General features: G+C 34.1%; 1 protein-coding gene and 2 pseudogenes across 3 annotated transcripts; 2 read left to right on the plus strand and 1 right to left on the minus strand.

Moving 5' to 3' along the window:
• Positions 1 to 26,453: 26,453 nt before the first annotated feature.
• On the minus strand, positions 26,454 to 34,795 carry LOC120204368 (nuclear pore complex protein NUP1-like). Of its 3 annotated transcripts, none has more exons than XM_039204474.1 (9): positions 34,414 to 34,795; positions 33,769 to 33,815; positions 32,947 to 33,059; positions 31,969 to 32,158; positions 31,554 to 31,832; positions 31,361 to 31,450; positions 30,611 to 31,267; positions 29,900 to 30,405; positions 26,454 to 28,673 (listed from the first exon to the last, which is right to left on the minus strand). In XM_039204474.1, exons 1-9 carry the CDS (start codon positions 34,697 to 34,699, stop codon positions 26,897 to 26,899), a joined length of 3,945 nt encoding a protein of 1,314 aa, XP_039060405.1. In that variant the 5' UTR covers positions 34,700 to 34,795; the 3' UTR covers positions 26,454 to 26,896. The 3 variants fall into 3 exon arrangements, with proteins under 3 accessions (XP_039060405.1, XP_039060412.1, XP_039060397.1); XM_039204481.1 differs by having other exon boundaries at positions 26,454 to 28,589; positions 31,530 to 31,832; XM_039204466.1 differs by having other exon boundaries at positions 31,530 to 31,832.
• A 16,873-nt stretch (positions 34,796 to 51,668) lies between these two features.
• On the plus strand, positions 51,669 to 52,303 carry LOC120199906 (annotated as a pseudogene).
• Positions 52,304 to 57,048: 4,745 nt separating this feature from the next.
• Positions 57,049 to 57,674, plus strand: LOC120199916 (annotated as a pseudogene).
• Positions 57,675 to 72,089: the final 14,415 nt, after the last annotated feature.

The following is a 72,089-nucleotide window of genomic DNA, read 5'->3' on the forward strand; positions in this document are numbered from 1 at the left end:
GCTTCCATATTAAATGTTTTGATGAATATCATCATACACCTCTTCCAATGAAGATAATTTGTTCCATTGAAGTGTGGAGGCACGTCAATAGGTCTGGATTCTTCCATGGAGAATGAACAGGAAGTAGACGCCATCTTTATCGATTTAACTCTTCCCGAATCGAATTAAGAGGTGATTAAACCTTCAAATGAGTGAGGCTTTGATGCCAATTGTTGAGTTAATCGATTGACGGAATCGGCCAAGAGGGGGTGAATTGGCAATAAAAATTTTGGTGGAAGCTTTTGCAGAAAATTGAAAGAAATTGCACAGCGATTTAGAGTGGTTCAACTTTCTCAATCAAAGTCTACGTCGACTACCTTAGCTATCCACACTAAGGATTTTCCAACAAATTCACTAATTTGTTCTTTCTTTTGAGGCCAAAGAGATAACCTTACAACACCCTCAAGAATATACCCCAAATTCTTGAGAACACTCTTTCCCAAAGAGAATATTACAAATTTGCAAACTTACAAGGAAAACCTCACAAGGTAAGATGTTTGCACAATTCTAGAACAAGAAAAGAACACTCAAAATAATTACAAATGAGCACAAATGGTGTTATTTGAAAGCAAAATGAATATTGAAAGGAAAATTGGCTTGATTTGCACAAACTTGGTGTTTGATGCTTTCACTCTTGTTTTTCTATAATTTCTTATTGATCAAAGGATTCAGAACTTGTTTAAATACACCTTGAATCACTTCTGAACGTTGGGGATGATTAGATAAGATAATATAGCCGTTTTAGTGTGAAAACAATTAATAAAATAGCTTGGAGCGTGGGGGGAATCGGTACCCCCTATGGGGAATCAGTTCCCTAAGTGTAAAATTCAAATATTTCGACCGTTATACAAGGGGGAATCGGTACCCCCTGGGGGGAATCGGTTCCCTCCGAGCATTCTGGATTTCTCGGAGCCAAACCATTCAGGGGGAATCAGTACCCCCTTGGGGGGAATCGGTTCCCTCTGAGCAATCTGGAATTTTTGGCTTTGAAATGGTTCGAAATACTTTGTAAAATTATTTAGAAATTGTTTTAAGATTAAAACTTAATTTTACACTTGAGTAAGGATTAAAAATGATCTTTGAAAGATTTGGAGTAATATTTTGATATTCGAATAATTCTATCGAAAATACTTAGAAAATCAGTTGGAAAATCTTAAAATTCATTTAACTTAATTTGTTATATCGAAATATCAAAATGTTTTCAACACATACAATTTATATTTCTTCTCTTATAACTCTTCATATTCATGTACTTTCATTTCCGTATATCGTATAGATCTTATCACATGACTTATCTTTTATACTCACATAAACCACATAGCACATACCAGAACATATCAACGCATATAATCAAGCATACATACATTTCATGTCATTCACATACTTATGTTTATGACTTCATGCACTAGACTTAGAGGAAATATACTTATCGTAAGTCAAATTTCCATATAATCCTATATTCAAATAAGATGCACTCACATGGCCTCACTAGTCAATACCGATCTCTTATCTATCCCCCTGATCGATCTTACTTGTCAATGGTTCTGGAACTCATTTAGGCTCTGTATCTACATAAATATAATTTTCCAGACAATTATCAGAAGCCTAAACCTTATAATTCGATACAAAAAACTTGAGCTAATATAATAAACCAAAATCAATTTCCCCCCTAAGGGGTATATCGGTACACTACGAGTGTATCGATACCCAAATCAGCTTCAAAAGTCACGGGTATCGGTACACTCTTTAGTGTACCGATACACTATGAGGCTGTTCTTCAAATTTGTTCTTAGTGTATTGGTACCCGTTGAATGTGTACCGATACACACCAGCGCATAATTCACATTTCAGCCCGAAAATCACTCTGATTTCCCTTAAACACTTCATATTTCATCCCCTATCATATTCTTAACTCACAAACATATGCTTAAACTCATTAATATCCATTTATCACATCTTAAACTTCAAAATCCTATCCACCACATGAAATTCAAAAATCATACTAAATTTCCAACATGTTCAAAATTCAATTCTAACACATTATATCTCTTCATTCAACCATTGACAAGTCAAATTTAGTTTCAAATTCCACTTATCAACTTTATTCCAAGTTTTCATTCAAAAACTCTTAATATTTAATCTCTCATAACTCATTCATCTTATGATTTTAAGACAAATTAAGCTTTCCTTAAGCTTAATTATCATCTAATGATCATAACCCAATCTTAAATTTAGCTAAATATCAACCAACAAGAAATCTTACCTTTGCTTTAGCTCTCACGGTGAAGAGAAAGAAGAAGAATAAGAAGGGAGAATTCTCTGGAAACTTTTCCCTCATTTCCTACGTTTATATTGCCTAAAAAAGAAAGTTAAAAATCTTTCTTGTCAAATGACCATTTTACCCTTCTTTCTTTCAATCATTAATAAACCATCATTCACAAAATATTTCCAATTGAATCCCTAAACTTTAACTTATTTCAAAATTAAACACTAAACTTTCAAAATTCACATTTTAATAACTAGCCCTGTTTTAAGATGTTACATTATCATTTATCTTATTACACATTCACACCTTCATATCATATAGTTCTTTCATTTATCATTTATCTTATTATCACATTTTCATATGATCCCATAGTCATGTAGTTTACTTCCATATAATTCACATGTCACATATACTTTTTCTCATCTTTATATAAACATATCATTTCATTCATAATCTCATATCTTATGTTCATATCATATATCTTATAACAAATTTTTATATTATCACATATAATATTTATACTCATTCACAATTATACTAACATGTACTAACTTATGTCATATAACATATAACACATACAATCATATTCAATTACTAGGTCACACACAACAATCATATCGACACATGCCTCTATTCATGAATTCATGCATCATAATATAGGAAATAGACTCATCGCAAGTCTTATTTCCCTTAACATCATTTATCACCTAATATGCACTCACCTGTCCTCACTAGTCAATACCAATTCCCTATCTCTTCTTGATGGCTATTACTTGATACCTTGTCCGGACATTGCTCTCGATTGATATCTACACAATCATACGTATAATATACATATCAGCATTCCACTTGGCATACTCTAATTTTCATTTTTTAAACTAAAAAAAAGGTATATTTCCATTTTCCTTTTGAAGTGTATCGATACACACTATAGGGTATTGATACATCCCTTCACTGGTGTATCGGTACACTGCCTATATATCGGTACACAAATTACATTCAAAATTCTTCGTTTCAAGGGGGTATCGATACACTCCTTAATGTATCGATACACCATGAAGATGTTCTTTAAAATTGGTCTTAGTGTATCAGTACATGTTCATAGTGTACAGATACACCTTGCCAAGAATAGACTGTTTTCACCCGAAAATTCACTCAAACTTACTTAATTCTTCTTCCTTAACTTTTTTTTAACCCTTGAGACTTAACTATACTTACACAAATCAACTTATTTCACTTTAACTCATCATAACATCTAATATCCCACAACATGCTTGGATTCAATAATTAAACCAATAAATCAAGATGTTCCAAATTAATTTCTATTATTCCGAATTTCATATTTTGACTGATGACAAGTCAAATTCAACTTCAAAATCTATTAACTCCTTCTATTTCAATAATTCACTTAAAAACTCATTTTTCTTAATTTCTCATAACTTGTTAATCTTTGAGTTTTAAGCCACTTAAAGCTTCTCTTATGCTTTTTTTTAATACATCAAGAATCAAAACTAAACTTAAAACTCAAGAAATAATCATTTAACCAAAACTCACCTTAGAAAATAGAGCTCACTGTAGAGAGGAGGAAGAAGAAGCTCATCTCCATATTTTCCTCTTTTCTCTCCCATTTCCACGTGTATTACCCTTTTAAAGAGAAAAATAAAAATATTCTCTTAGAAAAGACCATAATACCCTTATTACTTTCAAACTTTACAAATTAACTCCAACATTAAAATTCTCCAATAAGGTCCCTAAACTTTTAACTTGTTTTGAAATTGAACACAAGTTTTCAGAATTTGCATTTTAATCACTGACACATCTTTTGGGATGTTACAAAATCTCCCCTCCTTTTAAGAAAATTTGTAACACCCTCAACCCATACCCGACCCGGATACGAGTCCAGGATGTCACATTGACTAAACAAAACAATATTCTTTAAAAAAATGATAAAACATTTGAACTTATATTATTAAAATACAATAATATACATATATTATTACAAATTTATCAAAATACTCAGAGCATACACAACTTGACCCTTTGATTACATGCCAACATTCATTTTCATTATAAAAGGACCTACTGATTAAGTTGCCTCTTATCTGATAGTTGCAGGAGTAGTGTTGTCCAGCTGCTTAACCTGTCTTGTCTACTTTCTTGAATCCTATGTGTGAAACACTCACACGCTAAGTCATCGACTTAGTGAGGCAATTTAATAATAATGACAACAAAGAAATGTAATGGAAATGCCATAATAAAATGGAATGAGATGAAATCAAATACTTAACCATGCAGTTTATATCACCATGTTCCTTACCTGTAAGCATAGTATATTAATATTCATGAATTCGTATTAATAAGATTATTGGCCCGTGATACCATACTAAGAATCTAAGGTATGTGAGTACTGTGAGGTTGTGCACTATGTTGTCACCACAACTCCTATAAATACACCGAAGTGCCACGTAGAATTGCACCGAAGTGCCGCGTAGAATTGCACCGTAGTGCCATATAAGATTGTCCCTAAAGACAACGTAGATAATTCCTTAAGAATTATATACATATGCCAAGGATCAAGTATGTGTCTCAAAAGACCTCAAACATGTTCCAAAGAATACATATATGTCCCGAAGGACCACGTAGACTCTCTACTCTTGGCATGCCAACTATACATATAGTTCTCATCTACATAACATGGGCTTTTCCCAAATTACATAATGTATCGTATAGACATATCATTTTCTTACCTTTATCACATGGCTCATATAACTTTGCATACATATTCATTTAAAACATGCTACACAATGCACATAGTATGAATTCATATCATGCTTCACAATATGAAATGAATCATGCATCAATGTATTGAATCTAGACTTCTCACAAGTCTAGAACTAAATATATCGTTATAATCATGTTATGCATATGCACTCACCTATATTTCCTTGCTTTTTCCTCGATCGATCTTACTAGGCAATTGTTCTGGAACTTGTTTAGGCTTTATATCTACATAGTAATTCATTGATACTTATCAGTATACTAATTAATATATTATAAACTATCATTTCATGGGTTAAAAGAAAAGCCATTTTCATCTTTTAATGAAGGTATGCATCGATGCACTACACCATATATCGATGTATCCCTTGACAGGTGCATCGATGAACTATCTATACATCGATACAATGCACCTTAAATAATTTCTGGGATTTATCCTTGATGCATCGGTACACAGTGAACATGCATCGATGCACATAGCCCAGAAATGTTATTTTTGAGCACGAAAATCTCTTTATAATCCTCTCAACACTTCATAATTCACCTCCTTTTATATCCCTAACTTGCATACACTTACTTAAACTAATTATTATCCATTCAATACTTCTAAAACTTAGAAATCCAATCCTCCATATGGAATTTAAGAATCTCACTAAAATTCCAACATGTTCTAATTTTAATTCTAACACTTCCTATTCCTTAATTAGCTTGATGACAAGTCAAATCCCACTTCTAATTCTTATTATGAACTCTATTTCCAAGATTTCACTTTTCTACTTCCTTTTTTTCATCATTCCTAACTCCATCAACTTTTGATTTTAAGATAACCTAAGCTTTCATTAAGCTTAGTTATCATCTAATGATCAATAAGCAACATTAAATTCATCAAGAATTTGATTAACAAGAAAACTCAGCTTTAGCTTGGCCTCACGATGGAGAAGAAGAATGAAGAAGAATAAGAGAAGTCTGGAACTTTAGTTATCCCTCAATTGCCTTCCACGTGGGTATAAAATATCCTCAACTAATATTTTAATTATTTCCCTTATTAAAAGACTCATTTACCCCTTTAGTTCCTCATTCTTTGTTAAGTGATCCTACACAAAACATTTCAATCAATTCTTTGAACTTTTCAATTTATCCAATTAGGTCATTGAATTTTTAAATCTCATAATTTAATCACTAACCCGATATGGAGGATGTTACAAATCTCCCCCTTCAAGAAATATTCGTCCTCGAATTTTCATTGTACGAACATATGAGGATATTGAAGTCGTATATCTTCTTCACGTTCCCACGTTGCTTCCTCTACTTTGTGATTCCTCCAAAGAACTTTGACCAACGGAACCGTTTTATTTCTCAATTGCTTAATTTCGTGAGCCAATATTTGTATTGGTTCCTCTTCATAGGTCAAATCAGGTTGAACTTCTACTTGTTCTGGTGTAACAACGTGAGAAGGATCGGACCTATATCTTCGTAACATGGACACATGGAAAACATTATAGATTTTCTCCATTTCTGGTGGCAAAGATAACTGGTATGCCACTGGTCCTATTCTTTTAACAACTTCATATGGCCCGATGAATCTAGGACTTATCTTTCCTTTCCGACCATATAGTAATACTTTTTTCCAAGGTGATATTTTCAGAATATTTTATCCCCAACTTCAAATTCAATCTCCTTTCTTTTGAGGTCAGAATAGAACTTTTTCCGATCAAATGCCACTTTTAGATTATGTTGAATTTTCCGAACTTTCTCTTCCATATCTTGAATCAAATCTGAACCAAGTACAGTTCGATCTTTGAGCTCACATAACGCCTTATAGGGTGCCATTTTAATACTGGACTGATAACTATTGTTGTAAGCGAACTCCGCCAGTGGTAAGTATTTCTCCCACGACCCTTTAAACTCAATGACACATGCTCGCAACATATCTTCCAATATTTGAATTATTTTTTCTGATTGTCCGTCTGTCTGAGGATGAAAGGCGGTACTAAAGTTTAAGTGAGTCCCCAATGCTCTATCCAAGGATTTCCAGAATCTCGAGGTGAATCGAGATCTCGATCAGAAACTATAGAAACAAGCACTCCATGCAATCTAATAATTTCTCTAATATACAGTTCCGAATACTTTTCCATGGAGAAATCTGTTCTGACAGGAAGTAAATGTGCTGACTTGGTCAATCGATGAACAATTACCCAGATTAAATCTCTTTTTTTGGAGTCAGGGGTAACCCCGAAACAAAATCCATCGTTACATTTTCCCACTTCCATTGTGGAATGAAAAGTGTTTGCAATAATCCAGACGGAACTTGATGTTCGGCTTTGACTTGCTGACATGTTAAGCACTTGGACACAAATTCAGTAATGCTTTGTTTCATCCCTGGCCACCAATACCGATCTTTTAAATCCATATACATCTTGGTTCCACCCGGGTGCATCGTCAATGGACTGTAATGAGCCTCTGTCAATAAATCTTTCTTCAACTCTTCATCGTCTGGTATCACAATTCTTTCTTTATAATACAATTTCCCATTAGACTTCACCTCAAAATCCTTAATTTCTTTATTCTTTACTTGCTCTATTCTTTTCAAACATATTTCATCTTGGCTTTGCAATTATCCTATTCGGTCCAACCATGATGGTTTAAGTTTTAACTCTGCACATAGACCATCGTCTCTAGTCAAATATAACCTTGCATCCATAGCTCGTAAAACTGCAAACGTTTTTATACTCAAAGCATCTGCTACCACGTTAGCCTTTCCGGGATGATAGTAAATTATTATATCATAATCTCTCAAAAACGCTGCCCATCTCCTTTGTCTCAAATTAATATCTTTTTAAGTCATCAGGTATTTCAAGCTCTTATGATCTGTATACAAGTAACATCATTCTCCATACAGATAATGACTCCAAATCTTGAGAGTGAACACCACTGTAACCATTTCTAAATCATGGGTGGGGTAATTCTTTTCATGTGGTTTTAACTGTCTCGATGCATACGCTACCACATTCCCTTCTTGCATTAATACATACCCCAACCCATTGTGGGATACGTCACTGTATACTACAAAATTCTTGCCAGATTCTGGTTGAACCAATACAGGAGTTTCTGTCATAATTCTCTTTAAAGCTTCAAAACTTTCTTGACATTCAGAAGTCCAAGCAAACGGTACATTCTTTCTCATCAGCTTCGTTAAAGGCAACACTATCATCGAAAAATTCTTAACGAATCTTCGATAATAACCGGCAAGTCCAAGGAAACTCTGAACTTCGGATACATTCTTTGGAACTTCCCAGTCCATTATAGCTTTAACCTTTTGAGGGTTCACCCGAATCCCATCTGCAGAGATCACATGCCCCAAGAAAATTACTTCATTTAACCAAAATTCACATTTTGACAATTTGGTATAAAGCTTCTTATCCCTGAGAATTTGTAAAACTATTCGCAAATGTGCGCTATGCTCTTCAATGGACTTCGAGTAAACCAGTATGTCATCAATAAAGACAACAACAAACTGGTCCAAATAGGGCTAAAAATCCTGTTCATGAGATCCATGAAAGCAGCAGGTGCATTTGTTACTCCGAATGGCATTACAATGAATTCATAGTGGCCGTATCTCGTTCTGAAAGCCGTCTTCGGAATATCTTTCTCCTGAATCTTCAATTGGTGATAACTCGAACGTAGATCGATCTTCAAAAATACCGAAGCTCCTTTTATCTGATCAAACAAGTCATCAATGTGCGGGAGGGGATACTTATTCTTGATGGTCACCTTATTAAGCTGTCAATAATCAATGCAGAGACACATTGACCCATCATTCTTCTTAACAAATAACACCGGAGCTCCCCAAGATGACACACTTGGTCAAATAAATCCCTTCTCTAACAACTCTTGCAATTCTTTCGGAGCCATCCGGTAAGGTGCCATTGTAATCGGAGCTGTTCCCGACATGTAACACCCTCAACCTGTACCCGACCCGGATACGAGTCTGAGGTGTCACATTGACTTTTCAAACTTTGACTCTTGACGAAAAATCAAGGAAATTTAAAACTTTCATTAAAATAACATTGTTACTTTACACAAGTTAACCAAAACAAGACAAAACTTATCAGAGTATTTGTAACAGACACTTTTCTTACATGCCAACACTATACACAACAAAAGACATACTTTATCTGTTACTTCTGATATGATCTTCTAGCAGTGTTGTTGTTCTTTCCACCCTATTTTCGCTCTTCCTGATTCTTGGTACCTACGTTTAAATCACTTACACGCTAAGTCATAGACTTAGTGAGACATATAATTATAATAATAATGCATTCTGTATAAATATGAACATGCAATCTATCCATTCAATCATGTCATATACAATTCAATGTAAACAATAATAATATGGTAACATATAACTATAACAATGCAATTACCTTTGATAACATTTTATAGGCCCATGTACATTTTTTAGAACTCAAGGTATTCGAGTACATTGAGGTTGTGCACTATGCTATCACCATAGCTCGTATGGGTCCCACTAGGGGCTATGAAATTTTTCCCAAAGGACCTATGTATTGTATTTTTCCCAAAGGACCACTCCTTAAGAACCATATACATATTCCAGTGGATCAAATCTGTCTCAAAAGACCCTGTAAATATTCCAAATGATACATATATGTCCCGAAGGAACACGTAGAACCCTCGACTCTTGGCATGCCAACTATACCTATAGCTCTCATATCATATACCATGGGCATTATTCTTATATTTCATATATTCATGTATTCATGTCATTTCTCTTGTGATCATATAACTCATAGCACTTACCATGTCACATGTACATTTGAATCTATTCACATATATCATTTATCAAATCATATGAACATATATACTTTATGCATGTATTATAATAATTATCATGTATGCATGTTCATAACTATTGTGCTATGAAAATCAACATAGGAATTAGACTTATCACAAGTCTTATTCCATTGTACTATACTTATAATATGTACTCACCTTAGCCTTGCTTTGACTCGATTCTAATCATTCAATTGTTCCGGAACGAGATTACGTTCTAAATCTATATAGTAATACATTGATACATATCAGTATACTAATTGATATATTCTAAACTATCATTCCTTAGGCTAAAAAGAAAGCTATTTTTATCTTTTAATGAAGGTATGCATCGATGCACTACACCATGTATCGATGCATCCCTTGACGGGTGCATCGATGCACTATCTATGCATCGATACATAAATCCTATTCGATGTTTTCATTTAAGGGGAGTGCATCGATGCACTACTTGTGCATCGATACACTGATGGGATTCGATGTTTTTATTTTAAAGGAGTGCATCGATGCACTTCATGTGTATAGATACACCTTGAATAATTTCTGGGATTTATCCTTGATGCATCGGTACACATTGAATGTGCATCGATGCACATAGCCCATAAATTGTATTTTAAGCCCCGAAAATCATCAATTCTTCATTTAATTCTTCTTTTTTTAAACCCCTATCATGTCATTAAACCCAATCATCATTACTTAAATCAACTTGTATTCAGGAAAATCATCTTTAACCTAAAAATCCTATCCCTCATATATAATTCAAGAATCAGACTCCAATTCCAATATGTTATAAATACAATTCTAACACTTCATATTCCTTAATTAGCATGATGACAAGTCAAATTTATCTTCAAATTCAACTTATCAACTATTTTCCATAAATTTATTTAAAAAACCCATTTTCTTTAATCTCTTATAACTTCTTCATCTTTTGATTATAAGACAACTTAAGCTTTCCTTAAGCTTAGTTATCATCTAATGATCAAAACCTAACCTTTAATTTATCAAATAACCAACTAATCAGAAAACTCACCTTTGCTCTAGTTTATTTCACGATGGAGAGAAAAGAGAAGGATGAAGAGAATTTTGGAAACTTTGTTTCCTCTCCCCCTCATTTCTCACGTGTATATATCTCATCCTTATCACCTTTTAATTTATTTATTGGTCAAATGACCATTTTGCCCTTCAATTCACTTAATAATTACTAACAATCCTTCCAGATAAATCATTAAACTATTCAATCATCCTACTTTAATCACCAAATTATGAAGTTTTACAATTTAGTCACTATCTCGTATTTTGGGATGTTACAAATCTCCCCCCTTTTTAGAAAATTCATCCTCCAATTTTCATTGCACAAGGAGATAATATACTGTCTACACATCTACTATTCATTTTCACATATCACATCTTCAATAAATCTTTTGTGCTATCATAACCTTTACTTCATTACTTTAATTCTTCCATTACCTTTTTCCTTGATGCTCTCACATTCCTTTCATATCCCTTATACTTATTCCTCCTTATCATTTTAAACTTTTCTATCAATTCTTACTTCCGCCAAACATACAAATCCTTTATCTTTATTACACTCACTATCATACTACTTTATTATTCAACTCATTTCTTCCAATAAAACATACCCCACCATCAAACCATTCATATACTATACATTCTTCCTAATCAAAAATAGTTCATCCTCCATTTCCTTAACTTATCAAACCTTCATTCTCACTTATCCATAATACAATTTCCTTGGTTTGCATTCAAACATTCCATATACCTTTGTCTTATAAACTGATTATTGATGTACATATTTTCCAATTCCTCCAAAACAATAGTATCCACCACTTGTTCTTTTAATATTCCCCTCATAACACCCATTCCTTCTACCTTATCTTGTTACTGAAGTAAAGAAACTACTTTATTTCAGAACGATAAAGATCCTCTAATTCTATAGTTTTCCATCTTACTTCAAATCATTTGAATAGTAATTCCATCAATTTAACAGGGAATTCAATTCTATGAATTATACTGGAACATTCTCAATATATCTTATTTATCCCAACACTGTACCCTAATAAATTTGTCACTTCCATATCACTATAAATAACTTCTAATTGAATTCTCAATTCTCACATCAATTTACTACTAATATGTGAATATGCAAGTCCAGATCAATCAATATCATAACGTATCTATTACATAATAAAAAGGTACCTGTTATCATCTCTGGATCATCCAAATCTTCATTAGTATTAATATTATACACTCATGCAGTGGAGCGTATTTCCTGTTGAGTAGAGGATTCAGGTTGACTTCTACCTTTTCCTCTACTTCTTCTCCTTTGAGACATCAAAGCATATCACTCCGACTGTACTGGTTCTCCTATTCCCAATGGACAATCTCTCATGAAATGTCCCACATCACCACATCGAAAACAAGCTCCAATAACTACCCTACACGTTCCTCTATGGCTTCTTTCACAAATTTCACATTGTCTAATTTGACTCTGCTGTGCTCGTCCATCACCAGACCCTACAGATTGAGTCTGTCTAGCTCTCATCTGATTTGAATCTCTTGCAACGGATGCCATCGACTCTGATTGTGCTTGAGGTAGGAACCCAAAATCTCTACTTCTCTGAGGTGGTGTAAAACTTGATGAAGCCCCAGTTCTTTTAGATGGTTGGGTTCTTTGATTCCCAAATCTTTCATTTTGAGCTCTCTCTAAGGCTTTAGCATGATTTACTACCTTTTGAAACGATAACAAGTTTAATACTATCAGCATCTCCTTTAACCTTGGGTGCAAACCCTCAACAAACCACTCACACGAATTTTTTTCTGTCAGAATTAACTCGGCCGCAAAATGACTTAACTTGTTGAATTCACACTCATATTCATATACAGTGCAGTCTAATTGCTTCAGGTTTAAGAATTCTTTCTTCATTTGCCTGATAAACTGGTCTCCTATATACTTGTGTTTAAACTCTTCTAAGAATAATGACCAGGTCACTTGTCATTCTCAGAGTGACGTTTGTCCACCAGATTCTCGCTTGCCCACGAAGCAAGAAGACCACTCTATCTAACTTCTTTACATTAGAACAGTGGAGACCATCTAACATAATTTTTACATCATTAAGCCAAAGGTCCGCAACAATAGGACCTTCTTCGGCTTAACCTTTAAACTCTGGTGCTTCTAAACCCTTCAACTCCTTTACAATATTCATTCTCGGAGTTGAAGTAACAGAATGTTGAAAATACGCCAATATCACGTCCAGTGTTCTGAAGAACACATCTTAATCAGTTACAGGCACTCCAGAAGGTGCATGTTCTTTACCTTGCCCGGCCAGGGCAGGTGAATTACTACTTTCAGCGGGCCTATCATCTCCCACTTCACTTCTAGAGCTACCATGTCCGGACATCTATAAGAACATAACCATATCGTTTTATTAGCAAAACAACATACTTACTATCAGAAGTTTTCACTATTTTGTTGGTATGAATACTTTATAGGACACTCTAGACTCCAGTTTATGCTGAGAATCAACCAAACTGTAGCTCTGATACAATTAAATGTAACACCCTTAACCCGTAGCCGACCCGGATACGAGTCTGAGGTGTCACATTGACTTTTCAAACTTTAACTCTTGATGAAAAATCAAGGAAATTTAAAATTTTCATTAAAATAACATTGTTACTTTACACAAGTTAACCAAAACAAGACAAATCTGATCAGAGCATTTCTAATAGACACTTTTCTTACATACCAACACTATACACAACAAAAGACATACTTTATCCGATACTTCTGATCTGATCTTCTAGCAGTGCTGCTGTTTTTGCCACCCTATTTCCGCTCTTTCAGATTCTTGGTACCTACGTGTAAATCACTTACACGCTAAGTCATAGACTTAGTGAGACATATAAATATAATAATAATGCATTCCGTATAAATATGAACATGCAATCTATCCATTCAATCATGTCATATACAATTCAATGTAAACAATAATAATATGGTAACATATAATTATAACAATGCAATTACCTTTGATAACCTTTTATAGGCCCATGTACATTTTTGAGAACTCAAGGTATTCGAGTACATTGAGGTTGTACACTATGCTATCACCACAGCTCGTATGGGTCCCACTAAGGGCTATGAAATTTGTCCCGAAAGACCTATATATTGTATTTGTCCCGAAGGACCACTCCTTAAAAACCATATACATATTCCAGTGGATCAAATCTGTCTCAAAAGACCCTGTAAATATTCCAAAGAATACATATATGTCTATAAGGACCACATAGAACCTTCGACTCTTGGCATGCCAACTATACCTATAGCTCTCATATCGTATACCATGGGCATTATTCTTATATTTCATATGTTCATGTATTCATGTCATTTCTCTTGTGATCATATAACTCATATCACTTACCATGTCACATGTGCATTTGAATCTATTCACATATATCATTTATCAAATCATATGAATATATATACTTTATGCATGTATCATAATAATTATAATGTATGCATATTCATAACTATTATGCTATGAAAATCAACATAGGAATTAGACTTATCACAAGTCTTATTCCATTGTACTATACTTATAATATGTACTCACCTTAGCCTTGATTTGACTCGATTCTAATCCTTCAATTGTTCCGGAACGAGATTACGTTCTAAATCTACATAGTAATACATTGATACATATCAGTATACTAATTGATATATTCTAAACTATCATTCCTTAGGCTAAAAAGAAAGCTATTTTTATCTTTTAATGAATGTATGCATCGATGCACTACACCATATATCGATGCATCCCTTGACGGGTGAATCGATGCACTATCTATGCATCGATACATAAATCCTATTCGATGTTTGTATTTAAGGGGGTGCATCGATACACTGATGGAATTCGATGTTTTTATTTTAAAGGAGTGCATCGATACACCTTGAACAATTTCTGGGATTTATCATTGATGCATCGGTACACATTGAATGTGCATCGATGCACATAGCCCAGAAATTGTATTTTAAGCCCGAAAATCATCAATTCTTCACTCAATTCTTCTCTTTTAAACCCCTATCATGTCATTAAACCCAATCATCATTACTTAAATCAACTTGTATTCAGGAAAATCATCTTTAACCTCAAAATCCTATCCCTCATATGTAATTCAAGAATCATACTTCAATTCCAATATGTTATAAATACAATTCTAACACTTCATATTCCTTAATTAGCATGATGACAAGTCAAATTTAACTTCAAATTCAACTTATCAACCATTTTCCTTAAATTCATTTAAAAACCCATTTTCTTTAATCTCTTATAACTTCTTCATCTTTTGATTATAAGACAACTTAAGTTTTCTTTAAGCTTAGTTATCATCTAATGGTCAAAACCTAACCTTTAATTTATCAAATAACCAACTAATCAAAAAACTCACCTTTGCTCTAGCTTAGTTTACGATGGAGAGAAAAGAGAAGGATGAAGAGAATTCTGGAAACTTTTGTTTCCTTTCCCCTTCATTTCTCACGTGTATATATCTCATCCTTATCACCTTTTAATTTATTTATTGGTCAAATGACCATTTTTCCCTTCAATTCACTTAATAATTACTAACAATCCTTCGAGATAAATTATTAAACTATTCAATCATCCTACTTTAATCACCAAATTCTGAAGTTTTACAATTTAGTCACTATCCCGTATTTTGGGATGTTACATGACATTACTTCAATTTGAAATTCTATCTCTCTATCTGGAGGTAATCCTGGCAACTCAGCAGGGAAAACATTAGGGAATTCCCAAACTATTGAAATCTCATCTAATCCTTTCTCTTTAGCTCTTGTATCTATCACATTTGTAAGAAAACCTTGACATCTTGTAGCAATAGGTTCTTAGCAGACATTAATAATATTAGATTTGCTAAAGGATTAAACCTTTCACTGATCACACTTATTTATGTTCCTCATGGACTCTTTAGGGTTACCGTTTTCGATCTGCAATTAACATCCCTATAGTAACGGAACAATCAATTCATTCCCAGAATGACTTCAAACTCGTCAAAGGGTAATTTCATCAGATTAGCATGGAATTCAATTCCCTGAATCTTTATGGGATACCCCTTACAGACTTTGTCCACCTGAGCACTATGACCTAAATGATTAGTTACTATAATCTCATTACTCGTAGCTTTGAAGGGAATCCTTAATTCCTTTACTAACTTACTTGTAATGTAAGAATAATTAGAACCCGGATCAATCAGTACCAATACTAATTTATCATACAGCTGAAAAGTACATGCTATAATATCGGGATCATCACGATCTTCACTTGTCTTTAAATTGTATACCTGTGCAGTTGACCGAACTTCAGGTTGAGCAAAGGATTCAGACTGGTTCCATCCTCTCCCTCTTCCTCGTCCTCTCTGTGAGGCAGAACCAACTCTCTCCGATGGTGTAGGTTCACAACCATCAATGGATAATCCCGGATAAAATGTCCAGCATTTCCGCATCAGAAACAAGTCCCAACAGCCATCCGACACGCCCCAAAATGGTTTTTCCCATAGTGCTGACACTGTCTTGCTTGACCCTGATTGGATCTCACAACACCAAATCCCATCGACTGTGTCTGTCTAGGCTTTGCGTGACTTGCTCCTCTAGCAGAGGATGCAACTGATTCTGATCTAACTTGTGATCGAAATCCTAAGTCTCTTCCTCTTTTTGGTGGTGCTGAGCTAGAACAAACACCTGTCCTCTTTGATGTCTGAACTCTTGAGTCCCCAAATCTCTTATTCTGAGATCTTTCAAGAGCCTTTGCACGATTGATCACCTCTTAGAACGAGGACAAATTCAATACTATTAGCATCTCTTTCAATCTAGGGTGTAAGCCCTCCATAAACCATTCATACGCATCTTTTTCAGTAGGCACAAGCTTAGATGCAAACCGACTCAGCTTTTTGAACTCACATTCATACTCATATACAGAGCGGTTCATCTGTTTCAAGTTCATAAACTCCTGCTTCATCTGCCGAATTAAATGTAACACCCTCAACCCATACCCGACCCGGATACGAGTCCAGGATGTCACATTGACTAAACAAAACAATATTCTATAAAAAACGATAAAACATTTGAACTTATATTATTAAAATACAATAATATACATATGTTAATACAAGTTTATCAAAATACTCAGAGCATACACAACTTGACCCTTTGATTACATGCCAACATTCATTTACATAACAAAAGAACCTACTGATTAAGTTGCCTCTAATCTGATAGTTGCAAGAGTAGTGTTGTCCAGCTGCTTAACATGTCTCGTCTATTTTCTCGGATCCTACGTGTGAAACACTCACACGCTAAGTCATCAACTTAGTGAGGCAATATAATAATAATGACAACAAAGAAATGTAATGGAAATGCCATAATAAAATGGAATGAGATGAAATCAAATACTTAACCATGCAATTTATATCACCATGTTCCTTACCTATAAGCATAATATATTAACATTCATGAATTCGTATTAATAAGATTATTGGCCCATGATACCATGCTGAGAACCTAAGGTATGCGAGTACTGTGAGGTTGTGCACTATGCTGTCACCACAACTCGTATAAATGCACCGAAGTGCCATGTAGAATTGCACCGAAGTGCCGCGTAGAATTGCACCGTAGTGCCATATAAGATTGTCCCTAAGGACCACATAGATAATTCCTTAAGAATTATATACATATGCCAAGGATCAAGTATGTGTCTCAAAAGACCTCACACATGTTCCAAAGAATACATATATGTCTCGAAGGACCGCGTAGACCCTCTACTCTTGGCATGCCAACTATACCTATAGTTCTCATCTACATAACATGAGCTTTTCCCAAATTACATAATATATTGCATAGACATATCATTTTCTTACCTTCATCACATGGCTCATATAACTTTGCATACATATTCATTTAAAACATGCTACACAATGCACATAGTATGAATTCATATCATGCTTCACAATATGAAATGAATCATGCATCAATGTATTGAATCTAGACTTCTCACAAGTCTAGAACTAAATATATCGTTATAATCATGTTATGCATATGCACTTACCTATATTTCCTTGTTTTTTCCTCGATCGATCTTACTAGGCAATTATTCTGGAACTTGTTTAGGCTCTGTATCTACATAGTAATTCATTGATACTTATCAGTATACTAATTAATATATTCTAAACTATCATTTCTTGGGCTAAAAGAAAAGTCATTTTCATCTTTTAATGAAGGTCTGCATCGATGCACTACACCATGTATATCTATTCATCGATACAAAAATCCTATTCGATGTTTGTATTTAAGGGGGTGCATCGATGCACTACTTGTGCATCGATACACTGATGGTATTCGATGTTTTTATTTTAAATTAGTGCATCGATGCACTTCATGTGCATCGATACACCTTAAATAATTTCTGGGATTTATCCTTGATGCATCGATGCACATAGCCAAGAAATGTTATTTTGAGCACGAAAATCTCTTTATAATCCTCTCAACACTTCATAATTCACCTCCTTTTTTATCCCTAACTTGCATACACTTACTTAAACTAATTATTATCCATTCAATACTTCCAAAACTTAGAAATCCAATCCTCCATATGGAATTTAAGAATCTCAGGTAAATTCCAACATGTTCTAATTTTAATTCTAACACTTCCTATTCCTTAATTAGCTTGATGACAAGTCAAATACCACTTTTAATTCTTATTATGAACTCTATTCCAAGATTTCACTTTTCTACTTCCTTTCTTTCATCCTTCCTAACTCCATCATCTTTTGATTTTAAGATAACCTAAGCTTTCCTTAAGCTTAGTTATCATCTAATGATCAATAAGCAACCTTAAATTCATCAAGAATTTGATTAACAAGAAAACTCAGCTTTAGCTTGGCCTCACGATGGAGAAGAAGAATGAAAAAGAATAGAAGTCTGGAACTTTAGTTATCCCTCAATTGCCTTCCACGTGGGTATAAAATATCCTCAACTAATATTTAATTATCTCCCTTATTAAAAGACTCATTTACCCGTTTAGTTCCTCCTTCTTTGTTAATTGATCCTACACAAAACATTTGAATCAATTCATTGAACTTTTCAATTTATCCAATTAGGTCATTGAATTTTTAAATCTCATAATTTAATCACTAACCCGGTATGGAGGATGTTACAAAATTCATCCTCGAATTTTCACTACACACCTTTATAATATCATATCTTCTAATATTTTCATGTTGTTTCGTTTACTTAATCTTTCCTATTTACCGCTAGTAAACTTACCATTTCCCCCCACTCAATTCCTCATATACGTCCAAATCTTTACAATTCCATATAATATCATTCATTATATAGACAGTAACTTCAATCCTTATTCCTCAATATTATGAATCCATTGATCTCTTTCGTTATTCTCTAAGTTTTTTACACATAAACCAAACTTTTACTCATTTCTGAATCCTTGTTTGTATTACTATACACACAATCTTTTCATATAACCTTACGTATTTGTCCAAAGAATAATCATCCCTTTAAATATTACTCCCTTATAGAAATCCTAATAAATCTCCAACGAAATTCTGATACATAACTTATAACACTCATTATCGTTCTTCTAATAATTGAAAATTGTATCATTTCAATATCAAACTTATAACTTATACCTCAATATACCTCTTGTCATACTTGATCTTTTAAACTCCATTTTTGACTTGTCCTATCCCTTTATTCTTTTATTCCTTCAAAAATCAAAATCTTCTTTATACATATCATATATTTTCTTTAATGTTCACATACTCTTTTCCTATCAGTTATACTCATCTCTGATTATCGATCTTCATCGCATCTTCGTAACTTTGATAATCCACTTTACTTAAACAGAACCTCATTCTTTACCATCTCTTTTACTTGTATTTCCTTCCTTAAAGCCCTATTTTTAAACATACAAATACTTATTTCATTTCCTACATCATATCTATATGATCAGAACCACATCCAGATCCACATCATACTTGATTAACTTAGCTTTATCTTTTCTTCAAATCTTATAACTCTATCATCCATACTATTACAGTTAATCAATAACAACTTTTCAGTCTAGGGCATAAGCCCTAATCAAAATAATCATATACATCATTTCAGTTGAAATCAAACCAATGTAATTTACTCACTTATCAACCCACACTCTTATTCATATACAATACTATTCTCTTGTCTCCTTTACTACTTTACATTTCCGTGATTAACATACGCAATCATATCTCAATCTACACCATAATTAGTTAGCTTACCCGAACATCATCTTATAATCCTTTAACTTTAATACACTTATTATCATACAACTCTGTTAGTCAGCACCAATTCTTCCAGTCTAAAGCATAAATCTTCATCGAACCATTCATATATATTCTTTCCAGTTGGAATTAGCCTATCAATAATTTACTTAACTTATCAAATCCGCAATCATTTCTCATACACTATGCAATTTCCTTTGCTCAACTCAACATTCCAACTTCCTCTGTTTTATAAACTAATCACCAACATACCCATTCTTAAACTCTTCTAAACCATATCTACCTCATTTTCCTTCGAATTAGCTGATTATTATTCGTTCAACTTATCAAACTACTTTATCATCCATACACATTACGATTCTCCTGTTTCAAATTCATAGCTATGTCTTCACATTTCTGATGAACTTATCACAAAGATACTTACTATCGAACTTTTACAAACTAATAACCACATCACTGAATCTTCTATCATTCTGTTGATAACATCTATTCACTGTACTTAAACTCATACATATAGTAGTTAAACTACTTCATCTAACTTCTCTGCTTCAGAATAGTGGAGACCCTGTAACATTATTCTAACATGTTTTCAACTTTCTGAAAACAATCTTTGTTGTTCCAAAGCATTTCCTGAGGTGTCCGCACTTCATCCTGTCTGGTCAAGGCAGGTGAATTGCTACCACCATCAGGTCTATTATCTTTTGCTTGCTTCAAAACTTTCATTACTACACTTTTAACATAATATTCTAATTTTACTCTATTAACAAGATAGCTCACTCCTTATTCTATCATATCAGAAAATTTTCACTTCGTGTTGGTATGTACACATTTTAAAACTATTTTGACTTTGGTTTAAGCCTAGAACCGGCTAAACCTTAGCTCTGATACCATTAAATGTAACAAACCACCTCGTATCAGACCCGGATCCAAGTTCGAGGTGTCACATTTGACTTTTCAAAACTTATATTTATATACCAATATGAAAAATTTCCACTTTTATTCAATAAAAATTCATAATTCATATCATTAAAATAAAAGTATCTTCAAAACTGATCAGAGCGTATATAATTCAAAAAATTAATTACATGCTAACTATTTCCAATAACCAAGTACAGATAATTCCAAACTCTTTTCAGATTTGATCATAGGAAAGGAGAGGCTGCTTGTCTTGCCTTGACTATCGCTGCTTCACTTCTCTATTTGCTTCTAGAAACCTACGTGTGAAACAGTCACACGCTAAGTCGATGACTTAGTGAGACATATAAAATGTATAATGTGGCTATAACTCTTAACAATTAATGCATACTTTATACTATCAAATCATAAAACCTCGTATACACATTCATGTAACAAATATATACATACACCTATATCATCATATCATATAGTATTGTATATTGTTTCATGTTCATATAATCATTTATTTTACCTTACTCATCTTATATCACATTCTCTTGTTATCCTTTAACTAATTTCTTTTTCATAATTCTTAATCATATAATAATATCTATACTATAGTCATCTATTTTATCTCTTATTTCCATATACTTCTATTTATCATATAACCCACACTCTTATTTCATATTCTATATTATATCCTTATGTACTAATTCTTTATATTCTATTAGTTCACTTTCACATAATTTACAACATAAACATATTATCATAACTTCTCATAACTTAATTCTTATGTTATTCTCATATGACTTCATTTCCTAGATCTATATATTGTGTTTTATATCACCTAAGAATTTAACATGTTTTAGATCACCATTCCATTGAAACCTGTAGAATTTCCTATATAACTTATTTATGTACATATTTCCTATTTGATGTACTATTTATTTATCTCAATTATTTTATTTAAATTCTCATTTTCTAATATAATTCCATTATATTAGTTCACCTATAAAGTATATTCTAACCATACAATCATAATTATTCTATTAACATAATCCTATAGTTCACCACTTTATTACATATACATATACTTATAAAGTTCACATCATTTCTCATGTAATTACTTGTAACATATCATATAAGTTCATTTTATTCTCTTATATTCAAATATATCATACAAACATATTTCACATAGAAACTATAACATATACAACACATGCAACCAACATACTCATATCAAAATGTGCAACCACATATAACAATTATCTCAACTTATTTATATTATATCTTTATTAGCCCATGTACATTTGTGAGAACTTAAGGTATGCGAGTACTTTCAGGTTGTGCACATATGCTGTCACCACAACTCGTATAAGGATCCATTGAGTGGCATGTGAAATATGTCTTGAAGGACCTATGAATATGTCCCGAAGGACCACATAGAACCCTCGACTCTTGGCATGCCAACTATACCTCTAGTTCTCATGACACATAACATGGGCCTTATCATTTATCTTATTACACATTCACACCTTCATATCACATAGTTCTTTCACATAGCTCTTTATTACATTTTCATATGATCCCATAGTCATGTAGTTTACTTCTATATAATTCACATGTCTCATATACTTTTTCTCATCTTCATATAAACATATCATTTCATTCATAATCTCATATCTTATGTTCATATCATATATCTTATAATAAATTCTTATATTATCACATATGATATTTATACTCATTCACAATTACACTAACATGTACTCACTTATATCATATAACATATAACACATACAATCATATTCAACTATTAGGTCACACACAACAATCATATCGACACATGCCTCTATTCATGAATTCATGCATCATAATATAGGAAATAGACTCATCGCAAGTCTTATTTTCCTTAACATCATATATCAACTAATATGCACTCACCTAGCCTCACTAGTCAATACCAATTCCCTATCTCTTCTTGATGGCTATTACTTGACACCTTGTCCGGACATTTCTCTCGATTGATATCTACACAATCATACGTATAATATACATATCAACATTCCACTTGTCATACTCTAATTTTCATTTCTTAAACTAAAAGAAAGATCTATTTTCATTTTCCTTTTGAAGTGTATCGATACACACTATAGGGTATCGATACATCCCTTCACTGGTGTATCGGTACACTGCCTATGTATCGATACACAAATTACATTCAAAATTCTTCGTTTCAAGGGGGTATCGATACACTCCTTAATGTATCGATACACTCCTTAATGTATCGATACACCATGAAGATGTTCTTCAAAATTGGTCTTAGTGTATCGATATCTGTTCATAGTGTACCGATACACCCTGCCAAGAACAAATTGTTTTACCCAAAAATTCACTCAAACTTACTTAATTCTTCTTCCTTAACTTTCTTTTAACCCTTGAGACTTAACTATACTTACACAAATAAACTTATTTCACTTTAACTCATCATAACATCCCATATCCCACAACATGCTTGGATTCAATAATTAAACTAATAAATCAATATGTTCCAAATTAATTTCTATCATTCCAAATTTCTTATTTTGACTGATGACAAGTTAAATTCAACTTCAAAATCTATTAACTCCTTCTATTTCAATAATTCACTTAAAAACTCATTTTTCTTAATTTCTCATAACTTCTTAATCTTTTAGTTTTAAGCCACTTAAAGATTCTCTTAAGCTTTTTTTTAATACAACTAGAATCAAAACTAAGCTTAAAACTCAAGAAATAATCATTTAACCAAAAATCACCTTAGAAAATGGAGCTCACAATAGAGAGGAGGAAGAAGAAGCTCATCTCCATATTTTTCCTCTTTTCTCTCCCATTCCCACGTGTATTACCCCTTTAAAGAAAAAAATAAAAATATTCTCTTAGAAAAGACCATAATACCATTATTACTTTCAAATTTTACAAATTAACTCCAACATTAAAATTCTCCAATAAAGTCCCTAAACTTTTAACTTATTTCGAAATTAAGCACCAAGTTTTTAGAATTTGCATTTTAGTCACTGACCCGGCTTTTGAGATGTTACAAATATTCTTCGAATAAGTTCAAGAACAACGATTTGTAGAATGGGCATGGATAACATTGCTTGATTGAAGTAGTGCGATCCGATACAACATTCGAATAAAATGAGAACTTGAAATAAATTTAAGTTTTTTTAATCGCTAATTAGTTTGTTTTAATTCAAATAATGAAATGTCTGATAAAGTAAATAACAATTTATTTTGTTGCATGCAAAATGTCGGTTTTTGAATTTATATTTGATTTGCATTTTTTAAAATCAATGAGGAAGGAATATTCTTTTACTGATAAGAAATAGGTAAGATAACTTTCCCGATGAAGGATTGCTAATTTCGAGATTTCTTTTCAAGTTAAAAAATTTTCCCTAATAATATAAATAATTCGATGTAACTTAATAAATTGATCATTTTTTAACTTTATATTCGATTTATAGTTTCCACCATTACGACAACGTGCAAGCGACTAAGTACTAATATTTGGGAGCAGTGAGGGTGCTAATCCTTCCCCCACTCGTAATCGACTCTCGGACTCATTAAATCGAATTTTTGATAAACGCATACCAATTTTTGTCTTAAAAACGATTTTTCCTTAAAATTGTTTTAAAAGATGATTTTAGGTATTCGATCTATCTAACCCAAATATCGATGGTGACTCCCTATTCAATTTAATCCAAATCAATTCAAAATGCCAATTTTTCAAAATAAAAGACATAATTGTTTTTTTTAACTAAATTGTTTTTCAAAAAATGGTTATGACAATCATATTTTGATAGTATTTAATAACATTGTTGTTGATTTCAATGTTTCAAACATTAATTTACGACATAATGTAAACAAAGAGTCGATCCAGAAAATACAACTCAAACAGTTTTGAGATTCTATCATATCTCATAACATCCAACTCAGAAAATCAGTATGGAACAAATGAATAGTTGGATAACCATTTTATAATTTTTAATAGTCAGGAAACTCAACAAAATAACACCCTCTAATCAAGAGACCATTTCGTAACTTTTCATAATTAAAGACTCAACAAAACAATACCCTAAAATCAGATGACCATTAGTGTACTTTATCCTATATTTTAAGGTTTCAGATTTCCTTTTAAAAGTGAACTTATCATGAATTGATCTTTGAAATTTTTTCAAAACTTTTCAAGCAAAATTTCACAAATTTACAAATCATAACTGGATTTGAACAAAACATCTTAATGAAATCTACCCAATGTGCGTCTCCAATAGGTGCCCGGCATCTCAATAATTGAAAATGGATACAAGGTTAACGATGCACCAGTTGATGACTCTCAAGATTCAATTCTAATGGTGAAAAAATGTGGTTCTAGGTTAGAATTTCATTGAACCGAAGTAGCCGAAAAAAGCAACTGAAAGGAACAAGAGAAGCTCTCAATATCTTTAATGGACGTTTAGAGAAAGCATCCTACAGAAACAAGAGCAAACACCTATAGTACTCAAACCCTGTTGTAAGTGTCCAACATTATATGGCCATATATCAAACATGGATGTGTTAAATTTTGTGTTTTTCTATATATCTAGTTATTAGAAAATCACACCTCTATATCTATGTTTAAAAATGTCAAACGCAAATGTTGAGCATGAATGTTTTAAGAAAAATAAAGAGTCGAGGCAAGGTGTTTGAAACAAAACATGGATCCTTAGAGAAAAGGATCAAAAATGGGAAGTACAACAGGGAACTCATATAGAGAACTCGTTAAATTTAGAGTTGTGTATGTAGGCAGATGAGGAACTAGAAAGAAAACTGACCTTCCATTGGTGAAAGATTGTACCCTGACTGGTCTAGGAAGAGCATTGAAATCATCTCCACATTCTGCCTTATAAGGTCAATGGGAAGTGCATCAACAAGGTGTGCCTTTACACCAGAAAATTTTGGTCGTGTCTGGAGCCCCTCTATTCATAGCCCCATTTTAAAGGTGAAATCCACTAATGGCTCTTAAATGTCTACAATGCTTTTCCAGCATCTTCCCTGAAGCTATGATTCCTTAAACCTGCAAAATGTTGCAACCAAAACTTCTTCTGAAGGCATGGAAGCACGTGGGGTGAATGTCAAGAGAAGAGGTCCCAAAGAGTTTTCAACTTGCCCCTGCTTATGATAGAATGTACTGTATGAAAGCAGTAAAATGTAATGATAAGCCATGATTAAAAAAAACCCTTTCGAAGAAACAAAGGAGTTGAGCTCTAAAATGAAATTCATAACCATTTCCATTTCCATGTCAGTTCCTTTTTCTTTTTGGTTTATTTTACATATGATAAGGGTACATAGAACAAGGTCAGAAGCATAATGGCTCAAACCACAAAATCTATCAGCTAATTAATACTAATCGTACAGTTCCAAATGTTGACTCAAATTTTTACCACGAAGAGCATTCAAATTTTTGACGAGCCTCGGTCAGCATCCCCATAGAAATGACGAAATAAAAGCATCATCTTTAACAGGTTCCAAATGTCCGGTAACACTTGTGCTGGCACCAAACGAATTCGGATGGCTACCACATACAACAACAATCAGCAGCTCTTCTCTCATTAGCCTTAATAATATTATTCAATCAATCACTTGGGTCTCTCAAATGAAAGAGTTGGCCAAAGTAATTAAATCCTATTACTTCTTCCGCTGCTTGCGGACCTTCACAAATTTTCTGGTAGACTTGTCACCACCACTGGTACCCAATGAGAAGCTCCCTCCAGCACCAAATTCCAGACTACCAGAAGCCAGAAATGGAGATGGATTCTGTGGTGCGGCTATGCTTGGTTGGCTTCCAATATGAAAAGAACCTCCTCCTGATGGATTTGATGCACCGAAAACAAACCCAGAAGCAGGTGGTGAGATTGGCTGTTGACCAAATGGCGCAACCGTTGGTGAAGTTTGAACTGTGTCCTCAGCCATACTATCTTCCATTTGATCATTATTAGTAGAGGGTGCTGACCCAAACACCAACCCAGGACTAGTATTGCCAAATGCATGCTGTGATGGAGTAGCTGCTGAAGCTGAAGTGAACGAAAATATGGAACCTGAGGAGGCACCGGTGGATGACCCAAAGATTGAAGGTGCACTGCTAGAAGCACCAACAGAAGATGATGATCCAAAACCAAATCCTGATGATGAAGAGCCAAATATGGGTGTCATAGGAGCTCGCCAATTCGAGCCAAATGCGCCAGAAGCAATGCCACTGCTAGAGCTCAGAGGGTTGGTTTCTGAAGAGGAGGAACTTACTCCAAAAGTAGCACCCGAACCAAAAGGTTTAGCAATGGATGCCAATGACCCAAACATTGAACTGCCAGAAGAAAAGGTTGTATTCCCAGCCAATTCAAAGGATGGAGATGAAGCAGATGAAGAAAACTGAATGGGCATGCTTTGAGTTGAGGTACCGATGCCAGTTCCCACAGCAGATACTTGGGTATTAACAGAATTGAAAGGATTTAAACCCTGGGTCTGGGTAGTAGATGTAGATGCAGCTGTAGCACTGAATCCAAAGATGTTGCTTCCAGTGCTCATGATTGCAGATTTATTGGAAAAGATACTACTTCCTGTACCAGCTATTGCTGAAGACATACCACCAAAAGTACTACAGCCTGTGCTTTTAGTTGCAGATGTACCACCAAAGATAACATTGCCTGTGCTGGTAGTTGCAGACGTGCCACCGAAGATACTATTGCCTTTGCTTGTCACTGTGGAAAATGTGTTGCTGAAAAAGCCACTTCCGGAGTTCGAAATGATGGAAGATAAACCACTGAAACTGCTAGTTCCATAGCTTGCGACTTCAGCTGTTGTACCAGCAGTGCTGCTTGCAGCACTTTTAACTTCAGATGTACCACCAAAAATACCACTTCCAGAACTAGTAAAAGCAGATGTACCACCAAATGGAAAGATCCCTACATTGCCAACACTTGTATCCTGGGTCTTAGATTCGGTTGCTTCCCCTGAAGTTGCTGGTAATGTTGAAACTGAAGTTGACGGGTCCGCAGTGGAAGAAAACTTGAAAACAGGTGCAGCTGTAAAGTGAGGGATCGAAGACTCCACGGAGGGGTTGCTGGTACGGCTGATGGTTACATTCGCAGATGCACCTGCAGAGGTGGTGGCAGCAGCAGAAGCATCACTATTGGTGGCAGCTGCACTGGATGAACTTTGACCAGTACTTGGGACTAGAGAAGCCACAGGTGAAGAGAATGAAAAAGGACTTGAAGCAAGAGACCCATTATTTAAGGTAGAACTATCTTTTGAGGCACCAAACTTGAAGATACTTCCAGCTGATGTCGAAGTTGATAAAGAAGAGGTGATTGCAGCTTCAGGTGTCCTACAGAAGATCTCATTCATATTGTTCTCCTTGTCAGTTTTATCTGACAAATAATTGGTAGTACCAGGAGCAGCGGCAGTAAAGCTGAACATAAGGCAACAAAGCTTTTTAAGAAGAGTACCCCAGGAGGGATGAAAAACAAAACAAAACAAACTAGATATACATTAGACTATAACAGTTAGTCAAATGGGCAACATACTCCAATAAGATTATGACACATCATTTATTTGACTAACAGTTGACGTCTTGGGTGCAAACAGATGAATGACGACTTCCAAGTACTAAATTGCAAATTTTTATAGTTTAGGCGCTAAATTGGAATTTTGATTACACTTTTGCCACATATTATCAGAGAACCTCACCATGCAAAACTATTTATCATCAAATGGACCAAATAAATAAATAAATCCCAAATTAAAACCTACCATCTTGGAAGTCAGCTATATAATTGATTCTAATGATGCTAACTATAATCAGCAACATAAGATTTATAAAAATAAAATTCAGTTATTAGAAGCTTTAATCAATCTATGAAGAAAGTTCTCCCATTCTTTTTTCTTCCAAACCCATTTACAAGTTTGAAGGTAAAAGAAAGCAACCTGATGGGCGGAAATGTAAGATGAAAATATTAGCACAGAAACAACTTCCTTTTACCTTCTTTGACAGTGACGAAGACCGTAAGAGAGTTTTATGCATTGTTGACATGAAATCATCATTAAAATCAAATTTGGGGGATAAAAGGATTATCATAAAAGAAATCATCAAAAGTTCACTAGACCATAATCAGGTGGATTAACGGAATTGAGTAGCCATGTTATAGGGGAGGTGGAGGATTTACAGTATTTAATAGTGACAAAGAAATCAGTTGTTAACTGCATCATCAGGAGGATTTACACAATTTAGTGGTGATGTTATGAGGGAGGTAGTCAGGTAGCAAGGGTTAGATTTACCTCCAAAATCCGCTCTCATCTTTTATAAGAGCTGGACCATGATTCAAAAAAACATTTACACCCAGTCAGTCAACTCACTACTAATCTACTCCATTCAATCGGATAATAGTGACTCTACAGCCAAGGATTAGATTCACCTCCAAAATCCCAACCGATCCTTTTATAAGAACTCTGAAACATGGTAGGGCATACCTTTTAAAGCTTTTTCTCCCCTTCAATCAACTAACCACTAGTCTACAACTTTTAACCATTATTACTAATTCTACAAACAATGCCCGCATTGGAGGTATAGAAAGAAAGGGGAACAGAACACAAAGTTAAACAACCTTCCAAGGGAAATTGAAAAATTGATATACCAACCTGCTTGAGTTCTCTAATTTTTGGTTTGAACTTGTGGCAAGCTTAACACCTGAAGATCCAGTAACTGATGAAACTTCACCAGCATTTGTAGAGGCAAAGCCAAAAGTAGTAACAGCCACATTTGATTGTTTTGCAGCCGAAACTTTCTCCCCAATGATAAGCATACAAGGAGCATTTGGGTGTGAAGAGACAGCATCTTTACTGGCAGTTAGAGTTGATGGAGATGCCACAAATGCTGACTGCACAGATGAAGTGGCCATCTCTACAACTGGAAAAGTAACACCAGCATTCTTTTCACTAGCTGTGGATCCATCAGATGTTCTCAAATCAGGTCTTTGATTGAATGCAGCAATTGAAATGGGTTCAACTTCATAAAAAATAGAAGGTTTCTCTATAGCTTCAGCAACTGCACTCGTACTCCCCATGACACAGTTATCCAACCTCCCTCTACCTTCAGCATGCGTGGATCCATTAGGATAGTTATCATCATCCAGATCCAGATAATCCTGTAGCAGAAACCATAAACAATAAGGTGTTAAAATGGAAACAGAATAGAGGAAAACTGAAACTTATATATATTCATTCTCAATTCAAAAGGAGGCATTTAATAGAGCCTGATCTTGTGGAAACAATAACACTCTACAGGAAAAAGAACAGAAGAAGTTTTGATCAGTAATAGCTCTATATGATTACCAATTAATTAACACATACCTCATGTGCACTCATCTGAAAAGCTCGACTCTTTTGTTGAGATTGCTGTACGAGAGACTTTATCGCACTAGAATCAGTAGCATTAACACTAGGCACATTATTATCCTTCATTAAACTATTACTATCTACACCATTTACTGCAGGAACTGGATTGTCAGGGAGAGCAACCAATGTTGTTGAGCCATTTTCTTGAACTTTATCATGTTCGTTAGAGAGATAGTCTTGAAAACCAATCAGTGCAGTGCCAGAACCATTCAATTTATCATTATCATTCATGTTCTCCAGAAATTTTGAAGAATCTACAGTCTCAAAGCTTTTAAGAGCCTGCCCACATATCATAGATGGTGACAACTTAGTGGGTGTTTTTTCCCCTGGGGAAACCATGATGTCCAGTTGCTGTAATATTTTCGAAGCCACCTGACTGGACTTGGATGGAACAGTGGTAAAACTTGTGGCAGGAGTGCTGTTCACCCCCTTCTCAGCTAGACTATCTAAACCAGTTGAACTAGTGCCAGCTTCGTGAGCAGATAGAGGACCCGCTGAAGCTGGTAAAGTTAAGGTTCTTGAAGAAAGAAGATTGGACTTCTGACGAATCCGCCGAATTGGGCCAACTGATCCAATATCATTATCTAATACCGAATTTCTGCGCTTCAAAACCTGCAAAGAAAATAAATGCATACTATATGATACACTTTAGATTTATAAAACAAAATCCTGGAAGGGAGAAATACAATGACCCTAAATTAGTACCCCCTGTCTGGAACCAGAAATTCTGTTTTGCTCCCATGCACTCTGCGGCAATGATGGTCCACCAAAAGCAACACTTGCAGTTCCAGAACTCTACGGAATAAGCGAACTAGGATAAGACAAATGATAAACAAGCAATTACAGGTAAGGAAATATTACCAAGCATAACGACCTTAAGGGGAAGTGCTGTGGTAACCTTGGAATAAGGTGTCCGCGCCATGCTATATATTGCAGACCTGCCCTTCAATCTTGGGGTCATAAAACTGTTTCTAAGACTCCCAACATGACCAGAAGACCTTGGCACAAGCGACATTGTGGAAGGCGTAGAAGAGAGAATTTTATTGCTCGGAAAAGTTAAATCTTCACTGGGCACTTGATTTTGTAATCCAGGCCTTGATACAGGTACTTTCGTTGTCCTACAGCCCATGTAAGCTTTTACAAGCTCAGCAGGTGACGCAACAACCTCATCAAAAACCTGCAAAACCATTAAAGTTCTTCTTTTTAATTATTTTCCTTTCAATATATGAAATTAAAATTATAAAGACTAGTTAAAAGCATGTGAGGGTAAGTTAGCCCAGAAGCAAGATGAAGGAAAGAAAGCTTTTCCTTACAGTTGAGCTGACAAGAGGTGTTGAAATAAGATGGCTTTCAGTCACATTCTCTCTTACTGGGGTCTCTGGAAATTCTTCTTTCTTGTCCTGTGATACCATTGAGATCAAGGCAGATCTCTTTTCTTCATTTCCACCAGAAATGTCAGCACTTCTTGAGCGTAGTAAACTTGTCAAACGATCAATTTCAGATCTGAAAAAAGAATAATAACATTTATTATCTATAACATAGATAAAATTCATGTGGACAGAAATACTACTACTAGGATAGAAACAAACACGCTATGGCTGTCCCTTGTTCCCATATGTAATGGGGTAAGGGGGAGGTAAGATAGTAGGCTGCCCCAACACTAGGTTGAGAGCAGCTTCCGTAGGAGACCTCCGAATTATGAAATGCCCTCCATGGGACTCGATCCCATGACCTCAAGGTTAAGAACCTTGTGCTCTACCAACTGAGCTGGATGGTCATTTCACTGAAGTTTATTCCTACTCAAGCCGGACAATGAAAGAAAAATCACAAAGAATTACAAAAACATGTACAATTGGAAGCTGGATTGCCAGTAAATCGATTACAAAGGTTGCAGGAATAACAAGAATTTTTAGATCAACATGATTAAATCCAATTCACACTCAACTCAGCCCTTTTCTTCCAGTTGATGGAAAATAAAAGAAACAGAAACTTCAGAATCTAAAGTGCAGGAAATTATCACAAGTGACACGATTCAAAAAATTCCTTCAAAAGAAGGTAGCAGAATTAACCTATGTTACTCAGGCTCGGGTGTAAGTGTCAGACACGGGTATGTATCTGACAAGGGTATGGTCAGGTTTTCTAAGTTTTTCTATACATTTGAATGATCCTTTGAGATCTATCCCCATATCCAAGTGTCAGACACCGTTTCTTCATGAAAAATGAAGAGTCCGAGCAACATAAGATGCAATTTCAATTTGACATCAAGAAGATGCAATTTCAACTCGTCTTGCCTGGTAAATGTCTTCCGCTTTAAAATTTCCTCAAGTTCAGCAACTCCAGTTTTTTCAGTAAGATTAACGGGATTCCCACATCCTATAATGGCTCCTTGCACGACAGGAGAAACCTAAGTGGATAAATGTACATAAAACAACAAAGCATACAAGTTCGGTTCATTAATCATCACAGAGAAAATCACAAAGGGGAAGTTCAAATAAATACGTAAGAAAATATCATAAATATAAGTGACTGACAATAAACTTGAAAGTAACTTCCACAATTAACAATGAATGAAGGGGGCATGAGAATTTAGGACAAAGTTTGTCCCTAACATTTATTGCATGTGTGCTAATGTTCTATTGCTCTAGACAGAAGATAACATAGCAAGAAATGGATGTGTCTGGTCACAAACAAATATGAGTGCTCTGTGTTTCACTTACAGTGAACAAATCTAGTTAAGGCTTTGGTGAATATAGGAGAAAAGTATAAAAATGAGAAGAACAGATTAATTGTTTCAAATAAAAAATAGAATAGAAACATTTTCTTTTTCAAACAAAATGAGAAGGGAATGCTAAATGGTTCATGATCAAATTTATGTTCATCAAACTTTATTAGTTTGAACCACTTAGAAAGTTCCAATACCAAATAAGTATCATTCTCATTCTAAAAAGTATTTGACATACATAAAATATATATTAAAAGGTTTTCAAGGAAGTAAAAAAGGTAATAAAAACGTTACAAGAAAACTAAAAGGAATACCACAAATGGATATGTTTTAAGTCAAAAAATGAAAAGCTGGACAGAACATAAAAACAACTAGTTTAAATAATACGTACTGTTGAAGTCGCTTCTGGTTGATTCTCCCTTGGTTCCTCATTAGTCCCTGATGGAATTATCGCATGTAATCAACATAATTGGAAAAAAAGGAATAAAACTAATTCATGGTAATTTGATCTTCAACCATGCCTAACATAAAAAAACTCATACACAAGCAGAGTTTAATCACCAATTATAATTTACTCAGGGCATCTTGATTCCTATCAATAACTAGTTGACATATATTAAAGTACACATTAATTTCAAAGTAAAACAAAATGGCGTCTTCAAGACAGGTTCGAACTTAGTCCATATTACATTTAAATGAAGCATATATCAGCTAAATGAGAGATATTGTATACAATAAAGAAAAATCCAATAATTATATATAAATTATAAAGAAGATTATTATTCATATGAAACAATTTCTTATACTTAAGATTACAAATCGAAATAAATAAAACCCTAACTCCCAGAAGACTTCCTCTACCAGAAAGAATAAATTTTCTAACCAAGCTTTGACAAACTACCACTCCAGACTCAATATTAAGAGAAACCTAACCGAGCTCATTTCCAAAAAAGAAAAATCAGTGGTTTTTATCGAGGAAGATTCTCCCCGTATTTTAATGTCAGAACAATAAAATAGAACCGAGGAGAAAACTCACCAGAGTCCGGCAATTGCGGTGTCTGAAGCGGCGGCGGAGGGAGGCGTTTCGTAAAGACAGAAGCGAAGAGCCTGTGAGCACTGGAAGTAAAAAGTCTCCGCGCTGGATCCACCAATTTTGATAACCAACCATTTCTATCGCCGGTACCGGCGGGGTTCCTTATTGAGGTCGGCGGCCTGTCATATGGCGTAGTTTTTGTTGCCCTCCGTAACGGCCGTTTTCTGAATTTCCCCCCGGCTCCTAATCCACCTTCATAGGGGTTACCCTCCTCACGTGCCGTAGCCATCAGAGAAACAGAAAAGGGGGAATGAAAGTTAGGTTTAGCTTTAGGGATTTTGAGGAAAATTCTTAAGAGAAATGAAAAGTTGGTTAATTAGGGTTTTTATATATTGTATTTTATACAGAAAAAATGATATTAAAAGAAAAAAGAAAATCAGTGCTAATAATGGATACAAGCATACGTATTTTTGGTATATTTGTAAGATGACAGTGATAATATCTCAGTCACAGGTCAGAGATCTAAAAGAATGTAACAGGCGAGGATCGGAAGTTGGGTTTTTAACATGTATGATTAACCGTGTTTTTTTAAGGGAAACTAAATATTTAGTGATCAAATTATTCGAATAATTTCGTTTTAGTCATTTAATTATTTTTTTCATAATCATATTTAAAGTTAGGTTTTGATTTTATTTTAATCACGCATCACATGAAAAGTTTGGTGACTAAATTTAAACTTATGCACACATATAAATTACGTTGTTGGAACCCAGATCACCCAAAGAGAATAATAATTCATTTAACTACTAGGACCGCTCCAAAAGTCCATTTATTTAAATGATGTTAAATAATTATTATTTTAATATTTTATCTAAAAGGTTTAAGAATAATACTTAAACGATTATAATGATTGTATAAAATTTGAGATAAATTAAAATATAAAAATATGTTAAAAAAATTCAAATATAGTGTATCATAAAAAAATAACATAAAATAGTAAGGTATAAGTTGATTGATCAAATTCAGATATGTCAATTAATTTTTGAGAATGCATAATTTAATAATTTAAACCAACTTATTTTGTTTTCACTTTAGAGATGTGTAGAATTTTTCTTTCAATTTAATCATTAAACTTTTATGAACTAAATTCTATGAATTGATCTTCCATCCAATAGTTCATGTAACACCTATAACCCGTATAATTATACCTATACAGATTATAGATGTCATCCGTATTAAAAAAACATTTCATAATTCAAAAGCTATTTAAAATTTATTTCCTTAAAATAGTAATTAATATTATAAAAATACCATGTCATATAAATCATGTTCCGTTGTAACCAATTTAATTCAAAAGATTTATTTTATATGAATAGTGAATAGTTCCCGTGAACAGTTACATTGAATAGTGGGGGAATCGATTCCCTGTAGCAGAGGAATCGGTTCCCTTTTAGAATCTGGAAATTTGCCAAAATGCGGTTACTGTAGCAATGAATAGTAACTACTACAGTAACTGCGAAAATATATATAAGTTTATAAAATTCTATTTTCTTGTTTCCAATTTTGTTCAGCAAAGCAAATAAAACATAATAATACATAATAATTACATAATAATTACATGCCACTAATTAAATCTATATTACATTTTAGGATGTCTTACTGATAAAGAAATATACTTCTTGATACTTGATGTTGCCTTGAACTCTCTATTCTTCTACGAGCTTTTTACCTACGCGTGAAATTCATCACACGCTAAGTATATACTTAGTGAGGCAATTAAAACATTTTACAGTACAATACAATTCATGCAAAATTTTATCATAAAAACCAATTACCTTACAATCATATTATCAGCATATCCAATATTTTACCATGATAAAAAATAATATAATTGAATATAAAATTCCTTACTAATATACTTGCCATTAATTTCTCAAGCTCGTAAGCTTAATTTCATGCTTACCATTTATTAACCAATAATGTATAAAACCATAGACAATAGCCCAATATACAACCCTGAGGACCCTGGGTATACGAGTAAAATACATGCACCGTAGTGCTAAACCTGCACTAAGCTTACGCCATAGTGCTAATCCGGACAACACACATAAGGTCGTGCCCACCACCTACACTAAGCTTACGCTATAGTGCTAATCCGGACATAAACCTGCACTTAGTGTCCTTACACACTATAGTGCTAATATAAACCTGCAGCTGCTATACTCTATGGCATGCCAACTATACCCTGTCCCTCAATGACTTATTCGGGCATATAGTCTACTTTATTCAATACATCCATGGCAAAGTATATTATTATAATTTAACATTGGGCAGTTCATACCCGAAATAACATTCATGGTAAAATATCACATTTTCAAAAATCAAAGCATTACAATTTCATACTATGACATATCAATGTCCTATCAATTTATAAAAATATGATATAATATCATGCTATAAAACAAGGTCGACTTATCGCAAGTCTTCCTGATGATGTATAATACATCCGTATAATTTCATGCATGTGTTGCACTCACCTTGACACTTTATAATTTTCCAAAATAAGCCTCACTATTGTCCACAATAACCCTTTTCTTTTATACTCGAATCGTTTTGAACACCGAGTAAATCACAATCTGTACAAAATATAGATTCATACTTATATATGTTAGTATTGTACTAACATAAATATATAACCAAAATATATTCCATAATCGTGCTTCAAACTATTCACCACCATTTACTTTAACATTATTAATTCTTTTTAGTATTGGAACCAACTTTTCCAATTTACTCAAAATGGTCCTTCACCATTTTATCACCTAAATCTTTAATACCAAAAATTCCAGTATAGCACATCAATTATATAGCACTTACACAATAATCCCTCAATTTTTCTAGAATTTACGAATTGATCTCCAACTTTTCAAAACTTACAAAATGATCCCTAATTTTTCTAAGGCTTGTATAATACTTCCTTCATCATTTCCAACTCATATATAATTTTCCATAATTTTTCTCACTCAAACAAATCCATGATCAAAACTCATAGAACAAATTCTCAAAAGATCAAACATGTTCTAATCATCACACATGCTTGAATATAATCTACTGCCTCACAAAACATCAAAATCCATCATCAATTTCATGATCCCTTTTTATGAACACAAACCCTTAAATTTAGGATCTTTGAACACCAACAAGATTACCATGCCATATTGGTACCAAAAGATAGAGTTTTTCTCATACAACCATTTTCTATTTACAACTTACACAAAATATTGAATCAAATTGCTTGAAAATGGAGTTGGAATTTTCTCTTACCTTTGGAGAAACCCACGGCTGATTTTGGGAGAAGAAGATGAACAATTGAAATGATATGTTGGGTCATATCATAATATTTTACATTATAATCCACTTAAATGAATATAATATTCACTTAATTGGGATAAGACCAATTTACCCTTAATGAATCTTCTTATTTACCATAAAACCATGACAACTCATCCTTATCATAATTCAAAGTCAAAGATGAAATATTTTGACTTTAAATTTCCGAATTTTCCCATGAAATTTCAAAACTTGCATTTTAGTCACCAAATTCCACTGTTTCAATTAAATATGAAAAATTCCATATTTTTAGACCAAATTTCTTTGATCCAAAATATTAAAATAATATTTCCAACCATTTTATAACATCCTTCAAATTTTTGTAAAATTCCAATTCAATTTGAAATTACCGATTCCTTACCGGTTTTAACCATTTCTAATTTTTCTTTACCAAATTCCAAATATAATTCCATAAAACCCCACTCTCAAGAGTAAACTATCTATTTATGAAATAAAATTCTTTTCAAGAACTTTACCACTTAATTTCCTAAAATTTCTTCCAAGTTTAATACTTTGACCATCACACTTTCAAAAGTTATATTTTGATCACTAACCAAAATTTGGGGTATTACAATTCTCCCCTCCTTAATAAAATTCGTCCTCGAATTTTTTCTTTATACGATTATGATGAAAACATATGAGGTCCTCATGTCCTCCTCCCTTTCCCACGTAGCTTCCTCGACTTTATGATTTTGCCAAAGTACTTTAACAAGGGGAATTGTCTTGCTACGCAATTCTTTGATTTCTCGAGCTAAGATCCGAACTGGTTCTTCTTCATAAGTCAAATCTGGTCGGATTTCAATTTTCTCTGGTGCAATGACATGCGAAGGATCTTATCGATACTTCCTAAGCATCGACACATGAAACACATTATGAACCTTATCCAATTCTGGAGGTAGTGCTAACTGATACGCCACGGGTCCAACTCTCTTTAATATTTCATAAGGTCCAATGAATCTTGGACTTAATTTTCCTTTGCGCCCAAATCGAAATATCTTTTTCCAAGGTGATACCTTAAGAAAAACTTTATCGCCTTCATGGAATTCAATCTCTTTTCGCTTCAAATCTGCATAAGACTTCTGACGATCAGCTGCAATCTTGAGATTATCTTGGATTATTCTCACTTTATCTTCAACCTCCTTCAATAAATCAGGACCAACAAGATTTCGATCTTTCAACTCGAACCAATTTAATGGTGTCCGACACTTTCTTCCGTATAAAGCTTCGTAAAGAGCCATCTTAATGCTCGATTGATAACTGTTATTGTAAGCAAATTCTGCTAGAGGCAAATACTTTTCCCAAGATCCTTCGAACTCAATCACACATGCCCTTAACATATCCTCCAAAATCTGGATAGTTCGCTCAGACTGACCATCCGTCTGTGGATGAAATGCCGTACTGAAATTCAATCGAGTACCCAAAGCTTTATGCAAAGAATTCCAAAATCTAGAAGTAAACCTTGGATCTCTGTCAGATAAGATTGATATTGGCACTCCATGTAGCCGAACTATTTCCTTGATATACAACTCTGCATATTTATCCAAGGCATAATCCATTCGCACCGGAATAAAATGTGCCGATTTAGTTAACCGGTCAACTATCACCCAAATGGAATCCTTCTTATTTGATGTCAATGGTAGCCCTGTAACAAAATCCATAGTATTTGCCTCATTAAGTCAACGATTTAGCGTGTGATTGTTTCATACGTAGGTTTGAAGAAATCAGAGGATTGAGGTTAGGAGAGGACATCATACTCCCGTGAAGATCATATTAGAACAATTTTAAATGTAGGTTTCTTTTAAATTGTAAATTGTTGGCATGTACTACAAGTTAAATTGAAATGCTCTGATCTATTTTGTAAACTTATACTTTTGTATTTATGTAAATTATTAAATGTTTAATTAAATATTAATATGAGTTTTATTATTTGTTTTAAATTAAGGGTTCCATCATTTTAATACAAATAAAGTTGAAATTTCTCTATTTTTTTTAATATAAGTCAATGTTTTGAAAAGTCAATGTGACACCTCAGATTCGTATCCGAATCGGGTACGGGTTAGGGGTGTTATATTTAATGGTATCAGAGCTATGATTTAATTGATTTTAAGTTTGAAATGAAGTCGTTTTTTGTTTTAAAAAGTGTACATGCCAACTAAGAGTTTAGTCTTTCGGATTTAATAAGGTATTTAGTATGTTATCCTTATTAATTAAGCAGTGATTTGATCTTATTAGATGTCAAACTTTGAGGGCTCCCAAAGTGAAGGGGAGATAGAAATGAAGGTAGTAGTAACTCCCCTACTCCGAGTAAACAAGGTGAGGGACAGGCACATCAGGAGGTGCCTGTACAAGATCAAAAGACTTTTTTCCAGATGTTAAATACGATTCTGACGCGTTTCCAACCATCTGTCGCCTCAGCTCCTAAGATGATGTTGCTAAAGAGCTTAGATGTCTAGGAGCTCCATAATTTAAAGGAGAAGCTGAGGAAGGTCCTGTTGCTGCTGATCCATGGCTTAATGACTTTAAGATAATGTTAGAGAATCTTCATTGTCTTGAAATAGAGAAGCTGGGTGGGTTAGTTTCGTTATTACGAGGTCAAACCAGAATATGGTGTTCTAATGTGACGATGAGAGCTGCAAGGGATCAGGTGACATGGTCGTTCTTCTTGGAAGCGTTTAAGAACAAATACATTGAGGATCAGTTCATTCGTCAGATGAAGAAAGAATTTATGAGCTTAAAGCAAGAGAATCGCTCTGTGTATGAGTTCGTGTGTGAATTCAACAAGCTGAGTAGATTTGCAGCGGAGTTGGTCCCTACGGAAAAAGACTCTTGCGATTGGTTTGTGTAGGGTTTACGCCCTTAATTGAAAGAGTTACTGTTAGCATTGAATCTCTCTTCTTTCCAAGAGGTAGTAAATCGAGCAAAAGCCTTGGAGTGAGCTCAAAATGAGAGATTTGTGGAGCAAAAGACGCAATGGAAAAAGAGAGCTGGTGTTTCGTCAAGTGCATCGTAAGAGAAGAAAAGTCGTGGCTCGAGTTTTCGACCTCAGACTAGATCAGAGTCAGTGGCTTCCTCTGGTAGAGGATCAAATCCAGGAAAAGCCAGACAGACACATTCAGTGGAGTCAGGAGTGGAAAAGCCAAGTCATTGTCAATGTAACACCCCTAACCCGTACCTGACCCGGATACAAATCTGAGGTATCACATTGACTTTTCAAAATAGATTATTCACAAATAAGAACAATTTAAACTTTTCTTTGTATTAACAATGTGAATCCCTTCAATTCAAAGTAATTGATGAACTTCTATTCATACTTCTATATAACTTTAATAATTTACATAACTACAAAAATATTAGTTTACAAAATAGATCAGAGCATTTCAAATTAAACGTGTAGTACATGCCAACAGTTTACAAACTTTCAAAATAAAACCTACATTCAATTTGTCCTGACCCGATCTTCACGGGAGTATGTTATCCTCAACACTTCAACCTTCAGATTTCTTCAAACCTACGCGTGAGGAAATCACATGCTAAGTCGACGTCTTAGCGAGGCAAAAACTAAAGAGTACTAAACTTTATCGAAACATTTCATAAAGAATTATAAATTATTTTCCATAACAAGAAGGTATAATTATGTATATTATTCATTTTATATAGCTTTATTTCCAAATGCCCAACGTATACTACTGAGAACTCTAGGTAATCGAGTATATTAAGGTTGTGCACTAATGCTGTCACCATAGCTCGTAATTTGCACCAAAGTGCCACATAATTGTCCCAAAAGACCACATAGAATCCTCAACTCTTGGCATGACAATCATACCTCTAATCATCATACATATACCTTGGGCTTTTAACCACATAATTATTTGTCATTCATTATTCGAAGTATCTCTTATTCACATATGCACTTTCACATTGGTTCTTTTCGAATACACATGTTCAAAGGTCACATTTCCATAATCATATACACATAATCATAAAACATATCTTACATAATATAATTTGAATAAAACATTGTAAAATATGACATAAAAGAATTTTGAAGGTTTTCGATCGAAAACACTGAGGTTGGCTTATCGCAAGCCTTTCTCAATTCTAATATCAAACGAAGAAGTTGCACTCACCTTTACCTCACTGAGTCCTAAACGAAACCTTAATGCTTTCGGATCGACACTTATAACGTCGAGTTGACCGAAAGTTGACTATGATCAATGTCTATACCAAACAATTTAAAATAAATACCAGAATTCAAATCACTTATATCTAATCATAATAACTTAAACTGAAAGAAACACTTAATTTCTCATTTCATGCACAATAATATCGATAATTCCACTATAGTACAAATACTTCCCTTCAATGGTATTGATACCCTCCTGCAGTATTGATACCCTCCTACAGTACTGATACCATTTTTACATTCTAGAATTTTATCTTGGAAATGGTATCGATACTATACCATTGGTATCGATACTCCCTTATTAGTATCGATACATTCCTCAACCAGTACCGTTATTATTCTTCAAATTCAACTGATTTTTGCCTTGAATTATCGGTACTATTCTTCTAGTACTGATACCCCATGCCCAAAATTGTCATTTCCATTTCGAAATTTAACCAAAACTTACCTAAATCTCCTACTTTTATCTCATTTTATGCCTTTAAACTAAATTTCCTTCATTAAAACCAACTTTTCTCCATTTACTACTCCCTAACATACAAAATCTCACTTCAACACTTATTTCTAAAAATCATACCATGTTTTCAATCATGCTCTTAATTCATTCTAGACTTTCTATCTCCTTCAATATTCCATTAACAAGTCAAATTTAGCCATAAAACTTCAAAAACTACACCATATCAAAAATTCATTTCAAAACCCATTTTACAAATTCATTTCTAAATCACCCCTCTTGTTGTTTTAATCCATTACAAGCTTTCCTTAAGCTTTTATAACACTAAGCTATCAATACCAACAAAAAATTTTAGAAACCAACAAAGTTATAGAAATTTACCTTTGCAATAGCTTCCACGAGCAAGGAGAAAAAAGATTAAAGTTTATAGACTTTTCCCCTTCTATTCCACGTGTTAAATAACCCATAAAGGTAAGATAAAAAGCCTTTTTGTGAAAAGACCATAATGTCCTTCCAAAATTCCAAATTTGATATCCACTCCTACACAAAAAATTCCACAATAAATCCTTTAACTTCCATCTATTCTAATTAAACCACTAAATTTAAATTCTTACATTTTGGTCACTGACCCAATAATTGGGATGTTACAAATCTCCCTCCCTTAAGAAAATTCGTCCTCGAATTTTCATTACACAAAGAGGTGTGGATATTGCTTCCTCATATATTCTTCATGTTCCCAAGTAGCTTTTTTCACTTTATGGTTTCTCCAAAGAACCTTAACTAGCGGAATCATCTTGTTCTTTAACTGTTTTTTCTAATACTCTAGAATCTGTACCGTTTCTTCCTAATAAGTCAGGTCAAATTGAACTTCTATCTCATTCGGAGTTATAATGTGTATAGGATATGATTGATAACACTGAAGCATAGACACATAGAAGACATTGTGGATCTTTTCCATCTCTGGTGGAAACGCTAAGTGATATGCCACCGGTCTAACTCTTTTCAGAACTTAATAGGGTCCAATGAACCTAGGACTGAGTTTTCCTTTAGCCCAAAGTGAAGTACTTTCTTCCAAAGTACTTTGTCACCTACTCGAAATTCAATTTCTTTTCTTTTCAAATCCACGTATGACTTTTGTCTGTCTGATGCCATTTTAAGATTGTACTGGATCACCTGAACCTTTTCTTCAACTTTTTTAATCAAGTGTGGGCCATGAACTTTACGATCGTTCAATTCATACCAATTAAGTGGCATTCGACACTTTCTTCCATACAATGCTTCATACGGTGCCATCTTTATACTTAATTGATAACTGTTATTATATGTAAATTCCACAAGTGGCAAATACTTTTCCCATGATCCAACAAAATCAATCACACACGCTCTCAACATATCTTCTAGAATCTAAATCATTCTCTCTGATTGTTTATCAGTTTGGGGATCAAAAGCAATACTAAAACTTAATCGGGTACCCAAAGCTCCTTGCAAAGTCTTCCAAAATCTTGAAGTAAATATGGGATCTCTAATAGAAACTATTGAGATTGGAATACCATGTAGTTGCACTATCTCCTTGATATACAATTCTGCATATTTTTCCATTGAGAAATCCGTTCGTACATGAATGAAATGTGCAGTTTTTTTAGGCGATCCCCAATTACCCAAATTGAATCCTTTTTTTGGTGATAAAGGTAAACCTGTTACGAATCCATCGCAATTCTTTCCCATTTCCACTGAGGAATAGAAACCAGTTGCAATAGTCCTGAAGGAACTTAGTGTTCAGCTTTTACTTGTTGATAATTAAGACACTTTGATACAAATTTCGTAATGTCTCTTTTCATGCCTGGTCACTGAAAACATCCTTTCAAATCTTGATACATCTTGTTTCATCCGGGGTGCATAGTTAAGGGACTAAAATGTGCTTCATACAATATATCCCTTTTTAACTCGTCATCATGAGGAACACAAACTCGATTTTTGAAGTGTAAACACCCATTCGACTTTACATCAAATTCATTGAGTTCACCCTTATCTAATTGTTCAAACCAGGCTATACACTTTTCATCATTCTTTTGCAACTCCTTAATTCGCTCAAACAATAACAGTTTCAACCTTAACCCATCCATCAATGCACCATTATCCTTTAACACGATTCGGGCATCCAATCTACGCAAAGCGGTAAAAGTCTTCTGACTAAGAGCGTCAGCTACTACATAGGCTTTCCCGGGATAATAATCTATAATCGCATCGTAGTCCTTAAGTAATTCCATCCATCTCCTCTGTCTCAAATTAAGTTCCTTTTGCGTCAACAAATACTTCAAACTTTTGTGATCAGTGTAAATGTAGCAACATTCACCATATAAATAGTGGCGCCAAAATTTTAATGCAAAGACCACCGTTGCTAATTCAAGATCATGCGTCAGATAGTTCTTTTTATGGGGCTTAAGTTGTCTTGAAGCATAAGCGAATACTTTTCCATATTGAATTAAAACACATCCCAAACCATTATGGGAAGCGTTGCTAAAAATCATGAAATCCTTGTTCGATTTCGGTTGCACTAACACTGGAGCTTATGTCAAAACTTTCTTCAATACTTCAAAACTCTTTTGACACTCAGGAGTCCAATCAAAAGACACATCTTTTCTTAACAATTTGGTTAAAGACAGAGATATCATCGAAAAGTTTTGACAAACCTTCGATAATAACCTACGAGACCCAAGAAACTCCAAACCTCTTACACACTCTTCAGAATTTCCCTTTCCAACACATCTTTAGCCTTATGAGGATCTACTCGAATTCCCTCAGATGAAACCATTCGTCCAAGAAATGCCACTTTTGTAAGCCAAAACTCACACTTAGAGAATTTTGCATAAAGCTTCTTGTCTTGTAACGTTTGAAGAATCACACGAAGATGGGCGTCATGCTCTTCCATTGACTTTGAATATACTAAAATATCATCAATAAAAATGACCATGAACTGATCAAGGTACAGTTGGAAAACTCTATTCATAAAGTCCATAAAAGTTGTAGGTGCATTAGTTAACCCAAATGGCATTACTACAAATTCGTAGTGACCATACCGAGTCCTAAACGCTGTTTTTGGAATATCTCTTTCGTGTATCTTCAACTGATGATACCATGTGTAACACCTCATTTCTTTTTTATCTCTTTCTGCAAGTACTACAACCACTCCACCGCCAACACTTTTGTTCGTTATTGCTAGTTGCTTCAAAGGTGAACCCTACAATAAAAATATTATTTTTTAAACTATAGTGTTTCTATCTCTTACAAGACCAAAATTAGAGATTCATAACTCTTTTAGCTTTAGGAGGTTCTAGAATTCACATGAATTCCTATTTTGTGGACTGATGGGAATTTTATTATTTTTAATATTATAACCTGGAAATTAGAGAACTACACAATGGAAGATATTTTTTAAGAGATAGGCCGGTTATAAAACTAAAAAATGAGAGATTAGAAAGCCAAGCCAGAACTCTTGGTAGATTGGCCTTCCTCCAACACCGACGATGCAAATCACCACGAAGCTCAGTAGAAATCCATGGCCCGCACTCAGTAAAATTTAGCTCCTCCAAACAACACATGTGTTTCAACATCGACACCCAAGAATCAGTCATTCGATCACACTCTACGAGGACCAGTTTTTTTTTCAACGTTCTTAAGATGAACCCAGTTGCTAGAACAGCCAGTCCATGGTCAGTAATCAATGAACAAGCTTCCAAATTCAAAAAAAAATCTATTGATGAAACGAAAGTGGAAGAGTTCAAACAGAAAGCTAGGGCTGCCAACTGCCCTTCTCTTGTGCTCACTCGCTTTCTTCTCCAGCTTGTTTGTTCCCACCTTTTTCTTTCAGGATGCTCCGATTATTAGACCCAAGTAGACAATGCTCGAGGTGGTGCATGAGAAGGAGTATCGTGATTCTATGCCAAATGGAGTAACTGGGGAAAGTTCAATTGAATCTATTCCCTTTCAGGTTTTAAGTTGAAAGCCTTAAACCATCTGGTTTGGCTTTGCGCAAGGAAGAAACTGAATAAAACACTAAGGGAACTAGAACAAGTTTAGGAACTTTTCTCAGTGCATCAGATGATGAAACTGGGACCTTGGACTTAATTGAGAAAAAAATTGCAAAGGTTACGAGCATCCCACAGAACCATGGAGAGATGAGCGCATAAACTTATTGCAGTTCAAGCAAAGCTTTATTATCCATGAGTCTGCCTCTACCAGTCCATATGCCTATCCGAAAACCCAATCCTGGAAACAAAGTGGCGGTGAAAGGGTCCTCGCTGATGCCATGAACAACATAACCCAGTTTTAGCTTCATCAAAAGGTCATCGGAGGCAGACCATCGTGATTTACTTTAAGAAAACCGAATGTTTTCTCTAGATTTACGATGATTGGGGATGGTTTTGGATGATCTAAGTTCAGATTTGGGATGAGTAACATAAGGTGGTTCGAGCAATGTATTTCGAGTTCCGGGTGATGACCGAAAATGGTGGCCGATGCGATGGTCACCGGCGATCGGTGACGGGCTGACCGTGAAATCATATTTGTGTAAAGAGAATTTGGAAAAAATGATGAAATGTTAAAGAAATGGATTGAAAAAAATGGGGTTATGATTCTAACAGATGAATTACGTGGGTGGAGACTTAAAAAAATAAAGTGGAAAATTGCATCATGAGTCCTCAAGGTTTGGTAAGAACTTGGCTATGTCTCACAGTTTTCTTTAGTTTTAGTTTATGGCTCAATAGTACAAATTAATTTGGTTTAGTCCCTAAATTTAGTGAGTAATTATTAAAGTAGCCTCACAAGTATTCTATTATACTAATTTGGTTTCCAAATTATTATTTTAATTCTAATAGGCTATATTTATGGCGAGAGAAATTATTTTGATACAAGTTAGTAATTTTGATGGCCTGGATCGTGAGGAAAATATTAGAAGTTGATTTCAAAGATCAAGGGCGTTCGAATGGAATTTAAATGGTCGAAAAGTATGGCACAGAAATCGAGGTAATACATTACTACCTCTTTATACTTTAAGGAACATGTTGGTATTGGTAAATGCATGAATGAACATGTTTGGTCTCATTTGGGTATTTAATTAATTCATACACTCGATATGAATGCGGTAAAAATTCGGTAACTGAATACGGCTCGGATGACTAATATAAGAAATCGAGGGATTGTTAGAATTATCTTACACGTTCTGTAATTTGTGATGAAGGAATCAACCCTGGATATGTAACTTATAATTATAATTTATATCATCAAAGGTCAAATGTTAAAGGTACTTGGATGAGAAATTAGGAGAATACTCCGGTTTGGTAAAATTATGAAAATACCCTTATGTTGTAAAATGACAAGAATTGTCTCTGAAAGTTGATTAACAACTCTGAAAAGACGTATTGAACTGATAAAACTATAGTTGTGCATAAGAAATGCTAGTTTTGCTTAGAAAATTTGGATAACCGGTTTTTAACCCCAAAAGGGTTTATGCAAGATACTAGAAGTCTGTTAAGGAATCATTTCAAGATTAGAGAATGTTCGAGAAAACAAATTAACCATAGGATCTCTAAATTATAATTATTTTCGTTAAGGGTTAATATCAAAATTATTTGGTTAAGAAATTACGAAAATGCCCTTGGGAGGTAAAAATAGTTCAAGTTGACCCTGAATGAGAAAGTACTTTGAGGATTTGTATTTAACTCGATAAATTATGGATTTAATTGTTAAGATCCCATCTTTGTATAGAAAAAATTCCTGATAACTTGTTTGTAACTTCTGAGAAGGCAATTAACCTAAAAATCTCCGAGTTAAGAATAAATTATCAAGGGTGCTCTTTTTGTCAGAATTGTTCGAAAGGTCTGGAAAAGATGATACATTTGAATTAAATAATAAATTAGATGGAAGGAAATGATTGAAATACACTGGATCTGTAAAATAGCCAAAATACCCCTATAATGGAAATGACTCAAGAATATCACCAAAATCGGGAATGAATGATTATTCTCAAGCTTTGAAATAATTGGAAAAACATTCAGCACCAAATTACCAAAATGCCCTTATGGTTTAGACTAAATAAATGTCTTGGGTTAATTAAGGAATTCAGATAAACATAGGTGTTTTACTACACTTAAAAGCAATGAAACACAATTTAAGTGAGTAAATCAACTCTAATGTTATGACAATACCTTAATGGCATAGATATCATTCAAATGCGTGTTCGTCTTCTCAGGTTTGGATCGATGATAATTCTATAAGTACTTGGCTCAGCACAACTCTAGATCGCATTTGGTACTAAGAAGTGGATATTTGTGAGATAAATCAACCACGAATACTAGAATGACTTTATGACTAAATTGAAATGAAAGGAAATTATAATATGTATCGGAAATTCAAAAACGTCTGAATTAATCTGGAAAACTCTGAAGTAACCGGGATAGACTTGCTTGCTAAACGATCTAAGTAACCTCAATGACTGAGGATTAAGTAGGTGATTGGATAAGTTTGGAAACACTGTTGAATTTACATGATGAATTATCCTTATGGGTCTTGAACCATGAATCAAGTACGTTCGTATTTCATGATATCGTTGAAACGTGGAAATAAAATAAAGACCGTTGGAAGAGCTATTCAGCAATGATTACGATGAAGGTATATGGACAAGACTTTTTAGTATTAAAGAGTGAATACCCTAGAAGGGCAACAAATTGACGGGTCGACATGCATTAGTTCCGAGAGTTGTTCAGTTCAAATTGTTCGATAAACCGATCGATCAACATGGATTATAAAGGTCTTGAACTTCCGTTTCTTCTTTTTAGCTCAAATCACTACGTTCATTCCTGAACGCTTTCCTGATGCACATGAAAACATAGTGGAATTCCAAAGTATCAATCTTAAATGTCTAATTAGATCGGTTAGTAATCGATTCTCTTCAATAAGATCTTGTTCCTGGAATTCAATCAAATTGCACAAATTTCATGTTATCCATACTGATAACTACAAAATGCCTCTGAAAAATACTTGGATTCTCTAGTGTGTTCCCTATATATTAAGTAATTGTTTTATTGTTTTAACATGTGGTACTCTGAAATATATGGTTACTGTTTTATGGATGCACCGACTTAATGGTGATGGCTTATGGAATTTTATCACTGTATAAATTGTATCTTGGAGATACAGATTTGTAAAGTACAGCTATGATCAAGCTGGAAAATTTTTATGGACCTAATGTGACTCTTAGGTAGGCTATGTGGCCTTGAGATCATTGTCGGGTAGGCCATATGGCCCTAATATGTATTCTTAGGTAGGCCTCGTGGCCCCGAAACTTTCTTGAGTAGGCTCTCAGGCCCTAAGATGTTCCCTTAGGTTAACTCTTTATACGATGGTTTTAAAATACGAGTTTAAAAAGCTCCACTACTGTATGATTTATGAGATTTACCGAACTATCATTTGATTAGTATACCTATTATGATTTTATCGTACTGTTGGAACACACTATACATCCTATTCGATATCCTAAAAATGTGATACTATGAATCCTTCCTATGAACTGAGATATTCATTGCTTCTACTCGATGAACTACCAGTGGAACCCCAGATTATTCCAAAAACCGATATACGTCTGATTCAATAAGGAAATTATATGGCTTTCCATTTATTTGCAAGTCCTATAGCATCACCTGGTAGTTCTGTATTACTGAGCTTTCTGAAGCTCACTCTATTACTCATCATTAAAAGTTAAAAGAATTGTACCAGTGCAGCTATCGACATCAATAAAGGAGTTCTTCCGGCGTTGCTTGCAGAGTATGGTACATGTGATTAGGGGGCATGTAATTTGTATTTTGTTTTTATATCCGAGTCTGAAAATCTATTTTACTTCGAATACTGATAATTTTTTTTTGTATTCATAAATGATTTTATGAGTTTACATATTTTAAGAAAAGTTTTAAAATTTCCGCTATTTTTACGGTGGGTCGCTCTACTGGCCCTAATGTGACACTCCAGATCGGATCGGGCTATTCATATAGGTCTGAGGGGGTTACATTTAGTGGTATCAGAGCTATGGTTGAGTCAAACTTTTCAAGATAGACCGGCCGGTCGATTGTCAAAAGATGTCTGATCATTACATGCCCCTAGACTACAATCATACCTCTCCAAGCTGGAACTCCAAGCTGGAACTCCAAGGTTGAGTCCCTATATGTAATGAGCCTAAGTTTTTTATCCGTTAGGACTTTACCATTGCATAAAAGAATATCATAAACGTCTGTCTAAATTCTGTAAAGTACTTCACAAGCTTTGTGATAGTTACTCATTGGAGAAATTTCGATCCTACTCCAGAAATGAAATTGAGATATATTATCGCTCTATGAGTCTAATTTCGTAACCAAGTCTGAATTGTTTCCACAAGGATAAATTTGTTCTGATTATATTATTAGACTGAGGGATAGTTTGACAAGAACTTATACTCAGTTGGTTAAGGATTAGTATATGACACGAACTTCTGTAAAAGCTACTTGATATGAAAGAACTGATGGAATTTTCATTTATGCAATTCTGTGATATAAATGAATTTTGAGGACGAAATTCTTTTAAGGAGGGGAGAATTGTAACACCTCATTTCTTCTTTATCTCTTTCTGCAAGTACTACAACCACTCCACCGCCAACACTTTTGTTCTATATTGCTAGTTGCTTCAAAAGTGAACCCTACAATAAAAAAATATTATTTTTTAAATTATAGTGTTTCTATCTCTTACAAGAACAAAATTAGAGATTCATAACTCTTTTAGCTTTAGGAGGTTCTGGAATTCACGTGAATTCCTATCTTGTGGATTGATGGGAATTTTATTATTTTTAATATTATAACATGGAAATTAGAGAACCACACAATGGAAGATATTTTTTAAGAGATAGGCTGGTTATAAAACTAAGAAATGAGAGATTAGAAAGCCAAGCCAGAACTCTTGGTAGATTGGCCTTCCTCCAACACCGACGATGCAAATCACCACGATGCTCAGTAGAAATCCAATGGCCCGCACTCAGCAAAATTTAGCTCCTCCAAACAACACATGTGTTTCAACATCAACACCACAGAATCAATTATTCGATCACACTCTACGAGGACCAGTTTTTTTTCAACGTTCTTAAGATGAACCCAGTTACTAGAACAACCAGTCCATGGTCAGTAATCAATGAACAAGCTTTCGAATTCAAAAAACAATCTATTGATGAAACGGAAGTGGAAGAGTTCAAACAGAAAGCTAGGGCTGCTAACTGCCCTTTTCTTGTGCTCACTCGCTTTCCTCTCCGGCTTGTTTGTTCCCACCTTTTTCTTTCAGGATGCTTCGATCGTTAGACCCAAGTAGAGAATGCTCGAGGTGGTGCATGAGAAAGAGTATCGTGATTCCATGCCAAATGGAGTAACTAGGGAAAGTTCGATTGAATCTATTCCCTTTCAGGTTTTAAGTTGAAAGCTACAAGCGTACTATTTTTCCAACTTTGCAACTGTGGAATAAGGTGAACGTATGATTGAAATGGAAGAGGTGAACCTTAAACCATCTGGTTTAGCTTTACGCAAGGGAGAAACTGAATAAAACACAAAAGGAACTATAACAAGTTCAGGAACTTTTCTCAGTGCATCAGATGATGAAACTGGGACCTTGGACTTAATTGAAAAAAAATTGCAAAGATTACGAGCATCCCACAGAACCATGGAGAGATGAGTGCACAACCTTATTGCAGTTCAAGCAAAGCTTTATCATCCATGAGTCTGCCTCTACCAGTCCATATGCCTATCCGAAAACCCAATCCTGGAAACAAAGTGACGGTGAAAGGGTCCTCGCTGATGCCATGAACAACATAACTCGGTTTTAGCTTCATCGAAAGGTCATTGGAGGCAGGCCATCGTGATTTACTTTAAAAAAACATAATGTTTTCTCTAGATTTACGACGATTGGTGATGGTTTTAGATGATCGAAGTTTGGATTTGGGATGAGTAACATAAGGTGGTTCGAGCAATGTATTTCATGTTCCGGTGATGACCGAAAATGGTGGCCGATGCGATGGTCACCGACGATCGGTGACGAGCTTACCGTGAAATCATATTTGTGTATAGAGAATTTGGAAAAAAATGATAAAATGTTAAAGAAATGGATTGAAAAAAATGGGGTTATGATTCTAACAGAAGAATCACGTGGGTGGAGACTTAAAAAAATAAAGTGGAAAATCGCATCATGAGTCCTCAAGGTTTGGTAAGAACTTGGCTTTGTCTCACAGTTTCCTTTAGTTTTAGTTTATGGCTCAATAGTACAAATTAATTCGGTTTAGTCCCTAAATTTAATGAGTAATTATTAAAGTAGCCCCACAAGTATTCTATTATACTAATTGGGGTTCCAAATTATTATTTTAATTCTTATAGGCTATCTTTATGGCGAGGGAAATTATTTTGATACAAGTTAGTAATTTTGATGGCCTGGATCGTGAGGAAAATATTGGAAGTTGATTTCAAAGATCGAGGGCGTTCGAATTGAATTTAAATGGTCGAACAGTATGGCACAGAAATCGAGGTAATACATTACTACCTCTTTATGCTTTAAGGAACATGTTGGTATTGATAAATGCATGAATGAACATGATTGGTCTCATTTGGGTATTTAATTAATTCATACACTCGATATGAATGCGGTAAAAGTTCGGTAACTGAATACGGCTCGGATGACTAATATAAGAAATCGAGGGATTGTTAGAATTATCTTACACGTTCTGTAATTTGTGATAAAGGAATCAACCCTGGATATGTAACTTATAATTATAATTTATATCATCAAAGGTCAAATGTTAAAGGTACTTGGATGAGAAATTAGGAGAATACTCCGGTTTGGTAAAATTATGAAAATACCCTTATGTTGTAAAATGACAAGAATTGTCTCTGAAAGTTGATTAATAACTCTGAAAAGACGTATTGAACTGATAAAACTATAGTTGTGGATAAGAAATGCTAGTTTTGCTTAGAAAATTTGGATAACCGGTTTTTAACCCCAAAAGGGTTTATGCAAGATACTAGAAGTCTGTTAAGGAATCATTTCAAGATTAGAGAATGTTCGAGAAAACCAATTAACCAAAGGTTCTCTAAATTATAATTATTTTCGTTAAGGGTTAATATCAAAATTATTTGGTTAAGAAATTACGAAAATGCCCTTGAGAGGTAAAAATAGTTCAAGTTGACCCTGAATGAGAAAGTACTTTGAGGATTTGTATTTAACTCGATAAATTATGGATTTAATTGTTAAGATCCCATCTTTGTATAGAAAAAATTCCTGATAACTTGTTTGTAACTTCTGAGAAGGCAATTAACCTAAAAATCTCCGAGTTAAGAATAAATTATCAAGGGTTCTCTTTTGTCAGAATTGTTCGAAAGGTCTGGAAAAGATGATACATTTGAATTAAATAATAAATTAGATGGAAGGAAATGATTGAAATACACTGGATCTGTAAAATAGCCAAAATACCCCTATAATGGAAATGACTCAAGAATATCACCAAAATCGGGAATGAATGATTATTCTCAAGCTTTGAAATAATTGGAAAAACATTCAGCACCAAATTACCAAAATGCCCTTATGGTTTAGACTAAATAAATGTCTTGGGTTAATTAAGGAATTCAGATAAACATAGGTGTTTTACTACACTTAAAAGCAATGAAACACAATTTAAGTGAGTAAATCAACTCTAATGTTATGACAATACCTTAATGGCATAGATATCATTCAAATGCGTGTTCGTCTTCTCAGGTTTGGATCGATGATAATTCTATAAGTACTTGGCTCAGCACAACTCTAGATCGCATTTGGTACTAAGAAGTGGATATTTTTGAGATAAATCAACCACGAATACTAGAATGACTTTATGACTAAATTGAAATGAAAGGAAGTATAATATGTATCGGAAATTCAAAAACGTCTGAATTAATCTGGAAAACTCTGAAGTAACCGGGATAGACTTGCTTGCTAAACGATCTAAGTAACCTCAATGACTGAGGATTAAGTAGGTGATTGGATAAGTTTGGAAACACTGTTGAATTTACATGATGAATTATCCTTATGGGTCTTGAACCATGAATCAAGTACGTTCGTATTTCATGATATCGTTGAAACTTGGAAATGAAATAAAGACCGTTGGAAGAGCTATTCAGCAATGATTACGATGAAGATATATGGACAAGACTTTTTAGTATTAAAGAGTGAATACCCTAGAAGGGCAACAAATTGACGGGTCGACATGCATTAGTTCCGAGAGTTGTTCAGTTCAAATTGTTCGATAAACCGATCGATCAACATGGATTATAAAGGTCTTGAACTTCCGTTTCTTCTTTTTAGCTCAAATCACTACGTTCATTCCTGAACGCTTTCCTGATGCACATGAAAACATAGTGGAATTCCAAAGTATCAACCTTAAATGTCTAATTAGATCGGTTAGTAATCGATTCTCTTCAATAAGATCTTGTTCCTGGAATTCAATCAAATTGCACAAATTTCATGTTATCCATACTGATAACTACAAAATGCCTCTGAAAAATACTTGGATTCTCTAGTGTGTTCTCTATATATTAAGTAATTGTTTTATTGTTTTAACATGTGGTACTCTGAAATATATGGTTACTGTTTTATGGATGCACCGACTTAATGGTGATGGCTTATGGAATTTTATCACTGTATAAATTGTATCTTGGAGATACAGATTTGTAAAGTACAGCTATGATTAAGCTGGAAAATTTTTATGGACCTAATGTGACTCTTAGGTAGGCTATGTGGCCCTGAGATCATTGTCGGGTAGGCCATATGGCCCTAATATGTATTCTTAGGTAGGCCTCGTGGCCCCGAAACTTTCTTGGGTAGGCTCTCAGGCCCTAAGATGTTCCCTTAGGTTAACTCTTTATACGATGGTTTTAAAATACGAGTTTAAAAAGCTCCACTACTGTATGATTTATGAGATTTACCGAACTATCATTTGATTAGTGTACCTATTATGATTTTATCGTACTGTTGGAACACACTATACATCCTATTCGATCTCCTAAAAATGTGATACTATGAATCCTTCCTATGAACTGAGATATTCATGGCTTCTACTCGATGAACTACCAGTGGAACCCCAGATTATTCCAAAAACCGATATACGTCTGATTCAATAAGGAAATTATATGGCTTTCCATTTATTTGCAAGTCCTATAGCATCACCTTGTAGTTCTGTATTACTGAGCTTTTTGAAGCTCACACTTTTACTCATCATTAAAAGTTAAAAGAATTGTACCAGTGCAGCTATCGACATCAATAAAGGAGTTCTTCCGGCGTTGCTTGCAGAGTATGGTACATGTGATTAGGGGGCATGTAATTTGTATTTTGTTTTTATATCCGAGTCTGAAAATCTATTTTACTTCGAATACTGATAATTTTTTTTTGTATTCATAAATGATTTTATGAGTTTACATATTTTAAGAAAAGTTTTAAAATTTCCGCTATTTTTACGGTGGGTCGCTCTACTGGCCCTAATGTGACACTCCAGATCGGATCGGGCTATTCATATAGGTCTGAGGGGGTTACATTTAGTGGTATCAGAGCTATGGTTGAGTCAAACTTTTCAAGATAGACCGGCCGGTCGATTGTCAAAAGATGTCTGATCATTACATGCCCCAAGACTACAATCATACCTCTCCAAGCTGGAACTCCAAGCTGGAACTCCAAGGTTGAGTCCCTATATGTAATGAGCCTAAGTTTTTTATCCGTTAGGACTTTACCATTGCATAAAAGAATATCATAAACGTCTGTCTAAATTCTGTAAAGTACTTCACAAGCTGTGTGATAGTTACTCATTGGAGAAATTTCGATCCTACTCCAGAAATGAAATTGAGATATATTATCGCTCTATGAGTCTAATTTCGTAACCAAGTCTGAATTGTTTCCACAAGGATAAATTTGTTCTGATTATAATATTAGACTGAGGGATAGTTTGACAAGAACTTATACTCAGTTGGTTAAGGATTAGTATATGACACGAACTTCTGTAAAAGCTACTTGATATGAAAGAACTGATGGAATTTTCATTTATGCAATTCTATGATATAAATGTATTTTGAGGACGAAATTCTTTTAAGGAGGGGAGAATGTAACACCTCATTTCTTTTCTTTCTGCAAGTACTACAACCACTCCACCGCCAACACTTTTGTTCTATATTCCTAGTTGCTTCAAAAGTGAACCCTACAATAAAAAAATATTATTTTTTAAACTATAGTGTTTCTATCTCTTACAAGACTAAAATTAGAGATTCATAACTCTTTTAGCTTTAGGAGGTTCTGGAATTCACGTGAATTCCTATCTTGTGGATTGATGGGAATTTTATATTTTTAATATATAACTGGAATTAGAGAACCACACAATGGAAGATATTTTTTAAGAGATAGGCTGGTTAAAAACTACGAAATGAGAGATTAAAAGCCAGCCAGAATTTTTCAACGTTCTTAAGATGAACCCATTTACTAGAACAACCAGTCCATGGTCAGTAATCAATGAACAAGCTTCCAAATTCAAAAAAAAAATCTATTGATGAAACGGAAGTGGAATAGTTCAAACAGAAAGCTAGGGCTGCTAACTGCCCTTTTCTTGTGCTCACTCGCTTTCCTCTCCGGCTTGTTTGTTCCCACCTTTTTCTTTCAGGATGCTTCGATCGTTAGTCCCAAGTAGAGAATGCTCGAGGTAGTGCATGAGAAAGAGTATCGTGATTCCATGCCAAATGGAGTAACTGGGGAAAGTTCGATTGAATATATTCCCTTTCAGGTTTTAAGTTGAAAGCTACAAGCGTACTATTTTTCCAACTTTGCAACTGTGGAATAAGGTGAACGTATGATTGAAATGGAAGAGGTGAACCTTAAACCATCTGGTTTAGCTTTACGCAAGGGAGAAACTGAATAAAACACAAAAGGAACTATAACAAGTTCAGGAACTTTTCTCAGTGCATCAGATGATGAAACTGGGACCTTGGACTTAATTGAAAAAAAATTGCAAAGGTTACGAGCATCCCACAGAACCATGGAGAGATGAGTGCACAACCTTATTGCAGTTCAAGCAAAGCTTTATCATCCATGAGTCTGCCTCTACCAGTCCATATGCCTATCCGAAAACCCAATCCTGGAAACAAAGTGACGGTGAAAGGGTCCTCGCTGATGCCATGAACAACATAACTCGGTTTTATCTTCATCGAAAGGTCATTGGAGGCAGGCCATCGTGATTTACTTTAAAAAAACATAATGTTTTCTCTAGATTTACGATGATTGGTGATGGTTTTAGATGATCGAAGTTTGGATTTGGGATGAGTAACATAAGGTGGTTCGAGCAATGTATTTCAGGTTCCGGTGATGACCGAAAATGGTGGCCGATGCGATGGTCACCGACGATCGGTGACGAGCTTACCGTGAAATCATATTTGTGTATAGAGAATTTGGAAAAAAATGATAAAATGTTAAAGAAATGGATTGAAAAAAATGGGGTTATGATTCTAACAGAAGAATCACGTGGAGACTTAAAAAAAAAGTGGAAAATCGCATCATGAGTCCTCAAGGTTTGGTAAGAACTTGGCTTTGTCTCACAGTTTCCTTTAGTTTTAGTTTATGGCTCAATAGTACAAATTAATTCGGTTTAGTCCCTAAATTTAGTGAGTAATTATTAAAGTAGCCCCACAAGTATTCTATTATACTAATTGGGGTTCCAAATTATTATTTTAATTCTTATAGGCTATCTTTATGGCGAGGGAAATTATTTTGATACAAGTTAGTAATTTTGATGGCCTGGATCGTGAGGAAAATATTGGAAGTTGATTTCAAAGATCGAGGGCGTTCGAATGGAATTTAAATGGTCGAACAGTATGGCACAGAAATCGAGGTAATACATTACTACCTCTTTATGCTTTAAGGAACATGTTGGTATTGATAAATGCATGAATGAACATGTTTGGTCTCATTTGGGTATTTAATTAATTCATACACTCGATATGAATGCGGTAAAAGTTCGGTAACTGAATACGGCTCGGATGACTAATATAAGAAATCGAGGGATTGTTAGAATTATATTACACGTTCTGTAATTTGTGATAAAGGAATCAACCCTGGATATGTAACTTATAATTTATATCATCAAAGGTTAAATGTTAAAGGTACTTGGATGAGAAATTATGAGAATACTCCGGTTTGGTAAAATTATGAAAATACCCTTATGTTGTAAAATGACAAAAATTGTCTCTGAAAGTTGATTAATAACTCTGAAAAGACGTATTGAACTGATAAAACTATAGTTGTGCGTAAGATATGCTAGTTTTGCTTAGAAAATTTGGATAACCGATTTTTAACCCCAAAAAGGTTTATGCAAGATACTAGAAGTCTGTTAAGGAATCATTTCAAGATCAGAGAATTTTCGGGAAAGCAAATTAACCATAGGATCCTTAAATTATAATTATTTTCGTTAAGGGTTAATATCGAAATTATTTGGTTAAGAAATTATGAAAATGCCCTTGAGAGGTAAAAATAGTTCAAGTTGACCCTGAATGAGAAAGTACTTTGAGGATTTGTATTTAACTCGATAAATTACGGATTTAATTGTTAAGATCCAATCTTTGTACAAAAAAAATTCCTGATAACTTGTTTGTAACTTCTGAGAAGGCAATTAACCTAAAAATCTCCGAGTTAAGAATAAATTATCAAGGGTGCTTTTTTGTCAGAATTGTTCGAAAGGTCTGGAAAAGATGAAACATTTGAATTAAATAATAAATCAGATGGAAGGAAATGATTAAAATACACTGGATCTGTAAAATGGCCAAAATACCCCTATAATGGAAATGACTCAAGAATATCACCAAAATCGGGAATGAATGATTATTCTCAAGCTTTGAAATAATTGGAAAACATTAAGTACCAAAATTACCAAAATGCCCTTATGGTTTAGACTAAATAAATGTCTTGAGTTAATTAAGGAATTCAGATAAACATAGGTGTTGTACTACCCTTAAAAGCAATGAAACACAATTTAAGTGAGTAGATCAACTATAATGTTATGTCAATACCTGAATGGCATATATATCATTTAAATGCGTGTTCGTCTTCTCAAGTTTGGATCGATGATAATTCTATAAGTACTTGGCTCAGCACAACTGTAGATCACATTTGGTACTAAGAACTGGATATTCGTGAGATAAATCAACCACGAATACCAGAATGACTTTATAACTAAATTGAAATGAAAGGAAGTATAATATGTATCGAAAATTTAGAAACGTCTGAATTAATATGGAAAACTCTGAAGTAACTGAGATAAACTTGCTTGCTAAACGAACTAAGTAACCTCAATGACTGAGGATTAAGTAGGTGATTGGATGAGTTTGGAAACACTGTTGAATTTACATGATGAATTATCCTTATGGGTCTTGAACCATGAATCAAGTACGTTCGTATTTCCTGATATTGTTGAAACGTGGAAATGAAATAAAGATCGTTGGAAGAGCTATTCAACAATGATTGCGATGATGATCTATAGACAAGACTTTTTAGTATTAAAGAGTGAATACCCTAGAAGGGCAATAAATTGAAGGGTCGACATGCATTAGTTTCGAGAGTTGTTTAGTTCGAATTGTTCAATAAACCGATCGATCAACATGGATTGTAAAGGTCTTGACCTTCCGTTTCTCCTTTTTAGCTCAAATCACTACGGTCATTCCTGAACGCTTTCCTGATGCACATGAAACATAGTGGAATTCTAAATTATCAACCTTAAATGTCTAATTAGATCGGTTAGTAATCGATTCTCTTCAATAAGATCTTGCTCCTGGAATTCAATGAAATTGCACAAGTTTCATGTTATCCATACTAATAACTACAAAATGCCTCTGAAAAATACTTGGATTCTCTAGTGTATTCCCTATATATTAATTAATTATTTTATTGTTTTAACATATGGTACACTGAAATATATGGTTACTATTTTATGGATGCACCGACTTAATGGTGATGGCTTATGGAATTGTATCACTGTATAAATTGTATCTTGGAGATACAGATTTGTAAAGTACAGCTCTGATCAAGCTGGAAAATTTTTATGGACCTAATGTGACTCTTAGGTAGGCTCTGTGGCCCTGAGATCATTGTCGGGTAGGTCCTGAGGCCCTAAGATATTCCCTTAGGTTAACTCTTTATACGATGGTTTTAATATACGAGTTTAAAAAGCTCCACTACTGTATGATTTATGAGATTTATCGAACTATCATTTGATTAGTGTACCTATGATGATTTTATCGTACTGTTGGAACACACTAGACATCCTATTTGATCTCCTAAAAATGTGATACTATGAATTCTTCCTATGAAATGAGATATTCATGGCTTCTACTCGATGAACTACCAGTGGAACCCCATATTATTCCAAAAACCGATATACGTCTGATTCAATAAGGAAATTATATGGCTTTCCATTTATTTGCAAGTCCTATAGCATCACCTGGTAGTTCTGTATTACTGAGCTTTCTGAAGCTCACTCTATTACTCACCATTACAGGTTAAAAGAATTGTACTAGTGCAGCTATCGACATCAATAAAGGAGTTCTTTTGGCGTTGCTTGCAGAGTATGGTACATGTGATTAGGGGGCATGTAATTTGTATTTTGTTTTTATATCCGAGTCTGAAAATCTATTTTATTTCGAATACTGATAAATTTTATTTTGTATTCATAAATGATTTTATGACTTTACATGTTTTAAGAAAAGTTTTAAAATTTCCGCTATTTTTATGGTGGGTCGCTCCAGTGGTCCTAATGTGATACTCCAGATCGGATCGGGCTATCCACATCGGTCTGAGGGGGTTACACCCTGAGCATAAATCAATTTTAGAAAACACTGCAGCTCCCTTGAGTTGATCAAATAAATCGTTGATCCTTGGAAGAGGATAGTTGTTCTTTATGGTCACCTTGTTGACTTGTCGATAATCAATACAAAGGCGCATCGAACCATCTATCTTCTTTACGAATAACACTGGAGCATCCCAAGGTAACACACTAGGTATGATAAATCCCTTTTTTAAAAGCTCCTGCAACTGACTCTTTAATTCTTTCAATCCCTTTGGGGCCATCCTATAAGGAAACATTGAAATTGGTGCTGATCCTGACATTACTTTAATCTGAAATTCAACCTCTCTATCTGAAGGTAATCCCGAAAATTCTTCTGGAAATACTTCGGGAAATTCTCTGACTGTCATAATATCTTCAAACCTCATTTCCTTGGCTCTAACATTGATTACATTGGCAATATACGCTTGTTGAGTTAATTGATAGACGAATCAGCAAAGAGGGGGTGAATTGGCAATAAAAATTTTGCTGGAAGCTTTTGCAGAAAATTAAAAATATTTGCACAACGATTTAGAGTGGTTCGACTTTCTCAACCAAAGTCTATGTCCACTACCTTAACACTAAGGTTCAATAATTTGTCTTTCTTTTAATGACAAAGAGTAATTTTACAACTCCCTCAAGAATTATACCCCAAATTCTTGAGAACACTCTCTACCAAAGATAAAATTACAAATTTCGCAAACTTACAGAAAACCTCACAAGGCAAGATGTTTGCACAATTCTAGAACAAAGAAAGAACACTCAAGAATGAATACAATTGAGCACAAATGGTGTTCTTGAAAGAAAAAAGATTATTGAATGAAAATAGGCTTGAAAATGCTCGAACGATGAGTTCAAGGCTTTCTCTTTGATTGTCTCTCAATTCTTGTTTCTTGTTAATGATAAATGGCTCCTTAGCTTGTTTAAATACACCTTGAATTGATTCTGAATTTTGGGAATCATTGGTGAAGTCAATAGAATTGTTATGGTGTAATTATCATTTAAAAATCTGGTGGGAGCGTAAGTGTATCGGTACACTCTCAAGGGTGCATCGGTACACTATGTGTAAAATTCAAATATTTCGATCGTTATAAGACCTAGTGTATCGGTACACTCCAAGTGCATCGGTACATTAATTGCATTCGATTTTTCAATAGAGCCAGGACTGTATCGATGCATTAACTGTGTATCGGTACACAAAATGCATTCGTTGTTGGGTATGCATCGGTACTTTCAAGAGTGTATCGGTACATTCCTTTGTAAAAATAATTTTTGGCTTGATTATTGTTCGAAATACTTTGTAAAAATTGTTTCAAAAATATTTTAAGTTTCAAAACACAATTTTACAATTTAGTAAGGATTGAAATTGACATTTGAAAAACTTGGAGTAATATTTTGATATTCGAATAATTTTAATCGAATATACTTTAAAATTGATTACAAAATTACTAAAATTCAATAAAACTTAATTTTTTTATATCGAAACATCAAAATGTTTTCAACAATCTCCCCCTTTTTGATATAAAAATATTTTAGTAATTTTAAGATTTTTCTTTGAAAATCATTTTTGAATTCAATTTTAAAAATTACTCCCCTTACTCCCTCTTACTATATTCTCCCCCATTTTTTTAAATCAAAAAAACTCTATAAAACATTTTTAAACAAGTTTGTAAGATAATTACCAATTGATATTTAGATATAGCTTAAGCTGCTAAGATCATAATCAAGAGAAAGATTAGCCATTAATACCAAAATCAATATTCATAATCAATGTAAAATGGTAAATTGGTCAAAATAAGTCTAATATGAGAATGATGCAAAAATATAAATTCAACCTTAAATTAATCAAACCAAATTCAATCATTCAAAACCAAATATAAACATTCAAGTTCAAATTAAAAATTCAAATCATTCAAACACAAATATCCAAATCATCCAAAACACAAATCCAAAAACATCCAAAATATTTTAACAATTGAGTTCTAAATCAACCTAAGAAAACAAAGCAAGGCAAGGTCTAATCATCCATAGGTGGATCGGGAGGAGGAGGATAATGTGCTCACATCTCGAGTGTAAACGCATTTTATTCGTTCGTTTATAGCTTCATTGTTTGCGCGCATCTCCCGTTGGATTTCCAATTATTGAGCCCCCATAGCAGTTAAATGGGACTCTATGGATATAAACCTCAAATCAAATAACTCAAAAAATGATCGAAAGTATAGAGGCATTTGATCCTCTTGCTGGACTGGCTCGTCATCGAGTACATGATCGTCAATATCTCACATAAGCTCTTGAAGCTCTGGATCATCATCAACTGTTGGTGCCGGATGAGCTCGTGAAGAGCTAGCTCCCAATGTTTTCTCGGGGGATCGAACCCATTGATCCTTGTCCCCGGACCATCCCTACTTTTTCAAGGTTATGAGATTGATTGTGTTCTTAAGTGAGATACCTACGTCAAGCGATACCCTAAGATTGGATTTGATAAACAAGTTGCTAAGAAGACAACCGTAAACTAAAGTTTCTACATGTTTGGACGGGACATTGTTCACGGTTTCAACTAGCTCGGCAAAAATGATATGTGGCAAATTTATTTTCTTATCCTTTTGGATACAATGTATCCACCATAAATCTATAACTCTAAGGGAAGAGTACCTACGTCCCGATGGTCTAAACCACCAAGAGATGATCAAGTGAGGAAAACGCTCGTGATGAGTTCTTAAGGTACTTGCACTAGCCTTAGCTTTATAAGGTGTTTCCACAGTCTCTTTTTCGTTATCTAAACCTTGGTTATCTAATCCAAAAATATTGGAGATTGTGTTGGAGTCAATATAAACGAATTGACCTAGAAGATAGGATCGAATTTCTATGGTTTCGGTACGAGACTCGTTTTGGACACAAATCGCATTGGAATAGAAAATGTGGACTAATTGGTGATAAACGATAGGCTTGAGGTGAAAAAGTTTATCAAATTTCCAACAACGGAGAGTAGGAAGATATGCAAATTTTATATTAACCATTTCTTGGATAGAGGGAATACGCTCTTCCCGGATTTTATATGACTCAAACAGATTATGGAACCTATGGTAGTGGTTTTGTCTACGACCAGGCTCATTAAAACAAGAGTTTAGAATGATCATTTTCGATTCGTTCGGGTTTGGATTTGGATTGGGAGGTGGAATAAGAGGTCGGTTTGAAGACCGACTAGAGGATGACCTAGCACATTTAAACATGATTAGAATAAGAATGGATAGAGTTACCTACAATTTTGAAACACATGTATGCAATATAATCAATCCAAAACTCAATATGAGTACGTAATATTCAAGGTTCTCTAAAATAATCCTAATGGGAAAAATTAGAAAAACTATTTTGAAAACAATGTTTGAAAAATCATATTAAGTATAGTTTTCATGAAAACAACCTGATTAAATCAAAAACAACAATTTTAAATTTTTTTATTTCAAAATTTATTTTTTTGAAAAGTATTGTGTTTTTGATGAAATTTGTTGTAGATTATAGTTTATAATTAAAATATAAGCGATGTCCGATCTCTATTTCAAACTAAAACTAACTAAAACTAGTCTTAAGTTCAAAATCAATAAAATAGTGGTTTTAGAAAAATACCTTGAAAATTTTTGGATTTGAGTGAGAATAGATGTTTGCACGATTTTGTTGAATGTAGTTGGATTAAGAGTTGAAGAACGAATTAAATTTGACTTGGAATCGTTGATTTGAGTAATTTAGAGAGTAGAGTGAAAGAGAGGCGTACGGTTGAGGAGTGTTTTTAGTTTGAGGGTTTTGATAAAATGTTAGTTTTAGGGATTTAAAGCCTAAACCCGATGAGTGTATCGATGCACATTCAAGGAATGCATCGGTGCCCTTTCATAGTGTATCGATGCATATTCAAGGAATGCATCAGTACACTTTCATAGTGTATCGATGCACTTTTCACAAAAATGTCAAAAAATCTGTTTTAAACAATTAGAATGCTAAATTAATTTGCTCTAGTGATATTGGCAACTCATATATCGAAAATTAACAATGTTCAATCAGTCAAATCTATCATTAAATTTTATTTGAACATATAATTAATTTTCACTAAAGAATCTTATACTCCTCCTAACTATTAGCAAAGAATGCAATCAAAAATATTATTTTTATAAGTATTTTTCAAAACTAATTAAAACTATTAAAATTATTTTAAACATTAAGTCAAGGTAGGTTAGTTAATCCTAATTCTCTCTTAAGTGTCCAAAATTTTTCTTTATCTAAAGGTTTTGTAAAAATATCTGCTAATTGATGCAAAGTATCAACATTTTCTAGAACTATATCTCCTTTAGTGACATGATCTCTAATTAAATGATGTCTAATTTCAATGTGCTTAGTTCTAGAGTGTTGGATGGGATTTTTAGTGAGACAAATAGCACTAGTATTGTCACACTTGATAGGAATGGTACCAACTTCAATTCCATAATCTAAAATTTGTTGTTTTATCCATAAAACTTGTGCACAACAACTACAGGCTGAAATGTATTCCACTCAGTGGTAGATAATGCAACATAATTTTGTTTCTTTGAAAACCATGAAATCAACATATTTCCTAGGAATTGACAAGTACCAGAGGTGCTTTTCCTATCTATTTTGCATCCTCCATAATCCGCATCAGAGAAGGCATGCAAGCTAAAGCTAGAGTCTCTAGGATACCAAAGTCCTAAACTATGAGTGTCCTTAAGGTATCTAAAGATTCTCTTAATGGCTTTTAGATGTGATTCCTTAGGGCATGATTGAAATCTAACACATAAGCAAACACTAAACATAATGTCCGGTCTACTTGCGGTTAGATAAAGTAAAGAGCCAATCGTAGACCTATAAAGTTTAACATCTACACATTTACCTCTTTCATCTTTGTCAAGCTTTGTAGATGAGCTCATTGGAGTGTCTTAGGGTTTTCCATCTTCTAATCCAAATTTTTGAGCATATCATTGACGTATTTTGCTTGATTGATGAAGATGCCTTCTTTTCTTTGCTTGATTTAGAGTCCCAAGAAAAATGAGAGCACCCCTATCATGCTCATCTCGAATTCACTTCGCATTAGCTTAGAAAATTCTTGGCAAAGAACATCATTAGTAGAACCAACTATTATATCATCAACATAAATTTGAACGACTAATAAATCCTTACCTTTTATCTTTAAAAACAATGTAGTGTCAACCTTCCCTTTTGAAAAACCTTTTTCAATTAAAAAATTTGACAATCTTTCATACCAAGCTCTAGGAGCTTGTTTTAAACCATAAAGAGCTTTTGTCCATTTAAAAACATGATCTGGAAATTTTGAATCTTCAAAACCAGGAGGTTGTTCCATATACACTTCTTTTATAAAACCATTTAAAAAATGCACTTTTAACATTCATTTGATATAATTTAAATTCATTGAAACATGAAAATGCTAATAACATTCTAATTATTTCCATCATAGCTACTGGAGCGTATGTTTCATCATAGTCTATGCCCTCTTCTTGAGTATAGGCTTGAGCAACAAGTCTAGCCTTGTTCCTCACTATATTACCATTTTCATCAAGCTTATTCCTAAATACCCATCTAGTACCTACAGTAGATTTATTACTAGGCCTTTCAACTAATGTCCATACTTTACTTCTCTCAAATTGATTTAACTCTTCTTGCATAGCCATAATCCAATTTTCATCTTTTAACGCTTCTTGGATATTCTTAGACTCTATGCATGAGATAAATGCAACATAATTACATATATTTCTAAGAGAAGATCGAGTTGTTACCCCTTTAGATGGATAACATATAATTTCACCATCCTTGACATAGTTGTATTCTCTTGGGTAAGAGACTTCCCTTTCTTCAATGGTTGGATTCTCGAAAACATCTTGAGTTTCCTCATCATTTAATTCTTCTTTTGATGATGGTTCTCTAACGTCATGTCGAACGTTATGTGTATTTATAATACCTACGTCATCATCAACACAAGAATCCTTCCTCGGAAGGGGATTATCATCGAAAACGACATGTATAGGCTCTTCTATCACTAAAGTTCTTTTATTAAATACTAGATAAGCTTTAGAATTTATGGAATAACCCAGAAAAATTCCTTCATCACTTTTAACATCAAATTTGCCAAGGTTGTCTTTATCGTTGTTTAAAACAAAACATTTATATCCAAATGGATGAAAATAGCTAATGTTAGGCTTTTTTTTGAAAAGTTCATATGGAGTTTTCTTTAAAATATGCATAATCATTACTAGATTAATAATATAACAAGCGGTATTTGAGGCTTCAGCCCAAAAATGTTTTGGCAAATTGTTTTCACAAAGCATGGTTCTAGCCATTTCTTCTAAAGTTCGATTTTTCCTCTCAACAACTCCATTTTTTGAGGGGTTCTAGGTGCTGAAAAATTATGGCTAATACCATTAGAATTACAAAACTCAATAAATCCAAGATTTTCAAATTCAGTACCATGATCACTCCTAACACTAGAAATGGAGTAACCTTTTTCGTTTTGGATTACTTTTGAAAACGTGATGAATTTTTCTAATGCTTCATCTTTAGTACTTAAGAATAGAACCCAAGTATATCTAGAATAGTCATCTACCAATACAAAACAATATTATTTTCCACCTAAGCTAACAGTCCTAATTGGCCCAAAAAGATCTATATGAATCAATTGTAATACTCTACTAGTTGATACATCATTAATGAATTTAAAGGAAGATCTTTTGTGTTTTCTTTTAGCACAAACATCGCATATTTTATCTTCCTTGAATTAGTCTTTGTAAAACACTCATGCTAGTGTGTCATAGTCTCTTATTCCATAACCAACTATTATGTTCATCCTTAGCAACTAGGCACAAGTTAGTCATATTAATAGAATCTAAATGCACCATGTAAATGTTTCCTATTCTATGACCAACAAACATAATCCGATTAGATGCAACGTCAACAATTTTACAACCATTTGTTTCAAATAAGGCATTGTATCATTTATCGTATAATTAACTAATACTCAATAAATTATGCTTTAACCCATTAACATATAATACGTTTTCTATTTGTATGGAAGAGATATTACCTATAGTACCTATACCTTCAATGTAACCTTTTGAGTTGTCACCAAAGGTTATCACTCCTCCATTTTTGTCGTTAATCTCTATAAACTGGCTCTTGTCTCTGGTCATGTGTCTTGAGCATTCACTATCAAATACCATGAATTTGAACTTGTATTTTGCACCTTGTAGCCATGCTCATTTTCCTACAAACATAGTTTAATTTTTGATTTTTGGTACCCAAATTCTTTTGGGTCCATATTCATTAGTCCCTAAAATCCTAGTCCCCTTGGGTATATATTTGTGTATGATATCATTATCTTTAGTAGTAATGAGTTCTTTAGGAACCCATATACTTATAATGATTTTATCATTAGAGGTTCTTTGGGGACCTCTATAATTGTAGTTTTTAAAACTTTTTCTAACAAAGTTGGATTTTGAACTTTCTCCATTTCAAAACGTTTTGTTCCAACTTTATTGAAAGAAGCTTTAAGATAATCAATTTCTTTTTGATGATCGTCATGTACTCTTGAAAGTAGGTTATGCAAATCAATATTTTTCTTTTCAAAATCTTTGATTTTGATTTGCAATTCTTTAATTTTACTTTCAAGATCATTGTTGGTTTTGGATATGAGATCATTTTTGTTTTTCAATTTTGAAATATAATTTTTTTATTTCAAAAATAATTTCTCATAATCCGAAGCCAACCCAGTATATTCCTCTACTAACTCATCAAAAGAATAATCTTCGAAATCAAATGAGTTAGACGTTACCTGAGAATCTTCCCCGGTGGCCATCAAACACAGGTTCACTTCTTCTTGTTTCTCTTCATTTGATGACTCATCATCATCACTCCAAGTAGCCACGTGTGCATTGTGTTTCTTCTTGGATTGACCCTTTTTATTTAATTACGGGAAATCTTATTTGACATGCCCGAGCTTTTTGCATTCGTAGCAAATGATCGGGTCCTTCTCCTTTGGTTCATTTTTGAAGCCTTCATTTCTTTTGAATTTTTTCCTCTGTTGGGCTTCATTAATTTTTTGAACCTTTTGGAAAATAATGCCATCTCTTCATCATCATCGTCGTCATCATAATCGTCGTCATCATAATCACTCTCAACTTTTGCGGATTTGAGAGCAATTCCAACGTTTTTCTTCTTCTCCGTCTCCTTCTTTGTCTTGTTATTCTTCTCGAGGTCTACATCATCTTGAATCATCATTTCGTGCATGAGGAGAGAACCGATTAGTTCATCGAGAGTTAGAATTTAAGTTTTTAGCTTTGATGATTGCCGTATTATTCTATTGCCAAGCTTTAGGAAGAGAATATATTAGCTTTATCTCAAGCTTCACATTTGGAATGATCTCTCTATATGATTTGAGACCATTGACAATCACAGAAAATCTATCCGTCATAGCTTTGATATCTTCATCCGGTTTCATCCGAAAATTTTCAAAGCTATGAGTTAGAAGACTAATTTGAGATTCTTTTACCTCGTATGTGCCTTCATGAGTGACTTGTAGTTTATCCCATATTTCCTTGGCGGTTACAAGATGAAACTTTCCCGTATTCATCTGGTCTAAGAGAAAAAAATATAATGTGGACAACCTTTGAGTTGAGCTGGAACATTCTTGTCTCTTATTCACTCCATAATCTTGAATGAGTGGATGGAATGGTGTATCCGTATTCCACGTTATTCCATGCTCCCATGTCACTTGCTTGAATGAAGTACCTCATCATATTCTTCCAATAAGCATAATTAGCTCCGTTGAAGAAAGGAGGCTTGTTGACAGGTATTGAATCAAGAACGAAGTCGAAGTTTGAAGTGGAGGCCATTGATGACTTGAATATCGATATAACTCTTCATGAATCAACTCAAGAGGTGGTTAAACCTTCAAATGACTGTATCTCTTATACTAATTATTGAGTTAATCGATCGACGAATCGGACAAGAGGGGGTGAATTGGCAATACAAATTTTGGTGGAAGCTTTTGTAGAAAATTGAAAATATTTGCACAGTGATTTAGAGTGGTTCGACTTTCTCAACCAAAGTCTACGTCCACTACCTTAGCTATCCACACTAAGGATTTTCCACAAATTCACTAATTTGTCTTTCTTTTGAGGAGAAAGAGTAACCTTACAACTCCCTTAAGAATTATACCCCAAATTCTTGAGAACACTCTCTCCCAAAGAGAAAATTACAAATTTCACAAACTTACAGAAAACCTCACAAGGCAATATATTTGTACAATTCTAGAACAAAGAAAGAACACTCAAGAATGAACACAATTGAGCACAAATGGTGTTCTTGAAAGCAAAATGAATATTGAATGAAAATATGCTTGAAAATGCTCAAACGATGAGTTTGAGGCTTTCTCTTTGATTCTCTCTCAATTCTTGTTTCTTGTTATTGATCAATGGCTCCTTAGCTTGTTTAAATACACCTTGAATTGATTATGAACGTTGGGGATCATTGATGAAGTCAATAGAGTCGTTTTGGTGTAATTATCATTTAAAAATCTAGTGGGAGCGTAAGTGTATCGGTACACTCTCAAGGGTGAATCGGTACACTACGTGTAAAGTTCAAATATTTCGACCGTTATAAGACCTAGTGGATCGGTACACTCCAAGTGCATCAGTACACTAATTGCATTCGATGTTTCAATAAAGCCAGGAGTGCATCAATACATTAACTGTGTATCGGTACACAAAATACATTCAATGTTGGGTGTGCATCGGTATATCCCTTTGTAAAAATAATTTTTGGCTCGATTATGGTTCGAAATACTTTGTAAAAATTGTTTCAAAATTATTTTAAGTTTCAAAACACAATTTTACACTTTAGTAAGGATTGAAATTGACCTTTGAAAAACTTGGAGTAATATTTTGATATTCGAATAATTTTAATCGAATATACTTTAAAATGATTATAAAATTACTAAATTTTAATAACACTTAATTTGTTATATCGAAACATCAAACTGTTTTCAACAATGCTTGACATCCTTGTAGCATTAACTTCCGAGCCGACATCAATGATATCACATTAGCTAAAGGATTGATTCTTTCGCTGACTATACTAACCTGCAATCCATCAAGACTTGTTAATAGAACTCACTTAAATCAATAATCCACATTGGCATGATAATGGTAAAGCCAATCTATACCAAGGATAACCTCGAACTCGTCAAAGGGTAATTCCATTAGATTAGCATGGAATTCAATTCCCTGAATCCATATAGGACACCCTTGAAAAAATTGTCTAACCCGAGCACTATGTGCTAATGGATTTATCACGATCACCTCGCTACAAATAGGTTATAATGAAATCCTCAAGTCTTTAACCAGTTTACTACTAACATAGGAATAATTCAATCTCGGATCAATCAAAACTAAAACATATTTACCAGCTATCCGAAAAGTACCTACAATGATTTCAGGATCATCACAATCTTCACTGGTCTTTAACCAGTTTACTACTAACATAGGAATAATTCAATCTCGGATCAATCAAAACTAAAACAGATTTACCAACTATCCGAAAAGTACCTACAATGATTTCAGGATCATCACAATCTTCACTGGTCTTTAAATTATACCTTTGAGCAGTGGAGCACACTTCAGGTTGAGTGGTCGACTCGGACTGATTCCTTTCTCTAC

The sequence above is a fragment of the Hibiscus syriacus genome, unplaced genomic scaffold, assembly GCF_006381635.1.
Source record: "Hibiscus syriacus cultivar Baekdansim isolate YM2019G1 unplaced genomic scaffold, ASM638163v2 tig00000340_pilon, whole genome shotgun sequence".
Lineage (NCBI taxonomy): Eukaryota > Viridiplantae > Streptophyta > Magnoliopsida > Malvales > Malvaceae > Hibiscus > Hibiscus syriacus.

Excerpts from the sequence above, each read along its gene's own strand:
- LOC120204368 (XM_039204466.1), bottom strand. The coding sequence starts at position 34,699 with ATGGCTACGGCACGTGAGGAGGGTAACCCCTATGAAGGTGGATTAGGA. Across the intron at positions 33,060-33,768 it reads AACCAGAAGCGACTTCAACA|GTTTCTCCTGTCGTGCAAGG; the intron begins GTACGTATTATT and ends TTATCCACTTAG. Across the intron at positions 31,268-31,360 it reads TTTCTGGTTCCAGACAGGGG|GTTTTGAAGCGCAGAAATTC; the intron begins GTACTAATTTAG and ends TTTTCTTTGCAG.